The 72,089-nt window shown below is 37.6% G+C and overlaps 3 protein-coding genes and 1 pseudogene across 3 annotated transcripts; 2 read left to right on the forward strand and 2 right to left on the reverse strand.

Moving 5' to 3' along the window:
- Nucleotides 1-12,585: 12,585 nt before the first annotated feature.
- On the reverse strand, nucleotides 12,586-13,503 carry LOC135231887 (olfactory receptor 4A47-like). Its single transcript, XM_064289091.1, is given in 1 exon segment — nucleotides 12,586-13,503. A coding segment is annotated over 1 exon segment (918 nt).
- Nucleotides 13,504-36,570: 23,067 nt separating this feature from the next.
- Nucleotides 36,571-38,329, forward strand: LOC100674010 (olfactory receptor 4A47-like; annotated as a pseudogene).
- A 7,342-nt stretch (nucleotides 38,330-45,671) lies between these two features.
- Nucleotides 45,672-46,652, forward strand: LOC100673729 (olfactory receptor 4A5-like). The gene has a single exon (XM_003422326.3). It carries the CDS (start codon nucleotides 45,672-45,674, stop codon nucleotides 46,644-46,646), a length of 975 nt encoding a protein of 324 aa, XP_003422374.2. The 3' UTR covers nucleotides 46,647-46,652.
- Nucleotides 46,653-60,317: 13,665 nt separating this feature from the next.
- On the reverse strand, nucleotides 60,318-61,250 carry LOC100673144 (olfactory receptor 4C46-like). Its single transcript, XM_003422325.4, has one exon. The coding sequence runs from the start codon at nucleotides 61,248-61,250 to the stop codon at nucleotides 60,318-60,320; it is 933 nt and encodes a 310-aa protein (XP_003422373.4).
- Nucleotides 61,251-72,089: the final 10,839 nt, after the last annotated feature.

Genomic DNA, 72,089 nt, shown 5'->3' on the forward strand with positions numbered 1-72,089 from the left:
ATAAAATATATAAATCTAAGAGTTCTTTGATGAGAGTAATAAACCAGATAAACCCTTAGCAAAATGAATTCAAAAAACTATATGACAAAAAACAATCAGAATTGGTAGTGAAAAAAGGGTCATCTAGGCAGATTTTGTAGATTCTAAAAGGATATTATAAACAAATTTATGCCAATAGTTTTGCCACCTGAGAAGAAGTGGCCTGTCATGAATTGAACTGTGTCTCCCAAAAAGTTGTGTCAGCTTGGCTAGGCCATGATTCCCAGTACTGTGTGATTGTCCACCATTTTGTCATCTGATGTGATTTTCCTATGTGTTGGAAATCCTATCTCTATGATGTTAATGAGGAGGGATTAGTAACAGTTATGTTAATGAGGCAGGACTCAGTCTATAAGGTTAGGTTGTGTCTTAAGTCAATTTGTTTTGAAATATAACAGAGAGAAGCGAACAGAGAGGCATGGGGATATAATACTAACAAGAAAGAAGCACCAAGAGCATAGCACATCTTTTGGACCATGGATCCATGTGCTCAGAAGCTCCTCAACCAGGGAAATTGTCAACAAGGACCTTCCCCCAGAGCCGACAGAGAGAAAAAGTGTTCCCCTGGATCTGGCACCCTAAATTTGGACTTCTAACCTACTCTACTGTGAGAAAATTAATTTATTTTTGTTAAAGTCATCCACTTCTGATATTTTTGTTGTAGCAGCAGCAGATAACTAAGACTTGGACCAAATCTTTTGAAAAACACAACTTTCTTAACACACACGCACAAAATTAAATATTTGCATAACATCATACCAGTTAAATGAATTGATACTTTAAATAGGATATTCCCCCTAAAAAATAAAATCCATTCACATATACCTTTATCAATGAATTCCATTTAGCATTTAGGAAAGAAATATTACTAATCTTACACAAATACTTTGGGTACAGGACAAAATTAAAACACTTTGAAACTCATTTTATACATCCAGTGTAACTCTTGGCGGGGGGAACCCTTGAGCACAGGTGAAACAAAAGCATTACAAGATTTTTAAAAAACGCATCACATAAAGGCAAAATTTCTTAACTATTATTTAGTAATTCAAATACAGCTAAGTATTTAAAAAAACTAATATGAAAAAGTAGAAATTATTATAGGAATAAAAGTTTAAAATTTGGTACAAATTGATGTAAATCACCTGACTACAGGAAGCATCATAACCTTCTGCTTGACACTCTTTTGAAAAGTAGTGTCTATTTTAGTTACCTTGCCATCGTTTTTATGTTGGGTGTGTGGAAAAGACAAAATGTCTCCAGCTCTCATATCTTTAAGTACAGAGAAGCAATAGTTGAGAAGCTGTACAAAACAAACAGCACTCAAAGAGCCTCATCTACAGTACTTACGGATTTAGAAGTTGAAGTCCTGCATGTCAAGCTGATGTCATAGTGGGACAAGATGTTGGTGAAAAGGATGTGTGTACCTTGCACGTTTAGTATGTGTATTATTGTGACCAGAGGCAAAGTGGAACAAAATGTGTTTCTAAAGGTGGACACAACATCTTCCTTGCCATGTTTTTACCCATGTTACGTTACCACAACTCAAAGACATAGAGCCAATTTCTTCAAGATTTTCAATCTGGACAAGTCTATGGTTGCTCTGACCAATAAAATATGACAGAAGTAATATTGGTCCAGTTGTGGGAATAGCACTTACCTACCCTGGCAGCTTTTGCCTTCTCCCTCTGAGAACCCTAAGCTGCCATTTTAGAAGTCTAACAAGCTCACCGGAGAGAATGTGTCTTCAAATCTCTACATGGAGAGGCAGTAGAGCCCAACAGATCTATCTCTGCCAGGGCACCATTCATATGAATAAAGTCACCTTGAACCCACCGTGAGTCCAGCCCTTAGCAGAATATCAGAGAATGAACTAACTCTATGTCATGTGGAGAAAAATTGCCTAGTCAAGTTCTGCCTAAATTTCTAACCTCAAAAATAAGTTATTATACCAAAATATGTGTTTTTTTTAAGCCACTAAGTTTTAGGATAGTTGCTTATGCATCAGTGCATGACTGGAATAGTAGTGATTCTAAAATGCGTATTAAAATGAAAAGATTCTACAACTAAAATAACCTTGAAAATAAAAGTGGTAGGATAATACTACATGGTTTTAGGATTTACTACATAACAAATGTAACTAATACTCTGTGTTGCTGGTGAAAGATTAGGTAAATAGTTAAAATAGAACACAGATTCTAGAAATAGAACCACACATATATGCTAACATGTTTTCAACAAAGTTTCCATTCCGTTCAATAGGGAAGAGAAAGAATTATAAGGAAGTGGTATTTAAACAACTGATACCCACATTAAAAAATTAATCACGTGACCCAGCCAACATGGAACCCTAGACAGAGGCACCATGCCATCTCTCCGCAGCAAAGACCTGAAAAATAAGATAAAACAGATACAAATACCAATCCTAGAAATCTAACCATTAAATGAAAGGATAAAAAACTAGATTGAATACTGAATGGAAGACAAAATTGAAAGGAAACAGAGAAGGAGAAGACATATGGAGAGGATGTCCCCTGCCCACTAACATGGCACAACATCACCATCTTGAAGCAGAGCCAGCAATGACCACAGACATGGAGTACAGGATGACCACTTCACAGAGCTCCCAACAGGGGACAGAGCACCTTGTAACCAGAAAAACATGCTTTCTCAACCCTCACACTTCTGCCACATACACCAACTCCCCCACTCCCCTCTGGCCCCTGGCAACCTGCTGTGGCTAGAGTATCCAACACTCTTAGACCCATCCCCACAGTGGATCCACACCGCCCTGCCCCTCCTGCCACTGGACAAGCTGCTGAATGGTGGAAAGTGAACCTGTCTGGCTCTCTCTCCCCTCTGGCAAGGGGCTGTGAACATTTCACACCACTGGACCAACATCAGAAGGCAGGCAGTGACCCCCCAGTCCACCTTCAGCCACCTCGCCAAGCCAGCATACAGCAATGAGGGTTCACCCTGCCTGCTGCTGCCCTGCCCATCCAGACAAGACGGTGAGACCTACCGTGCACACAAGTGAGCAAGCAGCAAAGGATGCCCAGGTTGCCCGCACTGACATATCAAAAGAAAACAAAAAGCAGGATGAAACAAGAGAATATACTATCAATAAATAAAGAAAATAATACATTAATGTCTCAGAGACAGCAGACAATATCCATATAAATATATAAAAAACCAGGGCAAGATGCCTCCAGCAAGTGACCTAAATAAAAAAATCAGATGGCCTTCTGGTAGAAGAAAAGGCAATGGAACTACTTGATAATTCAAAAGTCTAGTATTTATGGCTCTCCAAGACATAAGGAAAGATATCAAGGAAAACACAAACAAAAACAAGGAAAAAAATATACAAAATTATGAAAAAAAAAATCAGTGAAACACAAAAAAAGCAATAAAAGAAATAAGGAAAATAATAGAAGAAAAAAGTGAAAATAAATGAACTAATGGAAATCATACAAAAACAGCAAATAGAAGTGTAAAATATAAATAAAATTTCAGAAAAGGACAACTCAATAGCAGGTATTAGGAGCATATTTGAAACAAGGAAAGACAAAATTAAAGACAAATTCAAGGATACGACTTGGACCAAAAGTCAGAGACACGAATGAAGAAAATCTAAGACTTATGTGGGACACAATCAATAGCAAAAATGTGCATGTCATCAGAGTCCTAGAACAGTAGAAAAAAGGAAAAACATAGAGAGGATTTAAAAGATATGCTGGGAGAAAACCTCCAAAATTCCATGAAAGAAGAAAAGCTGATCATCTAAGATGCACAGTGAATTCCACATAGGATAGAACCCAAGAGAAAATCACCAAGATATCATAATCGCACTTGCTAAAATCAAAGATAAAAAAAAAAACCTCAAGACAAATGAAAAGTCATGCACAAAGGGGAAACAATAAGACTAAGCTTTGATTACGTGGCGGAAACTATCCAGGCAAACCATTGGCCTATGTGAAAAAAAAAAAAAGAGGAGAGGAAACAATCCAATAAGATGAGATGGAGGAAAACACGACAGACCTAATCGAAAGAAGAAGGATCCTAACAAAATACTCTGAAACCCTAGTGGTGTACTGGTTAAGTACTACGTCTGCTAACCAAAAGGTCGGCAGTTCAAATCTACCAGGCACTCCTCAGAAACTCTATGAGACAGTTCTGCTCAGTCCTACAGGGTCGCTATGAGTCGGAATTGACTTGACGGCAATGGTTTTATGGGTAAAAAAATACTAAGAAAAATTCTGGTCTGACAAACTTGAGAACCTAGGAGAAATGGACAAATTTCTAGAAACGTTGTTGCTGTTAGGTGCCGTCCAGTCGGTCCCGGCTCATAGTGACCCTAGGCACAACAAAACAAAACGCCGCCTGGCCCTGAGCCATACTTACACTCGTTATGCTTGAGCTCATTGTTGCAGCCACTGTGTCAGTCCACCTCATTGAGGGTCTTCCTCTTTTCCGCTGACCCTGTACTCTGCCAAGCATGATGTCTGTCTCCAGAGACTGATCTCTCCTGACAACATGTCCAAAGTATTTAAGAGGCAGTATCACCATCCTTGCCTCCAAGGAGCATTCTCGCTGTATTTCTTCTAACACAGATTTGTTCATTCTTTTGGCAGTCCATGGTATATTCAATATTCTTCATGAGCACCACAATTCAAAGGTGTCAATTCTTCTTCGGTCTTCCTTATTCACTGTCCAGCTTTCACATGCATATGATGCAATTGAAAATACCATGGCTTGGGTCAAGCACACCTTAGTCTTCGAGGTGACATCTTTGCTCTTCAACACTCTAAAGAGGTCCTTTGCAGCAGATTTACCCAATGCAATGTACTGGAAGTGCTCACTCGTCTATGCCAAGAAATATGGAAGACAGCTTCCTGGCCAACTGACTGGAAGAGATCCATATTTATGCCTATTCCCAAGAAAGGTGACCCAACTGAGTATGGAAATTACAGAACAATATCATTAATATCACACGCAAGCAACATTTTGCTGAAGATCATTCTAAAACGGCTGTAGCGGTATATCAGCAAGGAACTGCCAGAAATTCAGGCCAGTTTCAGAAGAGGACGTGGAACCAGGGATATCATTGCTGATGACAGATGGATCCTGGCTGAAAGTAGAGAATACCAGAAAGATGTTTACCTGTTTTATTGACTATGCAAAGGCATTCGACTGTGTGGATCATAACAAACTATGGATAACACTGTGAAGAATGGGAATTCCAGAACACTTAATTGTGCTCCTGAGGAGCCTTTACGTAGATCAAGAGGCAGTTGTTCGGACAGAACAAGGGGATACTGATTGGTTTAAAGTCAGGAAAGGTGTGTGTCAGGGTTGTATTCTTTCACAATACCTATTCAATCTGTACGCCAGGCAAATAATCCAAGAAGCTGGACTATATGAAGATGAACGGGGCATCAGGATTGGAGGAAGACTCCTTAACAACCTGAGTTATGCATATGACACAACCTTGCTTGCTGAAAGTGAAAAGGAATTGCAGTACTTACTAATGAAGATCAAAGACCACAGCCTTCAGTATGCGTTGCACCTCAACATAAAGAAAACAAAAATCCTCACAACTGGACCAATGAGCAATGTCATGATAAATGGAGAAAAGATTGAAGTTGTCAAGGGATTCATTTTACTTGGATGCACAATTAACACCCATGGAAGCAGCAGTCAAGAAATGGAAAAAAAAAAAAAAAAAACATTGCATTGGGCAAATCTGGTGCAAAAAACCTCTTCAAAGTGTTGAAAAGCAAAGATGTCACCTTGAAGACTAAGGAGTGCCTGACCCAAGTCATGGTGTTTTCAATCTCCATGTATGCATGAGAAAGCTGGACAATGAATAAGGAAGTCTGAGCAAGAACTGACACTTTTGAAGTTGGTGTTGGCGAAGAACGTTGAATATACTGTGGACTGCCAGAAGAACGAACAAATCTGTCTTGGAAAGAGTACAACCAGAAAGCTCTTAGAAGCAAAGACAGCGAGATTATATCTCACATAATTTGAACGTATTATTGGGAAGGATTGTTCCCTGGAGGACATCATGCTTGGTAAAGTAGAGGGTCAGTGAAAAAGAAGAAGACCCTCAATGGGATGGATTGACACAGTGACTGTAACTATGGGCTTAAGCGTAACAATGATTATGAGGACCGTGCAGGATTGGGCAATGTTTCTTTCTATTGTGCATAGGATCCCTATGAATTTAAGCCAACTAGATGGCACCTAACAACAAAAATGTACAAAACCAACAACCAATGTCATTCTCAATGGAGAGAGGCTGAAAGCATTCACCCTGAGAATGGGATCCAGACAATGATCTGCTTTATTGGTACTCTTATTTAACATATTCCTGTAAGTAGCCTTGGGCGACAAGGTAATAGAAAGAAATAAGGGCACTCAAATTGGAAAGGGAGAAATAAAACTATCCCTGTTTACAGATGATATGATCCTACACATAGAAAACCCCAAATATTCCACATACACACTCACACAAATTATTGGAACTAATACAAAGGTTTAGTAGAGAAGTGGGATACAAGATCGACCTACAAAAGTCATTTGGATTTGTATACATCAACAAAAACAGCTTTGTAAAGGAAATCAGGAAAACAATGCCATTTATAATAGCCCCTAAAAAGATAAAATACTTAGGAATAAATCTAACCAGGGACGAAGTCCTATACAAAGAAAAATATAAAACACTATAGCAAGAAGCCAAAAGAGACCTACATAAATGGAAAAAACATACCATGCTGATGAATAGGAGGAGTCAACATTGGAAAATGTCAATGTTGCCAAAGAGATCTACAGATACAATGCAATCCAAACCCAAATACCAACAGCATTCTTTAACAAGATGGATAAACAAATCACTTTAAATGGAAAAGAAAGAGGTCTGGATAAAAAAGGCATTATTGAAGAAAAAGAACAAAGTAGGAAGACCTCACACTACCTGATATGAGAACTTATTCTATAGCCATGGTAGTGAAAACAGCCTTGTACTGGTAAAATGACAAACACATAGACCATTGGAACACAATCAAGAAAGCAGAAGTAAATCAATCCACCAATTGTTGGCTGATCTTTGAGAAAGGACTAGGGTCCATTAAATGAGAAAAAGTCTTTTCAAAACATAGTGCTGGCAAATCTGGATGTCCATTTGTAAAAAAATGAAACAGGACCCATACTGCACACCATACACAAAAATTAACTCAAAATGGATCACAGACATAAATATAAAGAGCTAAATGATAAAGATGATGGAAGAAAAAATAGGGGAATGCTAGGGACCCTATTATATGGCATAAATACAATGCAAACAGTAACTAACAATGCTCACACACCATAAAATGAGTTAGATAACTGGGATCTTCTAAAAATTAAACAAATATGCTCATCAAAAGACTTCACCAAAGGAGTAAAATGAGAACACTCAGACAGGGAAAAAAAATTTGGGGGTTATGTTATATCTGATATATCCAGAAGACTGCCTCTTGCTCTCTCTATATATATTCCACATGAGCACAATTAAGCATTCTGAATTTCCCATTCTCCTTAATGTTACCCGTAATTTGTATGGACACTTTGGCATAGACAGTAAACACAGTAAACATCTTTCTGGTATTCTCTACATTCAACCCAGATTCATCTGTCATCAGCAATATCCTTTGTTCCCCATCTTCAGAATCCTGCTTGAATTTCTGGAAGTTCCCAGTCAGTGGACTGCAGTAACTGCTTTTGAATAATCTTCAACAAAATTTTACTTCTGGGTGATATTAATGATATTCTTTGATAATTTCTGCATTGTGTTGGATCACCTTTCTTTTAAATGAGTACAAATATGGATCTCTTCTAGTTGGTTGGCCAGGTAGCTGTCTTCCAAATTTCTTGGCATAAACAAGTGAGCATTTCCAGCAGTGTATCAATTTGTTGAAACATCTCTACTGGTATTCTGTCAATTCCTGGAGCCTCGTTTTTAACCAATGCCTTCAGTGCAACTTGGATCTCTTCCTTTAGTACCATTGATTCCCGATCATATGCTACCTCCTGAAATGGTTGAATGTTGACAAATTCTTTTTGATACAGTGACTTTGTGTATTGCTTCCATTTCTTTTGACGCTTCCTGAATCATTTAATATTTTCTCCATAGAATTCTTAAATATTGCAACTGAAGTCTTGAATTTTTCTTTAGCTCTTTCAGCTTGAAAAGTGATAAGCCTGTTCTTCCCTTTTGTTTTTCTATCTCTAGGTCTTTGTACATTTCATGATACTTTACTTTGTCTTCTCAAGCTGGCCTTTGAAATTGTCTGTTCAACTCTTCATCATTCATTAGCCATTAGAAAAACACGGATGAAAACTACAATGGGAAATTATGTCACCCTGACATTACTGGAACTAATAAAAATAAAAACAGAAAATAACAAAAGTTGGAGAGGTTGTGGGGAGATTGGATCTCTGATGCATTACTGGGGGGAAATGTAAAATATGGTGCCTCCTTGAAATCCTAGAAATAAAATACCATACAATCTAGTAAGCCTATTCTGAGGAATATATCCTAGAGAAATAAAAACTGTGACAAGAATAGACATATGCACACTCATGTTCATTGCAGCGTTATTCGTAACAGAAAAAAATGGAAGCAACCTATGTGCCCATTGGCAGATGAATGGATAAACAAATTATGGTACATACACATATTAGAATTCTACATAACAATAAAGAACAATGATAAATCCTCAAAACATCTCAGAACATGGATGAATCTGGAGCACATTATGCTTAGTGAAATTAATCAATCAAAAAAGGATGAATACTGTATGAGACCACCCAAGAAAATGTTTATACACATACAAAAAAAAACCAATCTGATGATTACGAGGGAGGAGAGAGATGTGTTGGGAGAACCACTAACTAGACAGTAGACAAGTGTTAACTTTGGTAACGGGGAAGACAACACACCATAGAAGGGAAGTTGGTATATCTTGACTAAGGCAAAGTCTTAGAAGCTTCCTAGAGAAACCCAAACACCTTGAGGAACAGAGTTACCGGTGTTGAGGGCTGGGGGCCATGGTCTCTGGGAACATGTGGCACAATTGGCATAACATAGCTCATAAACAAAAGGTTTTAAATCCTGCTTTGCTGAGTAGTGGCACCTGGGGTCTTAAAATCTTGTGAGCGCCCTCTAAGATACATTTGCTGATCCCATCCTGTGTGGAGCAAAGGAGAGTGAAGAAAATCAAACACTTAAGGACAATATTAGTCCAAAGAACTAATGAACCGCAGCCTTTATCAGCCTGATCCCAGAATAATTAGCTGGTCCTGGCTACCGCTACTGCCTGCTCTGACAAGGATCACAATAGAGGATCCCAGACAGAGCGGGAGAAAAACGTAGAGCAAAATTCAAATTCACAAAAAAGACCAGACTTACTGGTCTGACAGAGATTTGAGGAACCCCCAAGACTATGGCCCCTAGACACCCTGCTAACTCAGAACTGAAGCCAATCCTGAAGTCCATGTTTCAGCCAAGTTTTAGACACACCTATAAAACAAACAGTAACACATGTGAGGAACATGCTTCTTAGTTCAGTCAATTGCAGGAGACTAAATGGGTAACCCTCCCCCTCCGGCCTAAAAGCAAAGATAAGAAGGCAGGAAGGGACAAGAAAAGTGTAGGAATGGACAAAGGGTACCAGGGGTTTAATGGGGAAGAAGGAGAGGGTTGACACTTCATGGGAATTACAACCAAGGACACAAAACAATTTATGTATAAAATTTGAGTGAGAAACTAATTCATGCTGTCAACTTTCAGCTAAAGCACAGTAAAATTTAAAAAGATTTAATCACATGTAAACAGATATAGCATCGTTTGTGGTAGACACAGACCTGAGTATGGTAGATACAGATATCTGAATGGTTGGATACAGATCTGTCTGTGGCTAGACACAGACTTATGGTTTGTCAGACTTAGACCGTTATGTGTTCACATATTGACTCATGTGTGATCAGATATAGACCCCTGTGTGGTCAGATACAGACACTTGCGTGTTTATATATAGACCCACGTGTGACCTTAGACCCATGCGTAGACAGATACAAAAATGTTTTAAATGGGTGAGTAATAGGGGAGATTATCCCACCAGATGATATAAATACACATTAAAAATCTTTGATAACTGACATACTGTGTTAGTGGTAGAGAGTTGAAAAAAAAAAAGTAGAAGAAATGGTGAAAAGACTGAATGAACACAAATAATTTACAAAGGTTATGGAGGAAAATCTATGTCCCAGACACTGTGAAAGAAAAAGAAAGCACAAAGACAACTAAGGAGTAACCCTGCCTTCTGCTGACTTATACACTATGAACATAGACAGCAGACCAAGATTTTTGTATACCACTCCATAACTATGCAAATTTGAAAATTAACTAAATTCCCAGAAGTGGAGAACTTAGTTATGCTAACTCCGGTTCAACCAAATCTCAATATTATTTGGTAAATAATGGTATTTTTTTTTTTTTTTAGGAAGAGTTTGAGATGATATAAGAAATATCCTTGTAATGATATTAGGAATAAAAATAAGGTTACAAAGTCACATACACTGTGTGTTTTTCCAGTGAAAAAGGCCCTGTCTTCCGTGCCCTTAACCCTTCATGAAACCAAACTAATATGGAAGGCAGGGACCATAGGTTTCTTTGATCATATGTTCCTACAATATTGGGGATAGGTAATATTTTATTTTAAACCTGATTCAGAGAGAGAAAGGTTCACAAAGATTTTATGATTGAGACCTTTGTGAAACAGAACAGTATATTCTGATCTCTGTATTACCTAATAATCTGCATTCCCTTAGTAATGGAGGTAAGAATGGAGGCAGCAGGAATTGTCAACATCTTTCCTGACATTGAAATCATGTAAAATAATCCAGTGTCAATTTCTGTATTTTATATTTGAAACTCATCGATTATGTTTTTTTTCTACTTTTATGTATGAAAGGCAGGGCCTTTGTCCCCATTAAAAAGTCATGAGACACTATAAACAAGAAGGAGATGGGGGTATTAAAAATAATAAAGCTATCATCAGCTACTTTAAACTCTCAGGGACGATGAATGGATCATCTTTAGAAAAATATAATGTGAAACAAAGCTGCTCCACTTAAGGAAATGAGATGATTTCCCATTTGGGAAAAAAAAGTAAGATTTAGTCATTTATCTGCCTATCTGCCTTGTTCATTTTGATTCTTTTTGTATATTTAACCTTCTTATGATTGTTATGAATAATAGCAGGTTTCTAGGGTGGTAAATGGCTACATGCTCAACTAGTAACAAAAATCAGTTCAAGCACAATCAGAGGTGCCTCAGGAAAAAGTTCTGGAGATCTCTGTCTGAAAGTTCAGAACCATGAAAACTCAGAGGGGTGCAGTTCTACTATATAATACATGGGGTCGCCATAAGTCAAAATTGACCCAAATGTAACTCAATGATTAATGTTAGAACTCTGAAGCCGCCTTCCTCTTCAACCTCAACATACTAAGCAAAATAAGCAAAACTAAATATCCAAAAAACCTTACTGATACAAAAATAAAAATATATAGTTCAAAAGTTAATATGGACTATCTCTGTGCAGGGAAGTGTCTTAGTCATCTAGTGCTGCTATAACATAAATACCACAAGTGGATGGCTCTTGCAGTCTAGTAGGCTAGAAGTCCAAATTCAGAGTGCCAGGTCAAGGGGAATGCTTTCTCTCTCTGTGGGCTCTGTAGGAAGATCCTTGTTATCAACCTTGCCCTGGTCTACGAGCCTCTCAGTACAGGGTCCAAAGGACATGTTCAGCTCCTGGCGCTATTTTCTTGGTATTATGAGGTCCCTTTGTCTCTCTACTGTCTTCTCTCTTTTATATTTCAAAACAGGTTCATTCGAGAAACAGCCTAAAATTTTAAACTGAATCCTGCCTCATTATTATAACTGCCTCTATTTCTGCCTTACTAATAGAGGTAGGATTTATAACACATAGGAAAATTATATCGGATGACAAAATCGTGAACAATCACACAATACTGGGAATCACGGCATAGCCAAGTCGACACACATTTTTCTAGGACACAATTAAATCCATGACGGGAGGGTTGAATCATGTTTTTACATCTTATTTTATTATTGTGAAATGAGGCCTATTAATTCTGAAAAAGGTTTAAATGTACTTAAGAAAGAGACATCAGAAAATTTTCCATCAACTAAAATAAATTTCTGGTATTAACTGTAGTATAACTCATCACATAGACTATAAATCTATAGCCTCAATGAAACCGTTTTATGCCCCCCCAAAATGACTCGTATTTGTCAAGAAATGAAAATCTTAAAAATATATTTTGAACAAAACTAGTCATTGAAGTATACACATAATAAATATTTTTAATCATTTATAAGTTACTAAATGGGAAGAAAGTTTTACCACACTTATAATTACACAGGGCATTTCTGAAGGAGGAGTTTTTAATTGAAAGTAGATGATGCATTTATCTTCCAGATCATTTGCGTTTTCTGGTCCAGATCTTCTTCATGGCGTTTTTCATCTCTGCATTTCTCCGAGTATAGATTAAGGGGTTCAACATAGGAGTGATGACAGTGCAAAATACAGTCAAAATTTTATCTATTGGTAAGGTAGAGGGAGGTCTCACATACATAAAAAGACAAGGGATAAAGAAGAGGGCCACTACAGTGATGTGGGAGCCACAGGTGGATAAGGCTTTGCGCCTCTCTTCCTGACTAAGATTCTTCAGGGAATGTAGAATGACTCCATAGGAGATGAGTAACACCGTAAAAATGACCACACATATTGCCCCATCATCGGCAACCACAGTGAGACCAATGATATAGGTGTCAGTGCGGGCAAGTTTTAATAAGGGGTACATGTCACAGATGAAGTGGTCTATGACATTGGGGCCACAGAAGGGAAGGTTGTAAATAAAGAGAAGCTGAACTACAGCATGCACAAAACCTCCAATTCAGGCCACCAACAGCAGCAGAGCACATACCCATTGGCTCATGATCATCATATAATGCAGGGGTTTACAGATAGCCATGTAGCGGTCACAAGCCATGACCACCAGAAGTAAAACCTCAGCACCACCAAATAAGTGTCCTATAAAAAGCTGAGTCATGCAAGCTTGGAAAGAAATGGTTTTCTTCCCATAGAGTAAGTCTATAATCATGTTTGGGGTAACTGTAGTAGAATAAACAGCATCCATAAATGATAAGTAGCCAAGAAAGAAGTACATAGGGGCATCTAGTAGTGGGCTGACCACCACAGTCACAACAATGAGGAGGTTGCCCACCATTGTCACAATGTAGATGAACAAAAACAAAACAAAAAATATTTTCTGACTCTGGAGATTCTGAGTGAGGCCCAAGAGGACAAATTCAGTCACATTGTTCCTTTGTTCCATAAGTTCTTCTGTGTATCCTTATTTCAGAGTTCAGAACGAATTTACCTGTAAATATATGATGAGTAGTGACTTTTTGAAATCTCCAGTTAACTTGTTTATTCATTCAACAAATAGGCTTAATGATTTACCAGGCTCCATCACTGTCCCAGATAAGATTGCAAGGCTGATTTATTAAAACATGGTCCTTGACTTCAGTGATCGTAGACTAATTGAGAGGCAAATTACAAATATGCATGGGAAAAGTAGAGGTTATTAAATATTGGGACTGTCATACTAATTTCCATCTGGAAGAAAATAAAATTGTATCTATAGCTAGTACAATAAACAAAAATAAAATAGAAATCCCGTTAAAATTTAATGCTAAAATAAAGTACAATTTATATTTATTTTCAAGTCAGTAAAATAAATTATTTTCTACATTCTAGGAATAGAAAAATCTTCCTAACAACTGAAATCCCAATTAGACATATTTCAAAAATTTTAAAAGGATTTTTAAATATACAATAAACACAGTCTATAGACAAAAATACCTTGGCAGAAAATATGTCTAAAATAGACAAGTAATTCTAACTAGTTAATCACAAAAAGACGAACACCTAATAGAAAATATGTCTAAAATAATTCTAACTAGTTAACCAGAAAAGGAGAAACAACCTAATGGCAAAGGATATAAACAAGTGATTAAAAGAAGAGTACATCCAAATGGCCAACAAACATATGATAGGATGCTGAAACTGACCTATAAATAGTGAAACGTAAAATAAAATAACAGATATCACTCTACACCCATTACATTGACAAAAAAGCTTTTAAAAAATATTAACAGCTATAACTGGCAAAAACAGAGAAAAGGGCCTTCTCTTCCATTGCTAGTAAAAATGTTAATTTTATAATATTTATCTAGCCATCTCTATCGAAAACAAAAATGCATTTACTTTTTGTCACAACAGTTACACTCTTTAAAACCTATTCATGGGAAGTAAGGCAACAGTACCTAGAATATACTCATGGTATATTTTTGCTGCATTATCTATAATGGCATTAAATAACAAACAGGAAAGAAAAATAATTTAAGTGAATTCCATTCAATAGAGAAATGGTTGAATATATCTAAAAAAAAAAAAATCCATTAAATGGAATAATGCATTTGAAAGAATGAATTAGAACTATGCTGGTACCATTAGAGAAATTCCTACAAGGTACTGTTGAGTAAGAGAGAAATGAGCATAAAACTACCCATAATATATTATCATAAAACAAAAATAAAAATATAAATGCATCAGTTTATAAATGTTTGTATATGATTATATAAGTATAGGAAAAATATGGAAGGGAACATTTTTGTTGTTGTTATAAACAGGTTACATTTATGCTGGCGATGTATGTGAAAGAATGAAATGATGAGAAGGCAGATTTCAAAACAAAGAAAACTGCACAAATTCAAAAAAATTATGTCAAAATATTATTGATATTCACCAGCTCTTTTATCTCTTAAAGTGATCCTAGGGATGATATTCAGATACTCTCTAAGTCTCTATTGACATTGACTTCAATATCAGACTTCATAATTCTGCCTGACCTCCTCTTCACAATATATGGATTGTCTGTGTTTCTAAGTATGGCCAAGCCTTCTGCATGTGCAGTAGGTTCCATAGTCTTTATTGCACTCAAAACGGTGCTCCTGTAACTGTCCCCTCCATTCTACATCATTAGTTTTCCTCTCTGTTTTGCATTATTCTGTCCACAAATTTATACAGTATAATATCTCCATTGGTTAAATAATCTATTCCCCAACTCTACATCTCTTTCAAGGGAGCAACCCAACTGTCTTTTCTTCTTTATAAAAAACACCCTCACCTTGCTAAATCTAATGGTTCATTACAATTTTTTTTCTTACCCAGCCTATCTTTCCTACAAATTAAAGTGATAGCTTGCTTGCATAACAGCATTTTAGGTTCTTGCATCACTTTCTAAGAATTCAAGTATTAACAAGCAATGCTTCAGAACACTACAGTTCATCCTACAATGATATTTAAAAATCTCTGCCCATTAAAATAGCCCCCAAATACTTACCCTTAAATTAGTTTCTAAGAACACTAATGTTAGAGAAAGTAAGTGTACTCTGGGTCTTTATTGGATGAAAATATCCAAGAGAAAATTACAAAATTGAGTCAAAACTCATATATTTTATTGACCAAAAAGCATCTCTAACGCACCTGACTATTGGAATCACATAGAAGAATTTTCAAAAGTCTACGACATTCCAAGTCACACTACCAATGTGCTCTTGCATAATCTAAAGCCTAGTGAAGACTCCTATGTACAAAAACACGTCCTCAGGTACCTGCATAATGAGACAGTCATTCAGCACAAATTCTGGATTGTGGTGCTTCTTCTGTGTCCTAAAAGATAATATCTTCATGCCCTGATGTCATCTCTGTGAACACAGAGAGTAAGATGGTACATGCACCATATCTGGATCAAGAAATGTTTCCATGTGACCAACTATTTCCATGCTTCAAGAAGTCTGTCTCATCTCAGATGTTCAGAAAAACGATACCTTTTAAATTGTTGATATTTTCAAGATGGATATCAAAAATGGCCTGAAACCTGAGGGGGGCCCAAGATGGATGACTAGGTAGAAGCTACCTCGGATCCCTCTTGCAACAAAGGCTCGGAAAAACAAGTGAATCAATCACATACATGACAATCTACGAATGCTGACCATCAAACACAGATCTAAAGAGTTGACCTGAGTGACAGAGACTGAGAACGAACAACCACGGGGAAGCAGTGACTGTTTTCGAAGCCTGGAGCCAGCATCCCAGTCAGAAAACCTGGGTGCCAGGCTTTGAACTGGGCTCAAGGGAGCTGAGCACAGCATCCTGAGATGGCACAAACACAGGTCGCAGCCCTAGCCCCCAGAAGTGACCTCAGGGGAAGCCCAGCCAGTGCACGCAGGCAGCGCAGCAACGCGGCTGACAGGAGAAGTCATCAGGAGTCAGCGACTGGTTTTGGAGCCTGGAGTGTGGTGTCCCAGCCGGGAAACCTTGGCACTGGGCTTTGGACTCAGAGAAGAGGAACTGACCATGGCTTCTGAGACAGCACAAGCACAAGACGCGAGCCTGACCCTTGGGGACAATCTCGACCCAGCCAGTGCACACAGGCTACACAACCCTCGGGAATCTCAGATAAAACAGTCATCACCAAGCAAGATAAGTAACTTTGTCTATATTCGGGGGTGCTACTCTCTCCTATCTATCTGATCCCTTCCCTCTTCTTCCCAGGTGGCTTCATTAACATTGGAATTTCCTGAGCCAGAGAGTGAAGTGCTCTGTGGGGTTTTTTTGTTGTTGTTGTCTTTTCCTAACCCATTCTCCTGGCCTGAGAGAAGCAGCTACAAAAAACCCAGGGACCAAAAATCCTTCCCTGACTTTCCGAAATTGGACTAAAAATACAGAACCAGCTTCAGCCAAGCGTATGAGATCCACGGTATTGGGCTCTCATCCTTACAGGGAACAAGGTGGCTATTAAAATGCAAAGGCATTTCTGATAGGGATCTGACTGTAATTGTTTTAGCGGATTACTGGAAAGACAAGTTTCCCAGGCCTGATATCTCTGCTTATTAAACAGAGCCCTCACTGACCCTCAACAGGGAACTGAGGGCTGAAGCTCCACCCAGACCACCTAGCCTCCTGCCATAGGGGTCTGAGGATGGTGACACCTACAAATCAGCAGAGGTACATGAATTGGGTGCCTAAGGTACAGCTGCAGAGCCTACACACCAAAGTGCTTTGGGAATAGAGACACAACTACCTCACTGGCACTTGGGGGAAGCCTGTCAGCATCCTGCCCCCCTGGAGTGTGATCCCCTGCTGCTACTAGAATCTGGTGCACACAACTATCACCACTACTCCTCTAGGTGGAGAGGAGACAGTCTGCACCACACACTTGGTGACCCAAAATCAGATTCTACTCAAGAATAGTGAATGGACTCTTAGGCTTAAATATCTGGTAAGAGCCCAAATCAGCTGGTAATAGGACATAAGTGATTCAAGGGCTACAACAATTGAGACGGCACAATCTAGTAGTCCATCTACATATATTGAAAGAAAACAAAACAAGATAAGACTCAGTGAGCAAATATAAAATAAATCAATACAATATCTTATAAATGGCTCAGAGACAGCAGTTGATATCAAATCACATAAAGAAGCAGACCATGACTGCTTCTATAAATCCCCAAATTAAAGAATCAAAATCTTTCCCAAATGAAGATGCAATCCTGGAATTGCCAGATGCAGAATATAACAAACTAATATACAGAATGCTTCAAGACATCAGGGATGACCTCAGAAAAAGAAATATGGCAATCTAGAGAAAAAGCCAAGGAACACACTGATAAAGCAGTTGAAGAACTCAAAAAGATTATTCAAGAACATAGTGGAAAAATTAATAAGCTGCAAGGATCCATAGAGAGACAGCATTCAGAAATACAAAAGATTAACAGTAAAAAGAATTAGACAACTCAATAGAAAGTCAGAGGAGCAGAATCGAGCAATTGGAATGCAGAATGGGGGAAGTGGAGGACAAGGCAATTGACACCAATATAGTTGAAGAAAAATCAGATAAAAGAATTTTAAAAAAATGAAGAAACCCTAAGAATCATGTGGGACTCTATCAAGAAGAATAACTTGCATGTGATTGGAGTTCCAGAACAGGGTGGCATAACAGAAAATACAGAGAGAATAGTTGAAGGTCTGTTGGCAGAAAACTTCCCTAACATCATGAAAGATGAAAGGAAATCTCTCCAAGATGCTCATCGAACCCCACATAAGATTAATCCCAAAAGAAAACCACCAAGACATATTATCATCAAACTTGCCAAAACCAAAGATAAAGAGAAAAATTTAAAAGCTGCCAGGGTAAAAGAAAGGTCTCCTAAAAAGGAGAATCAATAAGAATAAGTTCAGACAACTCAGCAGAAACCATGCAGTCAAGAAGGCAATGGGATGACATACATAGAGCACGGAAGGAGAAACACTGCCAGCCAAGGATCATATGTCCAGCAAAACTCTCTCTCAAATATGAAGGTGAAATTAAAACATTTACCGATAAACACAGCTTACAGAATTTGCAAAAAAACAAACCAAAGCTACAAGAAATACTAAAGGAAATTGGTCAGAAAATCAATATCAGATACCAACACAACACAAGGTCACAGAACAGAACATCCAGATATCAACTCAAATAGGGAACTCACAAAAACAAATTAAGATTAATTTTAAAAAGAAAAAAATGCTCAAAACAGGGAATCATTGAAGTCATTATGTAAAAGACCACAATAATCAAAAAGAGGAACTTAATACAGGAGGCATAGAACTGCCATATGGAGAGGAAAACAAGGTGATATACGACGATACGAGTTAGGTTTTTACTTAGAAAAATAGGGGTAAATATTAAGGTAACCACAAAGAGGTACAACAACTCCATAACTCAAAATAAAAACCAAGAAAAACATAACAGTTCAGCAAACATAAATTCAACTACTATGAAAATGAGGAACACACAATTTACAAAGAAAAAGTCTCAGCAGAAAAAAGTAAGTGGAAAAATGAAATTGTCAACAACACACACAAAAAGGCATCAAAATGACAGCACTAAAAACATACTTAAGTATAATTACACCGAATGTAAGTGGACTAAATGCACTGATAAAGAGACAGAAAGTCTCAAACTGGATAAAGAAACACAATCCTTCTCTATGCTACCTACAAGAGACACACTTTAGACTTAGAGACACAAACAAACTAAAACTCAAAGGATGGAAAAAAATATATCAAGCAAACAACAAGCAAAAAAGAGCAAGAGTAACAATATTAATTTCTGACAAAATAGACTTTAAAGTTAAATCCACCACAAAGGATAAAGAAGGACACTGCGTAATGATTAAAGGGACAATTTGACCAGGAAGATATAACCATATTAAATATTCATGCACCCAATGACAGGGCTGCAAGATACATAAAACAAACTTTAACAGAACTGAAAAGTGAGATAGACACCTCCACAATTATAGTAGCAGACTTCAACACGCCACTTTCAGAGAAGGATAGGACTACCAGTAAGAAGCTCAATAGAGACATGGAAGAACTAATTACTACAATCAACCAACTTGACCTCATTGACTTATAAAGAACACTCCACCCAACGGCTGCAAAGTATACTTTTTTTTCTAGCGCACATGAAACATTCTCTAGAATACACTACATATTAGGTCATAAAACAAACCTTTGCAGAATCCAAAACATGGAAATATTACAAAACATCTTCTCAGACCACAAGGCCATAAAGTGGAAATCAATAACAGAAAAATCAGGGAAAAGAAATCAAATACTTGGAAACTGAACAATACCCTGCTGAATAAAGACTGGGTTATAGAAGATCTTAAGGAGGGAATAAAGAAACTCATAGAATGCAACGAGAATGAAAACACTTCCTATCAAAACCGCTGGGACACAGCAAAAGCAGTGCTCAGAGGTCGATTTAAATCGATAAATGCACACATACATAAAAAAGAAAGGGCCAGAATCAGAGAAGTGTCCCTACAACTTGAACAAATAGAAAGCGAGCAACAAAGGAATCCATCAGGCACAAGAAGAAAACAAATAATAAAAATTAGAGCTGAACTAAATGAATTAGAGAACAGAAAAACAATTGAAAGAATTAACAAAGCCAAAAGCTGGTTCCTTGAAACAAATTAACAAAATTGATAAACCATTGGCCCGACTGACAAAGAAACACAGGAAAGGAAACAAAAAACCCGAATAAGAAACGAGATGGGCCATAACGCAATGGACCCAACTGAAATAAAAAGAATCATATCAGATTAGTAAGAAAAATTGTATTCTAACAAATTTGCAAACGTAGAAGAAATGGATGAATTCCTAGAAAAACACTACCTACCTAAACTAACCCAATTAGAAGTAGAACAACTAAATAGACCCATAACAAAAAACGAGATTGAAACGGTAATCAAAAAACTCCCAACAAAAATAAAGCCCTGGCCAGGATGACTTCACTGCAGAGTTCTACCAAACTTTCAGAGAAGAGTTAACACCACTACTACTAAAGGTATTTCAAAGCATAGAAAAGGATGGAATACTACCTAACTCATTCTATGAAGCCACCATATCCCTGATACCAAAGCCAGGTAAAGACACCACAAAAAAGAAAAATACAGACCTATATCCCTCGTGAACATAGATGCAAAAATCCTCAACAAAATTCTAGCCAATAGAATTCAACAACATATCCAAAAAATAATTCACCACGACCAAGTGGGATTTATACCAGGTATGCAAGAGTGGTTTAGTATTAGAAAAACCATTAATGTAATCCACCATATAAATAAAACAAAAGACAAAAACCACATGATCTTATCAATTGATGCAGAAAAGGCAATTGACAAAGTCCAAACCCATTCATGATAAAAACTCTCAGCAAAATAGAAATTGAAGGAAAATTCCCCAAAATAATAAAGGGCATCTATACAAAGCCAACACCAACATCACTCTAAATGGAGAGAGCCTGAAAGCATTTCCCTTGAGAATGGGAACCAGACAAGGATGCCGTTTATCACCACTGTTATTCAACATTGTGCTAGAAGTCCTAGCCAGAGCAATTAGGCTATACGAAGAAATAAAGGGCATCCGAATTGGCAAGGAATAAGTCATATTATCTCTATTTGCAGATGGCATGATCTTATACACAGAAAATCCTAAGGAATCCCCCAGAAAACTGCTGAAACTAATAGAAGAGTTTGGCAGAGTCTCAGGTTATAAGATAAACATACAAAAATCACTTGGATTCCTCTACATTAACAAAAAGAACATCGAAGAGGAAATCACCAAATCAATACCATTCACGGTAGCCCCCAAGAAGATAAAATACTTAGGAATAAATCTTACCAAGATGTAAAAGACCTATACAAAGAAAAATACAAAGTACTAGTGCAAGAAATTAAAAGGGACCTACATAAGTTGAAAAACATAAATTGCTCATGGATAGGAAGAGTGAACATAGTAAAAATGTCTATTCTACCAAAAGCCATCTATACATACAATGTACTTCTGATCCAAATTCCAATGACATTTTTTAATGTGATGGAGAAACAAATCACCAACTTCATATGGAAGGGAAAGAAGACCCGGATAAGTAAAGCATTACTGAAAAAGAAGAAGAAAGTGAGAGGCCTCACTCTACCTGATTTTAGAACCTATTATACAGCCACAGTAGTCAAAACAGCCTGGTACTGGTACAACAACAGGCACATAGACCAATGGAACAGAATTGAGAACCCAGATATAAATCCATCCCCATATGAGCAGCTGATATTTGACAAAGGCCCAGTGTCAGTTAATTGGGGAAAAGATAGTCTTTTTAACAAATGGTGCTGGCATAACTGGATATCCATTTGCAAAAAAATGAAACAGGACCCATACCTCACACCAAGCACAAAAACTAACTCCAAGTGGATCAAAGACCTAAACATAAAGACTAAAACGATAAAGATCATGGAAGAAAAAATAGGGACAATGTTAGGAGTCCTAATACAAGGCATAAACAGAATACAAAACATTACTTAAAATGACGAAGAGAAACCAGATAACTGAGAGCTCCCCAAAATCAAACACCTATGCTCATCTAAAGACTTCATGAAGAGAGTAAAGATACCACCTACAGATCGGGAAAAAATTTTCAGCTATGACATCTCCAACCAGCACCTGATCTCTAAAAGCTGTATGATTCTGTGAAAACTCAACCACAAAAAGACAAACAACCCAATCAAAAAGTGGGCAAAGGATATGAACACGGACTTCACTAAAGAAGATATTCAGGCAGCTAACAGATACATGAGAAAATGCTCTCGATCATTAGCCATTAGAGAAATGCAAATTAAAACTAGGATGAGATTCCATCTCACTCCAACAAAGCTGGCATTAATCCAAAAAACAGAAAACAGTAAGTATTGGAGAGGCTGTGGAGAGATTGGAACTCTTATACACTGCTGGTGGGAATGTAAAATGGTACAACCACTTCGGAAATCTATCTGGCATTTTCTTAAAAAGTTAGAAACAGAACTACCATACAACCCAGAAATCCCACAGCTCGGAATATACCCTAGAGAAATAAGAGCCTTTACACGAACAGATATAGGCACACCCATGTTTATTGCAGCACTGTTTACAATAGCAAAAAGCTGGAAGCAACCAAGGTGTCCATCAACGGAAGAATGGTTAAATAAATTATGGTGTAGTCACACAATGGAATACTACGCATCGATAAAGAACAGTGACGAATCTGTGAAACATTGCATAACATGGAGGAACACGGAAGGCATTTTGGTGAGTGAAATTAGTCAGATGCAAAAGGACAAATATTGTATAAGGCCACTATTATAAGATCTTGAAAAATAGTATAAACTGAGAAGAACACAATCTATTGTGGTTATGAGGGGGGGAGGGAGAGAGGGTGGGAGAGGGTTATTTATTGATTAGTTAGTAGATAAGAACTGCTTTAGGTGAAGGGAAGGACAATACTCAATACATGGCAGGTCAGCTCAACTGGACTGGACCAAAAGCAAAGAAGTTTCGGGGATAAACTGAATGCTTCAAAGGTCAGCGGAGCGAGAGTTGGGGTTTGGGGACTATGGCTTAAGGGGACTTCTAAGTCAATTGGCAAAGTAAATTCTATTATGAAAACATTCTGCATCCCACTTTGAAGTGTGGCGTCTGGGGTCTTAAATGCTATCAAGCAACCATCTAAGATGCATCAATTGGTCTCAACCCACCTGGATCAAAGGAGAATGAAGAACACCAAGGTCACACGATAACTATGAGCCCAAGAGACAGAAAAGGCCACATGAACCAGAGACCTACATCATCCTGAGACCAGAAGAACTAGATGGTGCCCGGGCACAACGGATGACTGCCCTGACAGGGAGCACAATAGAGAACCCCTGAAGGAGCAGGAGAACAGTGGGATGCAGACCCCAAATTCTCATAAAAAGACCAGACTTAATGGTCTGACTGAGACCAGAAGAATCCTGCCTGTCATGGTCCCCAAACCTTCTTTTGGCCCAGGAAAGGAACCATTCCTGAAGACAACTCATCAGACATGGAAGGGACTGGACAATGGGTAGGAGAGAGATGCTGATGAAGAGTGAGCTACTTGTATCAGGTGGACACTTGAGACTGTGTTGGCATCTCCTGTGTGGAGGGGAGATGGGAAGGTAGAGAGGGTTAGAAACTGACAAAACAGTCACAAAAGGAGAGACTGGAAGGAGGGAGTGGGCTGACTCATTAGGGAGAGATTAAGAGTATGGAGTAAGGTGTATATAAACTTATATGTGACAGACTGACTTGGTTTGTAAACTTTCACTTAAAGCAGAATAAAAATTATTTAAAAAAAAGATGGCCTGAAACCAAAAGAAGCCTGAACTCAATTGTAAAAGCAAATGTGAAACAACTAATATGAGGTTTAAAAATGAGTCAATTCTGTGAAAGAAAATATCATGAATTATTTAGATAAATATTTTACAGTTTGTGTTTTGGAAGGGAAATAGTGAAAAAGCCTTCACAACATTTTGATTCTCAATTTGTTATATTGGCCTGGCTTCATACAGCATAGATGAACTTTGGTTTGCCTGAAGGATGAAGAATAATTTCTTACCCATATTTTGTTATGCTTTGAGTTCATCATTTCAATTCCTGAAAAAGCCAGTCATGTAAATACTCAAGTAGACAAACACTGTCTGTGGTAAGGGCAAATGTCTGTGGACAGTTTATTAACATATGAACTACAACACATATTGTTGAGTCATTCAATGGGTACAACACCAAGGGTGGCTCTACCATAATTAAACTCATTGGGACCTTAATCATAATTCTAAGACTAGATTCTACATCTCCAGAGATGTCACAAGGATAGTCACTGACATAGAACATGTCTTATATGACCAGGTTGTCAGGAGAGAAAATGAAAACAGAACAATATGATGACAAATGACACAAAGGGAAGAGTCCATGGTGGGCAGAATCTGAATGTGTAAAAATCATGACATTCAAAACAGACAGTCCTTTGGTGTGTAAGTTTAAGCTATGTACTTGTAGATAACATTTGAACTCACTTCCAGAGGACCATGAAAATTGATTTCTGAACAAGTTACTGAAAACTTGATTTAAATGCATGAAAAGGAGGGTTCTCACCTGTGATGGATTCATTTGTGTCCCCTAAAATGATACGTTGAAATCCTAATGTGGAAAAGTATAGTTGAATGGTGGTACAATTTGAAGAATGTATCCCATGTCACTGAATAGTACATGTAGAAACTGTTGAAATAGGGTATGTTGGCTCTGTATATTTTCACCAAAATAAATAAAACTAAATAATAAAATAACCTAGAAGTTAAGAGCTAATAATTACTGAGCTGAAGAAATCAATGTCTACAAGCATTTTGGGACCAACTTCAGTCAACCTAGCCTGTACTTCTTTTACAAGACGGAAAATCAGAACTCTAGGTTATCTACCCACTGCCCACTGCCGTCGACTGGGTTATCTAGAGGAGCAAAACCAGTGAAATGGCTCACACAATGGTGATTGCTGGCAAGTCCCAAATCTATTGGTCAGGCATCAGGCTGGAGGCATCTGCCCACATGTTTGCAGGGGCTGAAAAACCCAAAATCAGTGGGCCAGATGGCAGGCTACTATCTCACATCCCAAGAACCAGATATCAGAAGATGATGAGTCAGAGGCAGGAGCAAGAGGGAAAGAACTCTGCCAGAACACCCATATATATTTGATGCAATCCACACCCTAAACGTAACTCCATTTTCAGCTGATTGGCTGCTCACAACAGATCACATCATGGACAATAATTACATATCTACTGAATTACTGAGAATCATGGCCTAGCAAAGGGAACACTTAACCTTAACCATCGCAGTCCACCTCTCATCAACTTGACAACGGTGCACATCTCCTTAAACCATATCATAATCTCTAAGAAAAAACATATTACATGTAACATGATACAACTAACATGTGTACAACCGAAAACGCATTAGCCCCATTACATCTTATATTCCACCTTATATTTTATAAGTAATGGAATAAGGGAGGGAAGAAAACAAAGTTAATTGCTACATATATATGTATTTATACGTACATACATAGAGAGAGAGAGGGAGACTTGGTGGCACAGTGGTTAAGAAATTGGCTGCTAACCAAAAGATCAGCAGTTCGAATATACCAGACACTGCTTGGAAACCTTACAGGGGCAGTTCCAGTCTGTCTTACAGGGTTGCCATGAATCAGAATCAACTTGACTGCAACACGGTTTTATATATATGTATGTGTGTGTATGTATGTATGTGCATGTATACATATATGTATGCATATGTGTATATATATACATTTATACACATGCACACATACACATATAACAAAACAAGGAAGAAATACTAAAAGTAATTACAGTTTTTGTTTCTGCAACTGGTCACGTGGTCATAGCTGGCATTTAGAACTACCTTCTTCCACCACCCATTCTGTATTCTCTTTGCCCTCAGCAAGCACTTAGGCTGATTGTGGCTCTTTGCCTGGTGGAGTGAGCCAAATCTTCCTTCCTGAAGGGTCTGAGCCATTAGCAGTCATATTGGAAGTGGGTTGCTGTAGTTTTCCATTAACTTTCATCACAGGGCATGGTAGTACTAAGTGATGCCCTAAGGGATCTCCTATATTTCAGACATACTCTTCTTTATCTCCATTATGCAATATCAATCAGATTGCCTCTTTGTAATCTGTGTAACCAGGATCAGCCACACCAGCCAATATAGTAACACCCTTTTTGCCCGATGATCCGGAGGCATGAGGATCCCAAAGTGACCAGGCAGCATTCTTAACTTCCAGTGGAATCAAAGTTTTGTGTCCAGGTGGGAGGAGCATTCCTCCCTTTGTAACTAAGACCTCTAGACCTGCAGAGAATAGGGTAGCAAGAACGGAAAGCAAAAGTTTTGCAAGTGGGTCTCCATTGTAATAGTGATACCACTTCCATCTCCACCCCTCGATTCCAGGACCCTTGAATCCAGGCTATGAGAGAAACAGCACCAAATACAGTACACTGATTGAAAGCATACACAGCCTCCTAGAGAACATTGCCCCAACCCTGCAAGGTATTGCCACTTGGCTGGTACCATATTCTGTCTTTAGAAGGTCGTTCCATCTTTCTACCAAGCCAGCAGTTTCAGGATGATGGGAAACGCAGTCACACCAGTGAATTCTCTAAGATGAGCCCACTGCCACACTTTCTTTGTCGTGAAGTAAGTCCCTTGATCTGAGGTGACACCGTGTGGGATACCACAACAGTGGATAAGGCATTCTGTAAGTCCGTGGATGGTTATTTTGGCAGAGAAGGCAAATCAGAAATCTGGTAATTGTGCACAAAGGAGGCAGATCCATATCCAGAGTAAGTGTCTATCCCAGTAAGAACAGAACACTGCTCATTCCATGATGGAAATGTTCCAGTTTAATCAACTGCCACCAGTTCATCGTCTCTAGGAATGGTGCCATATTAGGGACTCAGTGTTGGTCTCTGCTGATGGTAGAGTGGGCACTCAGCAGGGGCTGTAACCAAGTCAGCCCTGGTGAGTAGAAGTCCAGATTTGATTCTCAGTTCATTATGCCAGCTTGACTTTATACAGCATAGTTGAACTTTGGTTTCCCTGAAGGATGGAAATTAGTTTCATGTCTGTTTTTGGAATCTATCATTTCAATTTTTGAAAAAAACAGTCACATAAATACTCATATAGACAAACAAGCTCTGTGGTAAAAGCAAAAGTCTATGGACACTTTATTTACACTTGAAGTGCAATACATATTGTTGAGTCATTCCATGGGTACAGCACTAAGGGTGACCTACCATAATTAAACTCATTTGGACTTCAATCATAATTCAGAGAATAGATTCTGCATCTCCAGGTCCTAGGGGGAATAATCACAATGAACAATCTGAGGTCAAATCATCCAAAAGGGAAAGTCCAGGGTGGACAGAATTTAAATATACAACAATCATCACCTTCAAAATAGGCAGTCCTATTGGATGTGTAAGTGTAAGCTATAAATTTTCAGATGACATCTGAACTCACTCCCAGAGGACCATGAAAGCTGATTTCAGAGCACGTCATTGAAAACTTGATTCAAATGCATATAAATCAGAATTCTCACCTGTTGTGAATTGAATTGTGTCCCTAAAAATGATAAATCGCAACCCTCGTATCTGTGAATGTGACTTTGTTTGAAAATAGGGTTTATGAAGATGTTGTCAATTAGGTTAACATTAGGTCCTGCTGGAGGAGTGAGGGTCCCACTGTATTCCTAGAAATGAGGAGAAGATACACAGAGACAGACAGACATGAAGGTTACCATGTGATGCGTCAGTTGCAAGCCCAGTACTGGCTGGAACTACCAGAAACTAGGAAAGAGGAGTAGAACTATTTTTCAGTCAAAGCCTCAGAAGTAATCAAGTTACCCTAAGGTAGGATTCTCAGCCTTCAGAACTGTGAGACAATAAATTTCTGTTGTTTAAATCTACCCACTTTGTAGTATGGTGTCCCAAGGAAACTGTATCTCCCAACCAATAAAAGTCTTGAGTTTGTCACAGAAAGTTTCAGATAGGCAAATTGGTAAGATTTGTACTGAACATGGAGAAAAAATATAAAATATTTAAAGGGTAACTTCAAAATCCGTGAGTTCTTAGCCCTTATCATACAGCCCTTTCTGAGGAAAATATTATCACTTTTTGTTTCTACACAAATTTTCAATGAACTGTGTTGGTGTGGGAAAAGGAAATTCCATCACTTGGAAATGTACATAAAGAGAAGGAAGACTAATAGGAGTTGTAGAGTTCTGGTTGTTTTCTTTACATTTTCTTCCTTTCTGCCTCGACTATCCAAACCAAATCCACTGCTGTTGAGTCAATTCTGACTCATAACAACTCTGCAGGACAGAGTAGAGCTGCCCCACAGGGTTTCCAAGACATAAGTCTTTACTGAAGAAGACTGTCACATCTTTCTTCCTTGGAAAGGCAGTTAGGTTGGAACCACTGGCCTTTCAGTTAGCAGTGCTGAAGCACTACACCACCCAGACTCCTTTCTACATTTTTATTAAACCTTATATTTTCAGGGAAAGCAATAGTCCCAGAATGAAAAATCACATTTCACGTCAGCTTTTGATAATTAAAATGTGCAGTAACGTACAAGTTAAGTCATTAATTGTGACTTGCAGGATGAGAGATGATTCATTGGGAAGTCAAATATCCTTTTACCCTTCCTCCTTGATGCTTCTCTAGATCTCAGACAAGTTGTTCAGAGCTCCAAAAGCCATCCTGTGACCGTGTTGGTACCACAAAAATGGAAGTCAAGAGACTGGGAAATAAGAGTCCTAGTCTACTTCCCTCTCCCATCCCCAATATTGCTTAGTCTTTTTGGGGCCCTTGGGAGGTACATATAAATTTGAGGGATGATTTTTTTTTTCCGTTTCTATAAAGAAAGCTTTTGGAATTCTGAGCAGGATTGCATTGAATTTATAGATTGTTGTAGGTAATATTGACATCTTGACAATATTGAGTCTTCGAATCCATGAGCATGGAATGCCCCTCCATTTATTTAGGTCATCTTTACTTTCTTTTGGAAACCCTGGTGGTGTAGAGCTTAAGAGTTTGGCTGCTACCAAAAGGTCAGCAGTTTTAATCCACCAGGCACTACATAAATTGTTATGTTTTTCTTGGTTTTAATTTTGAGTTATGGAGTTGTTAGACCTCTTTGTAGTCACCTTAATATTTACCCTATTTTTCTAAGTAAAAACCTAACTTGTATCGTCCTATATCACCTTGTTTTCCTCTCCATATGGCAGTTCTATGCCTCCTGTATTTAGTCCTCTTTTTGATTATTGTGGTCTTTTACATAATGACTTCAATGATTCCCTGTTTTGAGCATTTTTTTCTTTTTAAAATTAATCTTAATTTGTTTTTGTGATTTCCCTATTTGAGTTGATTTCCATATATTCTGTTCTGTGACCTTGTGTTTTGTTGGTATCTGATATTATTGATTTTCTAAGCAAACAATTTCCTTTAGTATTTCTTGTAGCTTTGGTTTATTTTGATTTGGTTTTTGCAAATTCTCGAAGCTTGTGTTCATCTGTAAATGTTTTAATTTCACCTTCATATTTGAGAGAGAGTTTTGGTGGACATATGATCCTTGGCTGGCAGTTTTTCTCCTTCAGTGTTCTATATATGTCATCCCATTGCCTTCTTGACTGCCTGGTTTCTGCCGAGTTGTCTGAACTTATTCTTATTGATTCTCCTTTGTAAGAGACCTCTCTTTTATCTCTGGCTGCTTTTAAAATTTTCTCTTTATCTTTGGTTTTGGCAAGTGTGATGATAATATGTCTTGGTTGTTTTCTTTTGGGATCAATCTTATGTGGGATTCGATGAGCATCTTGGATAGATATCCTTTCATCTTTCATGATGTCAGGGAATTTTTCTGCCAACAGATCTTCAGCTATTCTCCCTGTAGTTTCTGTTATCCCTCCCTGTTCTGGAACTCCAATCACATGCAAGTTATTCTTCTTGATAGAGTCCCACATGATTCTTAGGGTTTCTTCAGTTTTTTTAATTCTTTTTATCTGATTTTTATTCAAGTATATTAGTATCAATTGCTTTATCCTCCAATTCCCTCACTCTGCATTCCAATTTCTCGATTCTGCTCCTCTGACTTCCTGTTGAGTTGTCTAATTCTGTCATTTTACTGTTAATCTTTTGTATTTCTGAATGCTGTCTCTCTATGGATCCTTGCAGCTTATTAATTTTTCCACTATGTTCTTGAATAATTTTTTTGAGTTCTTCAACTGCTTTATCAGCGTGTTTCTTGACTTTTTCTGTAACTTGCCATATTTCATTTCTGAGGTCATCATTGATATCTTGAAGCATTCTGTAAATTAGTTTGTTATATTCTGCATCTCGCAATTCCAGGATTGTCCCTTCATTTGGGAAAGATTTTGATTCTTTAATTTGGGGAGTTATAGAAGCTATCATGGTCTGCTTCTTTATGTGGTTTGATATCGACTGCTGTCTCTGGGCCATCTATAAGATATTGTAATGATTTATTTTATATTTGCTCAATGAGTCTTGTTTTGTTTTCTGTCAATATACGCAGATGGACTACTAGATTGTGCTGTCTTGATTGTTGTAGCCTTTGAATCACTTATTTCCTATTACCAGCTGGTTTGGGCTGTTACCAGATATATAAGCCTAAGAGTCTATTCACTATTCTTGAGTAGAATATGATTTTCAGTCACCAAGTGTATGGTGTAGACTGTCACTTATTCACTTAAAGGAGCAGTGGTGATAGTTGTGTGCACCAGATTCTAGTAGAAGCAGAGGGTCACACTCCGGGGGGGCAGGATGCTGACAGGCTTCCCCCAAGTGCCAGTGAGGTAGTTGTGTCTCTATTCCCAAAGCACTTTGGTGTGTAGGCTCTGCAGCTGTACCTTAGGCACCCAGTGCATGTACCTCTACTGATTGGTAGGTGTCACTATCCTCAGACCCCTATGGCAGGAGGTAGGTGGTTTGGGTGGAGCTTCAGCCCTCAGTTCCCCATCCTATGTCAGTGAGGGCTCTGTTTAATAGGTAGAGATATCAAACCTGGAAAACTTGTCTTTGCAGTAATCAGCTAAAACAATTACAGTCAGATCACTATCATAATTGCCTTTGCATTATAATAGCCACCTTGTTGCCTGTAGGGATGAAAGCCCAAGACTATGGATCTCATATGCTTGGCTGGAGCTGGCTCTGTATTTTTAGTCCAATTTCAGGAAGTCAGGGAAGGATTTTTGGTCCCTGGGTTTTTTGTAGCTGCTTCTCTCAGGGCAGGTGAATGGGTTAGGAAAAGACAAAAAAAAAAAAAAAAAAGAAAGAAACCTGCAGAGCACTTCACTTTGGCCCAGGAAATTCCAATGTTAATGAGGCCACCTGGGAAGGGGAGGGGAGGGATCAGATAGATAGGAGAGAGTAGCACCCAGGAATGTAGACAAAGTTACTTATCTTGCTTGGTGATGACTGTTTTATCTGAGTTACTGGAGGGGCTTGTAGCCTGTGTGCATTGTCTGGGTCGAGATTGCCCCCAAGGGTCAGGCCCACGTCCTGTGCTTGTGCTGTCTCAGAAGCCATGATCAGTTCCTCCGCTCCCAGTCCAAAGCTCAGCACCAAGTTTCCCCAGCTGGGAAGCCACACTCCAGGCTCCAAAACCAGTCGCTGCCTCCCGGTGACTTCTCTTCCTGTCAGCCGCATCACTATGCTGCCTGTGTGCACTGGCTGGGACTCTCCTGAGGTCACTTCTGGGGGCTAGGGCTGTATTCTGTGTTTGTGCTGTCTCGGGATGCCATGCTTAGCTCCCCTGCACCCAGTCCGAACCTGGCGCCAAGGTTTTCTGACTAGGACTCTGGTTCCAGGCTAGGAAAACAGCTGTTGCTTCCCTGTGGTTGCTCGTTCTCTCCTTAGTCCCGTCAGTGTGCAGCCTGCTTGCGCTGGCTTAGTCTCTACAGAGGTTACCCCAGGGGGCTAGGAGTTAGGGCTGTGTCCTGTGCCTGCCCCACCTTACCAATCAGCCCCGCCACTTGGCACCTGGGAACTGCGAGGGCTCAAGGCTGTGGCACAGGTTGCTGGTTCCAGAAGCGGTAGCTGCTTCAGAGGGCAGCTTTTTGCGCCCCTGTCACTCAGGTCAACTCTTTAGATCTGTGTTTGATGGTCAGGGTTCATAGATTGTCATGTATATGACCAATTCACTTGTTTTTCCGAGTCTTTGTTGCAAGAGGGATCCGAGGTAGCTTCTATCTAGTCAGCCATCTTGGCCCCACCCTCAGCTTCTCATTTTAGAATTATTAAAGGAATTTTGGGTTGAGTTTTATAATCTGATTTAATGTTAAGAGATAATTGCATACATATTCTTTTTGTGGTGTAAATTGCAGTGATTTTATCATTTCCTTAAAATGAAATTTATATATATCTGTAATTATATTCCAATCTAGAAATATTTATTTCTAAAAATTTCTTCAGAATAAAATATAGGTAATTGTCAATTTAAGCACTCTTTTATGGATATTGGCTAATAAAATTGTATGAAATGTTTAAAAAAATTAAGCTACGTGTTTTAACTTATAAATAGACACACTCATGATTTTTGACAATAGGATTGATTACACAAGGAAATTAGATAGCGGGGAACCATTGATGTATGCAACAGTTTTCATTTCTATCAAGACTAAGCAGCCTCAAGGAGAACTAGGACATGCCACAGAATCCTTCACCATACATTCTGAGGTGTAATTAAGATGATTTGGGGGCTGCTATTTTAGTAAGAAAGATCTAAAAGAACTGTGACCTAACAAGGTAGAGTTTTGATTTTCTGTTTACAAAAGACGTACAGAGTAGTTAGCTTATGGACACTGAATTCTTCTAGTCAGCAATTATTAACTCTTGACTTCCAAGTTATTTTATTTTTCTTAATTTCTTTATTTTGGCTAAAGTATACTGAGCCAAAGATACATCATTTTAACAAATTCTACATGCACATTTCAGTGACATTGGTTACATTATTCAATTGTGCTACCATACTTGCTAGTTAACATTTTCTCATTATTCTACTACCATTATCTTAATCTAACTGCTGCCTAAGTTTCCCATTCAATGTTTTGAGTTGCCATTTGTAAATTTGATCTCACATAGATCATTCTTTAAAAGCACACATGCTCAAAGCAGAGGTAATTTACTAATGAAAATAATGTATTTTTTCGTTCAAAGAAGACTTTAGGGGTTAGCTTTGGTTTAAGGTTTAAACTTTAAGAGTATCCCTGGGAAAAATTTACTTGTGCTCATGCATGTAAGTTGGGTTTTTCTTCATCAGCAATGAACATACTAAAGAGGAAACAAAGAAAAAAATTCCCTTTTACAATATCGTCTAAAAGAATATAATCAGTAGGAATAATTTTAGAAAGACTTGTACAGAGAAAAGTGTAAAAGAGTACTAAATTGGATTAAAGATGACTTAAATAAACAGAAGGGCATTTCATGCTCGTGGATTGGAAGACTCAGTATTGTCAAGATGTCAATACTACCTAAAATAGCTTATAAATTCAAGAAAATCCCCCTCAAAGTTCCAACAGCCTTCTTTCCAGAAATGGAAAAATCAATCCTCAAATGTACATGGAACTGCCAAGGGCTCTTAGTTGCCTAAGCAATCTTGAAAAAGAACAGAGTAGAAGGACTCTCACCTCCCATTCTCTTAACTTCCAATCTTTGGTATGATTGTGGTCACAGGATGGTTATTGGAGCTCTGAACAATTTGTCTGAGATCTAGAAAAACATCAAGGAGGAAGGGTAAAAGGGAGTTTGGCTTCAAATTTGATCATTTCACTTCCTGCATGTCTCATTTAATGACTTAACTTATATCTTATATGCCACCTTAGTTTTCAAAGAATGCTGGGAAATTTAATTTTTTAAATCTGGGACTACTGATTTCCCTGGAAATATAAGGTCTAACACTAAGAATCCTAGATTTGCAAGTTATTCCTTTAATTTTTATTTACTTCCTTTATTTCATGTTTAATACAATTTTTACCAATTTGCCTGCCTGAAACTCTTACCGTGACAAACACAAGACTGTTACTGCTAGTGTGATATATTAGTTTCCTAGGGCTACCATAACAAAATTCTGCAAAGTAGGTGGCTTTAAACAACAGAAAGTTAGTCTCAGCTCTGGAGGTGGAGGTTCAGCATCAGGGTGTCAACTGTGTTGATTCTTTCTGAGGCTTTGATGAAGGTCTGTTCTGCTCCTCTAACCTAGTTTCTAGTAGCTCCAAGAATTCCTGAGTTGCTACTGCAGCATCACATGGAGTCCTTCGTCTTTCTCTCTTTGTCTCTGTGTACCTTCTCTTTTATAAAATCACCAGTGTGACCCACCCTACTCCAGTAAAATCTCTTATTAATCTAACTGATAACACTTTCATAGACCCTATTTAAAAAAAGAGTCACATTCACAAGTATAGGGGTTTGGACTTCAACTTTTGTTTGTGAGGGACACAACTCAATCCATAATAAGTGAGAATCCTGTGTTACATATATTTGAATTGAATTTTCAATGATTTGTTCTGAAATCAATAGTCTTCATCCAGTGGGAGTGAGTTCAGATATCATCTGCAAATATATAATTTAAAATTACACATTCAAAAGGCTTGCCTATTTTGGAGGTCATGATTTAAAAGAGAGAATTTTTACATATTTAAGTTCTTCCCAATCTGGACTCTTCCCTTTGGATGATTTGACCTCGGGTTATATTTTTGTGATTTTTCTCCCTTGAGTACCTGGTCCTGTAAATCCTATTTTACATGGGTTGATTATCCTTGCAACATCTCTGGAGATGCAGAACCTACTCTCAGAATTATGATTAAGGTCACAATGAATCTAACGATGGAAGCATCACTATTTAAGATGCATCTATTAAATGACTCAAAAATATTTTTTGTAGCTCAAGAGTAAGCAAAATGCCAAAGATTCTTACGTTACCACAGAGAGTGCTTGCCTACGTGTTTACACGACTAGTTTTTTCAGGAATTGAAACGTTGGACCCAAAGCATAATGACATATGAAAATGAAATTATTCTCCATCTTTCAGACAAAACAAAGTTTGATTTTGTTGTAAGAAGTCAGGCCAATATAACAGATTGAGAATCAAAATATTGGAAGGGCTATTTCACTTCTAAACCACAACATGCAAAATATTTTTCTATTCACACTTCTCTCTCCCACAAAATTGACTTTTTATTTAATTTTTTAACCTCATACAACTTATTTAACATTTGATTTTTTAGAACAAATTTCCCCAGTGTTGAGGTCTTTGGCTCTCTCTGCTTATCATGAAGATTCAGACTTCTTTTGGTTAGAAGACATTTTTGATATTTGTGTTAGAAGTCCCAATAATTTAAAAGGTAACAATTTTATGAAAGATTGAGACGGACTTCCTGAAGCATGGAAAGTTTGGCCACAGAGAAACATTTCTAGCTCAGGTGATGGTGCATGTACTATCTTACTCTCTGTGTTCACAGAGACGGCGTCAGTGTATGAGGCTATTATCTTTTAGGACAAGGATAGAAGGAGCCACAATTCAGAACTTGGACTGAATGACTGTTTCATAATGCAGGTAACTCAGGAAGTGTTTGTACACATAAGAGTCATCATTAGGGTTTACCTTATGCAAGGGTACATTGATACTGTGATTTGAAAAGTCATAGTCTTTTAAAAGTCCTCCTGATTGATTCTGATAATGAGCCATGTTAGAGAACCTTTGTGGTTGATAAAAATATGGGGATTGACTTAATTCTGAAATACCCTTTTGGATACTTTCATAGTGGAAAGATCTAGAATACATTTACCTCCTCTTACATCAGTATTCTTAGAAACTAACGTAAGGGTATTTGGGGGTTATTCTAATAGGCAGAGATTTGTAAAGCTCATATAGGATCAACGGAAGTGCTCTGTAATCTGTTAATAATTAGATGATAATGTAAACCTTTAAACCTTGCATGAGTGGCTTTCAAGGACCTAAGACGATACTTATGTAAGCAGTTATTACTTCAATTCATAAGAGTGATAGATTGGGTAAGAAGAGGACTGAAATTGATCAGTAGACTTAGCAAATAGTGTTTTTACAATGAAGAACACAGAACTGGGTTGCTTGCTTGAAATAGATGCAGAGTAGATGGATTAATTATTTTAACAATGGAGATACTACACTGTATAAATATAGAGAGGAAAATTGTTACTGTAGAAAATGGGAGAGACAATTACAGGAGGACTATTTTAAGAGTGATGAAGAGATGGGATCTAGTGCACACACAGAGGGTTTGGTCATGGAAACAGAAAATTCATGCATTGTGAAGAAGAGGTCCAGCAGAATTACGATGTCAGATATTGAAGCAAATGTCAATAGGGGCTTCAAGAGTAACTGGATATCATTACTAGGGTTATTTTAAGAGAAACCAGGGTTGGTTAACATTGAAGATATTTATGATATAGTTTGTGTTTGTGTGTGCCATCTTCTTTTTCATTTTTTCCTTGGAATCTCTAATCTTTTTCACTCCTGCACACACATCACCAGCAAAAAGTAAATGGTTTTCAACAAAATTTAATCTTTCCATGTTTTGTTCATGCTCACATAATTATTTTTATTTTGTTTTACAATAGCATTGTACATAATTTCATGCTTATTTCTTTGTTGCTCAACAGTACTTGTTATAAGTATTTTTAAAATTGTGAAATATGTCCATTGTGGATTTCAGTTATTAATTTAAAAGATTCTGCCATTCCTAGAATGCAGAAAAAAAATGTCATTTACTAACATGAAAGTGAATATTAAGTAAATCTTCCTTTATTTTTGTACTAAATCTTTATTTACATTTTATTTTTATAAATAGTATTTACTATATATACCCAATTTTATTTTCTACCAGATGTGACAAGTTAGCATGGTAAACCTATTTATTTCATAATCTGCTTTTTTCACATATATTTCTAATTACTTGTTTATCTTTGTTATTTGATAAGATCACTGAGGTTATGGACCATATTTTAATCAGCTTTATATTCCTAAAAAATTGTACAGTGCTGAAACATAATAAATCATAATGCCCATTTGTTGAATGAATAAATTTATCTGGAGATTTCAGAAAGTCACTAGTTGCCATTACATTTACAGATAAACGTGTCCTGAAGTCTAAAATAAGGACACACAGAAGAACTTATGGAACAACAGAAGAATGTGACTGAGTTTGTCCTCTGGGGGCTCACTCAGAGTCTCCAGGGTCAGAAGGTATTATTTGTTGTGTTCTTGCTCATCTACATTACGACAGTGGTGGGCAACCTCCTCATTGCCCTGACTGTGGTGGTCAGTCCAACACTGGATGCTCCTATGTACTTCTTTCTTGGCTACTTATCATTTATGGATGCTGTTTATTCTACTACAGTTACCCCAAATATGATTATGGACTTACTTTATGAGAAGAAAACCATCTCTTTCCAAGCTTGCCTGACCCAGCTTTTTGCAGAACACTTATTTGGTGGTTCTGAGATTTTACTTCTGGTGGTCATGGCCTATGATCGTTACGTGGCTATCTGTAGACCCCTGCATTATATGATGATCACGAATCAACAGGTGCGTGTTCTGCTGCTGCTGCTGACCTGGGTTGGAGGTTTTGTGCATGGTACAGCTCACCTTCTCTTTGTTTAGACAATCTTCCCTTCTGTGGTCCCAATGTTATTGACCACTTTTGCTGTGACATGTATCCATTATTAAAGCTTGCCTGCACTGACACCTATGTCATTGGTCTCACTGTGAGTGCCAATGATGGGGTAATATGTGTGGTCATCTTTATGCTGTTACTCATCTCCTATGGAGTCATTATGCACTCCCTGAAGAATCTTAGTTGGGAAAGGAGGCGCAAAGCTTTATTCACCTGTGGCTTCCACATCACTGTGGTGGTCCTCTTCTTTGTCCCCTGTGTTTTTCTGTATGTGAAACCTCCTTCCACCTTACCCATTGATAAATTCTTGATGGTGTTTTGCACTGTTTTCACACCTATGTTTAATCCCTTAATCTATACTCTGAGAAATTCAGAGATGAAAAATGCCATGAAGAAGCTTTGGACTAGAAAAAGAAAATGAGGCAACAGGCAACAGCATCACCTACTTTGAATAAAGGTTTTCCCTTCCAGGAAAACAAAAGAAAAAACTGAAATCCACTGTCATCCAGTCAATTCCAGGGAAGCTACATGTAATTATTTAATTGTAGTAAATATTTCCTCAAGTCATCATGATTGTGCATGATGGAAAACATTTATTAGGATACCTCCAATGGTTACTTTAGTTGAAAATATATTTTTAAGATTTTTGTTTCCTGGCTGGGACGCTGCACTCCAGGCTCCAAAACAAGTCACTGCTTCCCCATGATTTCTCCTCCTGTCAGCTACGTTGCTGTGCAGCCTGCTTAGGCTTGCTGGGTTTCCGCCAAGGTTACTTCATGGGGCTAGGGCTGCATCCCGTGCTTGTGCTGTCTCAGGAAGCCATGCTTGGCTCCTCTGCGCTTAGTCCAAAGCCCAGCGCTAAGGTTTTCTGACTTGGGACACTGGTTCCAGGCTGCAAAAATAGTCGCTGCTTCCCCGTGGTTCCTCATTCTCTTGTCGGTCGCATCAGTGTGCAGCCTACTTGCACTGGCCGAGTCTCTACCAAGGTTACTCCAGGGATGTAGGGTTTAGGGCTGGGTCCAGTGCTTGCCCCATCTCAGTAAGTCACATCCAGACCCACCACTCTGGCACCAGGGAATGGGGAGGGCTCAAGGCTGTGGCACGGGAGGCTGGTTCCAGAAGCAGTTGCTGCTTCAGGGGCGGCTTGTCACTCACCTGTCACGCAGATCAACTCCTTAGTTCTGTGTTCGATGGTCAGGGTTCGTAGATTGTCATGTATGTAATCAATTCACTTGTTTTTTCGCATCTGTGTTGCAAGAGGGATCCACAGTAGTTCTACCTAGTCAGCCATCTTTGCCTTGCCTCCCAATCAAATATTTTTAAGGTTATTTATACTTGGTCCTCCCTCCCCCCAAAAGAAACCAAACCCATTGCCATCGAGGCTATTCTGACTCATAGCCACTCTATAGGACAGAGTAGAACTGCCCCACAGGGTTTCCAAGGAGCAGCTGGTGGATTCAAAGTGCTGACTTTTTGGTTAGCTGCTGAGCTCTTTGACCACTATGCCACATCCTTCTATTTAAGAACTCTCTTTTGAAAGCAAAGCATTTTGGTTTTCTTTCAGGAAGTGAGCATTGCACTCATATCACTCAAGAACAGAAATGGGAATCTTGCCAGAAGTTCCATTTTGTTCTGAGAGTTATACTTATGAATATGATAGACTTCTCCTGAGCAGCATTGTTTGCCATGTGTCTATATGTGCTATTTTGTTTTTATTAAGGAGTTTTATTATGTTGCTCAATTTTTTAGTGACTCACCCTCTGACATCATTCATGACATAAAGGGCACTCATGATGTCATTTTCTTGTGTCTCTATGAAAGCCCAACGACCTTCCACTTTCAAATAGCGTGCACCTCATCACTGTATCAGGGAATTTTTGAATCCCAGCTCCTAGTGTTCAACACTGGGTGACAGTATTAGGGTTCTGCCAGTGTCTCCATCTGCACATGTTCATATAATAGACATTTCCAAAGTTATCTGAACACTAGGACTATGGCTTTCTAATGTAAAAGCTGTACAAAGAAAAAGAAGACAAAAGAAGAATTGATACATCTAAATTGTGGTATTAGCAAAGGATATTTAGCATGCTGTGGACTGCCAGAAGAATGTAATGAATTAACTTACTTTGAGTATGGCCATGTCTGAATTTTATCTCACAAAATTGTGACAGTATACTAAGTAAATCCTCGAGGAAAAATGTAAATATATATTTCACGTCTTTCCACATGTAACTATGCCTAAAATTTCTGTAATTCTAGAAGTTCTTTTGGAAGCAGAACAATATGGAAATTGCATTTAAATTTGGAAAGAGTAATGAACTGTTGATAATATGACAGATTCTAACGTTGTAAAATTTAAAATCAAGTGTTACTGCTCAGAAAACACACTCATAAACATAAACTAACCTAAATTCAGGGTGTTTCAGATAGGATGCTTCTGGTTGCAAATGACAGAACACTCAACTAAAATATTTTTGAACTATAAGGATATTTATTAATTGGTCATCATAACTATGAACTTCAGGGTTTATGCAGTAAGCTTCAAAGTTAGTTGATAACATATATCAATTTTGTGTAAAGGAGCCATGCATTCAAATAATATTTTAGGTTACTCAAATTTAGGGTTCCAGTTTGAAGTCCTAGTCAAGCTGAGTCTTGATACAACTGAGAATAAAGTGATTAAGTGAAGACACATCCTCTTGGATCAGGAGTTAAATCCTCGTGTTGTTACTATTGATGAAAGCAATTGCTGATTGTGTTTCAGAAATAGATCAGTATGGTTCCAGCTGATCTAGATTCAGGCTTAGGTCAAAAACATCTACTCCAGTCCAGAACTGAAGAACTGTGATTATCTGCCTTTTCAAAAACTGGAAGGTAAATTTCAGTAACTTACTTAGTCCCAATGTTCTCTGCCTCTGAGCCATAGGGTTTATTGGGTACAGAGGCTCTAACAGAGTAAGGCCTTCCTCTGCTAGGAATACGGTTAGGCAAGAGAATCTGCTGCTTGTTCTCCATTCATTTTGGAATAAACGTTATCTGCTTAGCTAAAGATTTACTAATATAAACTCATAATTTATTATTCACTTTATTTTAGAATTTTCTCTTTACATTACAGACTTTTCACATTACTTGATTGTCTGCCACTTTTTCATGGCAAGACTCAAGTCTTTTTTCCTCTAGGGATTGTCTAGGGAAGAAAATTGTCCAGGAGAGGTAACTTCATTTGAATTTGTTCCAAATATTCTAACAAACTAATTTATAATGAACTTGCATGTCTTTCATTTAAAATAGTGATGATATAAAAAGCCACACACTACGTCTGCACATATAAATGGAAGCATTATTTCCTGATAGAATGACCCAACAAATTTCTGAAAATTAAAACTCCTGCCCAGGCTGGAGACTCTCTAATTGGCATCTAGTCCTGTAGATGGTTTCATGTTATATTTTCTGTTGATACTTATCTTTCATTGCTTATAGGAATTTCTGTAAGGTCATAATTTTCTAGAGTGAGATTGGAGAGAGGTAGGGACATCCTTCTAATGAGGAAAGAAATGGTCTTTGGATATGCTTTTTGAATGACTAAATTGTTGAAAAGTTCTGCTCCTTTCTATGAGAAAGCTCTGCCGTTGGCTGTTCTGGAAAGTTAAATCTCAGCATTTGCCATGTTAGGTACAGAATTAATGGCTAGGGACATGAGTATTACCCTAAATCCTCAATCAAAGTAAAGTGCTTTTGTTGATTCATTGTAATTGATTAAAAAGAGAAAAATTCAAATAACTGATTTCAGTGATTATTATTTATTTTTTTTCTGTCATTATATACCAGGTCTGGCCAGGTTAATTTCCATGAATTTGCCCCGTTTTTACATAGTCATACAAACATAGCATTTTCATTGTTCTTCAAACACATTTTTCCAACAGGTGAGAACATTCAACTATTTATTATCTTTGTACTGTAAAAATTGACATTATTTTTAAATGTCTTCATATTCCAGGCATCCAGTTTGGATACACATATACTTCCTCATTTACCTGCAAAAAAAAAAAAAAAAAAAAGATATGATGGGCAGATTGTGTGGAAGTATGAAAAGTGTAACCACTTGGAACTATTTCTAGACTTACTGCTCAGTACACATTGTCATGTGTTCTGTGATTTCAGACAAATACATTAGATATCTGCAATTACTCTCAATGAAAAAAGCCCTGATTTTCAGGACCAAGGACAAGACCCAAGAGGTGAGTTTTTGAAACATCTGAAAGAGGGTATGCATTAAAAATTTACATGATATATTGAAATATAGCTAATGTTTTAAATATATTTCACTAGATTAATTCTGAATTTGTACAATTAAGCAAGAGAAACACAGAAATTAACCAGAACAACACAGTCTATTTGGCTTAAGTATTTTAGCCTGATAGGCCTTTACTGTTCATTTGCCAAATTACAGAAGAAGCATGTTGTGCATTACAAGGAAGTCAATAGATTTTGTAATCTTGGTTCATATGATATGTTAACAAAGATTTGTAGATATGTCCATAGATTTATCGATATATTTGAACTAAATAATAATAAAAAAAAAAAAAGATCTCATTGCCATTGAGTCCAGGGAATTCCAACTCATAGAAACCCTGTAAGATGGAGTAGAACTACCCCACAGGGTTTCCAGAGAGCTGCTGGTGGATTCAAACTGTTGACCTTTTGGTTAAGAGCAAGCTCTTAACCACTGCACCACCATGTTTCTGTATTTGAACTAGAGAATTTATTTTATTATATCAAGCATATCAGGGTGTAAAGAACAAATGTCTGTTATGTCTGGAAGTTTCATATGTGCTTTTATGTGTGAAATTTTGAAAATTATGACAACAACCTTATTAGTATTTATACAAAAGAAACTGGCAATCAGGAAGCACCTTGTTTACTGCCACTTAGAGTTATAAAACCATAATTGTAACATAAAAAAAAAATTTATAGAAGTTACTTTTGTTACAATGGTATTTTAATTTCTATTTTTAAAAAGCCATGCCCTTATAAAAATAACCTAAATTATTTTTTTCTGGAAAGGTGTTAACTTAGTGGTTTAAGTTGAAAGCCTAGTAATACTTTTTGTGTTTATAGTATCAAATATTTGAGGACTGAAACTATAGCAGATACTTGACGTACTCATTTTTTTTTTACATGGAAATAATTTAGCTGGCCAATGAAAGATTTGTTTCAGTGAAACCCAGCATTGATTATTAATAAGATTAAGGGCACTAGACCTTGGAGAAAATATGTAGTTAAAAATAATTAGATATAAACTATCTTTATCATTATTTATAACAGTTGTGCCTTTATCAATCTACAGCTTCAAAAATGATAGAACTCCTGAATCACTTGGACATATAGAGTGCTCATTACAGCTGGTTTCTAAAAGACAGTTCAAAATTCTTCTGTACATGTTCTCTCCCTCCAACCAAATCACTATAAATGAAATCGGCTTGTCTACATTTGAGGTTTAGTAATTTAGCAATTTTCTCCAAAAATGAATAGTCCTAAAGTTTGTGTTTGTATCTATATATGTACTATTTTGTCTTATTTGAGTTTGTCTTTAACCAGAAGAGCTAGGGACTCTGAGGAATCAATGTTTTGTTTTTTTTTTCTTTTCAATTTTCTTTTCCTTCCCTTCCTTTCTCTTTCTTTCCTTTCCCTCCTCTCCTCCTTCCCTCCCGTCTTCTCTCCTCTTTTATCTTTTCCTCTCTGCTCCCTTTTCCCCTTCCTTTCCTTTGTTTTCTAGGATAGGCTCTGTGTTTATTTGTAATGGCTTCCCAAGAAGCCTCCTGATTAAGTTCAGGAAGCCTCAGAGGTTGGCCTTCCAGCACTCTTCCACTAGAAGAAATCTTTCTGAAGAAGATTTCTTAAGAATACTACACTCAACACATTAATATCCTTATTACTTGTATATATTAATTTCTTATATATAATTTCTCTCTTCCTGATTTGATTCTTCTTTTCTTTCATTTTCTAGTCTTTAGGTCTCCATCTGATGCATGGGTACAATTTTTTCTTTTTTTTTCTGCTTAAATTTCATCAATATGCATACCATGACATGTAGATATTACTACACATATACAGCAAAATAGGTAATTCTTACAATGTAAAGTTTTATACCATGTCCAAAAATGAGTGTTTGTGAGTTAAATATATATATTATTCTAAGTAATACACTTATGACTAAATTGACAAAGGTCCAGATGATTTATTCTCATCCAATGCCCATCGTGAAACACTCAAGAACAATAATAAAAGCTCTTGTTTATTGATTCTTTTTTAGGTTCCCGGTAGAACACTACTGGGATCTCCAAGGATGTCCTGGGCCTGAAATATGTACACACTGAATGAGAAATCTTAACCATTATTTGGTTACTGTAATGATCAAATCACAACACTGGCTAGCATTTTTAAAGTAACAGTGATAAGCTTGGAGACTGTTGTTTAAATAAATAAATAGAAATATTCAACAGAATAAAATAAGGTGGAGTTTCACTGATAGTATCACAGATAGTCGGCCTGGGAAGGATTCTGAGATCATCTAGTTTAATCCTTTTATTTTCCAATGAGTAAATTGAGACAGACTTGTGACTAAATTTAGAAAATGACTAAAACTCATACCTCCTTATACTGAGTTTGGACTTTCCCTTTGAGCAAGTTCCTTTTGGGAATCTGGGCATTGAAGTTCTAATTTTGACCACTCTTAGTGCCTAAGAAGCATTATATATAAAACCCTGTTCCGTTGCCCTCTACCACTCTTTGCAGTGTCTACTTTCTCCCCCATGGCTACCCAGATCACCCCCAATTGATTTGAAAATACTGACTGCTGATGTACTAGCTGGTGTTTGTTATGTGTCAGTTAACTTCAGTTCAAAAACTTTTTCTGAAAATACAGATCATACTGTAAGGGTACTCCCCACAAATGCTACCAACTAAAAGTACTGACTCTATGTTAATAGAGATTTGTGTTAAGAGTTGTGGGATAAGCACAGGGGAAATGGAAAGCATTATGAAAGTTAAGAAGAGAAAGACAATCTATGTCCAAGTAATTGCTACAGGGAATAATGTGCTAAATAATTTTGTAGTTGCCTGATACACTTCGAAGTCCAGCTTTCCAGATTTAAAGATTCATAAAGACTGGACAGCCTTTGAGACAAGAAAGACTGAACTTCTAATAGTAGAATGTTGTAATATTTAGCAAGATATTCCTGAAAAGGGGTTATTTTTAGTGCTGTATAGATCATATCGTAAAGGTACTCACGACAAGTATTACCAACTCTAAGTACTGATCATATGTGAATTCGTTTAGAGTTTATCTTCACCACCGGAGAATAAGTTTCTTGAGAGTAGAAATCCTATCCCTCTTTGTCATTGCTGACCTCTGTACCAAGCACTGTCATGTTTTAAAAAAGGATATTAAATGAATGAAAGTTTGTTAGGCCTTGGACTGATCTTCTCTGTAGAAGATCCACTATAATTTAGAGATAGAACCTATTATTCATAGGCCCAATCCAGTCATCTGAGAAGTAGCATTGTTAAGGGAAGACATATTGGGATCTTTGAAAGAGAAACTCAGTAGATATTTCTAAATGTTTATTATGGACAAGCCACCGTAGAATAGTGAAGAAGTGCTCCATGACATAATGGACACTTTCATAGTGGTGTTCATGATTTTATTACAGGTCTTGTTCTCCTGAGCTCTCATCTCTGAAACAGATCTTGTAGAAGAGTAAATGGGACACAGTAACAATGTAACAGAATTTGTCCTCCTGGGACTCACTCAGGATCCTGAGGGCCAAAAAGCATTATTTGTCATGGTTTTGCTCATCTACATTGTGGCAGTGGTGGGTAACCTGCTCATTTTCATGACTGTTATTGTCAGCCCCTCCCTGGACTCCCCCATGTACTTCTTCCTTGCCTATCTGTCACTCACGGATGCTGTTTATTCCACTGCCAATTCCCCTAAAATGATTGTAGACTTACTTTATGGTAAAAAGACTATTTCCTTCTCAGCTTGCATGGCCCAGCTCTTTATAGGACACTTATTCGGTGGTGCTGAGGTCTTTCTTCTGATGGCAATGGCCTATGACCGCTATGTGGCCATCTGTAAGCCACTGCACTACTTGACCATCATGAATCGACAGGTTTGCATTCTGTTGCTGGTGGTGGCCTGGGTTGGAGGTTTTTTACACTCTGTGATTCAACTTCTCTTTGTGTACAGCCTCCCATTCTGTGGCCCCAATGTCATGGATCACTTCATCTGTGACATGTACCCATTATTGGAACTTGCTTGCACTGACACCTATTTTATAGGTCTCACTGTGGTTGCCAATGGTGGAGCCATCTGTGTGGTAATTTTTATCCTTCTACTAATCTCCTTTGGGGTCATTCTAAGCTCCCTGAAGACTCTCAATCAGGAAAGGAGGCACAAAGCCCTGTCTACCTGCAGCTCCCACATCACAGTGGTTGTCCTCTTTTTTGTGCCATGTATTTTCTTGTATGTTAGACCTGTTTCCAACTTTGCCATTGATAAATCCATGACTGTGGTTTTTACAGTTATCACTCCCATGTTGAATCATTTGGTTTACACCTTGAGAAATTCTGAGATGAAAAATGCTATGGAAAAAATCTGGGGTAGAAAGTTAACCAAAAGTAGAATAAGAATGTGTGTCCACACTGAAAATATCATTGCTAAATCTTTAAAGTAACAAATAGGCAGTTAATTATCACAATGAATGATTAAGTCAGTTCAACGGATTCTCTAGGAATACTACTCTTTATTGATGCAAAGGCATAAAAAAAGTTGAATAAATTATTCTTCCAGGTTAGAATTAACCTAACAAATAGAGACATTCTGGAAGCCAGATAAAAGGCAAGTGCTTTTTTTTCCTGTTAAAAATAAAACTAAACTTATATTGTAATTTTATTTTTCTCAGTATATGCTGAAACAGGACTTAGAAGAAATTCTTTTGTTTTTTCCTCTTTAAATAAAACATAAATCAAGTTACTTTCTGAAAATTTTCTATCATCCAAATTCATGAGAAAACAATTTGACTAATCCTTAGAACAAATTTTTGAGGCCAAGGGTATGATTTTAAAATTTTACTGTTCATTATTCTATTAGCACAACAACTTTTTTTTTTTTTTTAGCTCCACTATGCATTTTGTGTTTAAGAGTACTTCTGTTTCTCTGGGCAATGTCTATGCATTTGCAATTCTATATATTTAAGAGGGACATGATATTATGTTTGGTTTGAGACACGATTAGTGAGCAATTTTCATCGATGGGATGTGGTTGATGAAGAAAACTCATTCTAGTTCTTGATCAGAGGAAGGATACTATTTCACCCTGGATTTGAAAATCACATTAATCTAAGTTATAAACATATTTTATATTTTCCTCACTAGTTATCATGTGCACTTTTTTTACGATTCTGAAATGAGTAGGTAGAGCTTCCGATTTCGTCTCAAACTTGAAGATATATAAAGTAACATGTTATTTAGCATAAGCAGCATGTTCCCTAAAAATTGTAGTGTAAACTTTAAATGTAAACTCTTTTTACATGTAGGCTTAGTCATGATTTGTTTTGGCAAAGAGAAAATTTTGCTTTTTGTGCAAAAAAATAAGTTCTTCTCAGTCTACAGCCCAAGCAGGAACATCCCAAAGCCAGAAAGCAGAAAGAATGTTCTCAGTGTAATATGGAACATTATCTATGCTAAACAAGTGTTTACTTTTCTAACTAAAGGACAGATTTTAGAACGTTTCTTATTTTTAAGTTTTAGTGTGCAATTTTTCATGTATATCCAACAACATATGCAATTATTTATAAATCTTGTAGCCGCCTACCTAGAATATTACTAATATCATTGAAACTCCCTGATTACACTTCTCTGATGCCATTCCTCCACCTCTCCTCAGAAGTAATCCCAATCCTAATTTTTTAATCACAGTTAAAAATAGTTTAACTATGTATGTGTGTATCCTTAAAGTGTATTGTTTAGATTTTCTTATTCCTTACTTTTTAAAAAATTACTTTATGTTGCCCATAGTTTTCTGAATCTTAACTTTTGTCACTCAATGTTAACTTTCTAAGATTTGATTATATTTTTCCTGATGCATATGATTTCATTGTTTGAATATGCCACAGGTTATGTAGGATTCTCTAGTTGGTGTTCATACGGATCATTTTGAGTTTTTGTTATCATATGCAGTGTCACTGTGGACATTCTAAAAGAAATTACTTTGTGTTAAATAGGGTATTTTCATGTTCAGTTTTCCAGCTGGTTGCAATTTTTTCCTTAAGTGGTATCATCAGTTATACTCCTGCCAGCAGAGTTGAACAGTTCCATTACTCTGTATACTTACCAACACCAGATGTTGAAGATGCTTGATATTTTGGTCATTCGATGGGTATAAAACTGTGATTTCACTGTGGTTTTAATTTGCATTTTTTATTTCTATTGAAGTTGAGTATATTTTCCTATGTTTATTAGACATCACTTTTTCCCCTCTTCTATGAGATGTGTATCTATGTCTTTTGTCAGTTTTTCTACTGGATTGTTTTTCCATTACTGAATTGCGTATGTACCTTGTGTACTAATTATTTTTTTTGTTTTTGGGTATTAAAAAATGTTTTCCCTGTTCATGGTTTTTCTTTTTACACTTTTAACATTTCATTTGAAAAATAGCAACTTCTTAATGTAGTTAAATTTCTCAGTCTTTATGTGTTTGGTTAAAAAACAAACAACAAAAAAAAGTGTGTTTGGTTAGCTCTTCTAAAACCAAAACCCATTGCTGTCAAGTCGATTCTGACTCATAGAGACCTATAGGAGAGAGTAGAACTGCCCCATATTGTTTCCGAGGAGCAGCTGGTGGTTTTGAATGGCTGAGCTTTTGGATAGCAGCCTAACTCTTAACTGCTGTACCACCAGGGCTCCATCCTCTATTATAGGGACAGGAAAATATTCCATATTGTCTTCTAAAGATTTCAGTATTTTGAATTTTTATCATCCAATTTTAGTCTACCAAATATTTTATTTTCATAGCTAAACACGGCATCAGTAATCTATTCTTCCTGCCTCTTTCCTCAGCATAGGAGCCTCAAATTCCATGTAAATGTTATGAAACAATGAGTGTGTTCATTAGTAGACACATTTCTTCTGTGGCCACTAGGGTTTCCAAACATACCAAGCTCAAAATTTTGAGGAAGCATCAAAAGATGAATGGACAGGAAAAAGACGTAGCAGTCTGCTTCTGTAAAGGTTATAGTCTTGAAAACACTATAGGGCAGTTTTACTCTGTCTTATGGGGTCACTATGATTTGGAATTGACTTGATGGCAATGTTTTTGTTTTTGTTTATTACTTCTTACTAAAGAAGGAGCCCTCGTACTGCAACATGTAAGCACTAGGCTGCTAAATGATAGGTTGGTGGTTAGAACCCATCCACTGGCTCTGCAGGGGAAAGACCTGGCAATCTGCTCCTGTAAAGATTATGGCCTAGCTTAGGGGATAATGAGTTTATGTTAATTGTGGAGGAACAACTCACAAAAGGAAGATGAGTATGGTTGCACAACTCAAGGAATATAATCAGTGTTACTGAATAGTACTTGTAGAAATTGTTGAATTGGTGTATATTCTGCTGTGTATATTATCAAACACACAACAAAATAAAATAAATTATTGAGAAAAGAAGATGAAAGGAAAACACAGTCACTGTACCAAAAGAGTTAGTCGAAGTTCAACCATTTCAGCAGGTAGCATATAATCAAGAACTGATGGTACTGAAGGAAGAAAATCTAAGCTGTGCTGAAGGCATTGGTGAAAAACAAGGCTTCAGAAATTGATGGAATACCAGTTGAGATGTTTCAGCAAATGTATGCAACCCTGTAAATTCTTCACAACTGCAATCTTTTCTCCATTTATCATGATGTTGCTTATTGGTCCCGTTGTAAGGTTTTTCTTTTCTTTATGTTGAGGTGCAATCCATACTGAAGGCTGTGGCCTTTGATCTCCATCAGTAAGTGTTTCAAGTCCTCTTCACTTTCAGCAAGCACGATTGTGCAATCTGCATAACGCAGGTTTTAATATAGAGCTCATAAAATGAGATAAACGATATATAATGTTAAATTCAATATTTTGAAAGACATTGTGGAGAAAGGTTTCTTATTTTCATTAGATCATGTCACAGATGTAGCCACTCACATATTAAACACAGTTTTAAAACCAAAGTATTGTCGTTGAAAACCAAAAAAAAAAAAAAGTCTTTGTTTTCGAGTCGAATCTAACTCATACCGACCCCATAGGACAGAGAAGAACTGCCCCATGGGGTTTCCAAGGAGCTCCTGATGGATTCGAAATGCCAAACATTTCTGGTCAGCAGCCATAGCTCTTAACCACTACGTCACCGGGATTTCAAACATCATTGAGAGTGAAGCAAAAAACGTGTGAAAATGCATGGGGAAATTACTGTGAGAGAAGATTGCAAGCATCCATTTTCTAAAGAGATGTTGTGTGCAAGACTCTGGGGAGGAAACATCGTTGAGCAGGGCATGAAATTTTGGGCATAAAGTTTGTGATCTTCTCAAATTTATTATTGGACCTTTTGTTTCCAGGCTCTGACACCTGAGTTCAACATCTTCAAAAGAATGCATGGAAAACAGAAACATTGTGACTCAGTTTTTACCCCTAGAACTCATTCAGTATCATGAGGGGCAAAAAGTTTCATTTGTTACATTCTTAGGCATCTACATTGTGAAGGCAGTGGACAATCTGCTCATCATGGTGACAATCATGGCCAGCCAACCCCTAGGTTCCCCCATATATATTTTTTTCTCACCTTTTTATTATTTATATATACTGTATTTTCTACTTCTGTTACTCCCAAAATGAGCATAGACAAGATCTAAGAGAAAAAGACCATTTCCTTCCATGCTTGCATGGCACAAGTCTTTATAAATCATTTATTTGCTGATGCTGAAGTTATTCTTCTGGTGGTGATGGCCTATGACTCTGCAAACCTTTTTCATTATTTGGTCACCATGAATTGGTGGATATGTGTTCTCATGCTATTGGTAGCCTCTGTTGGGGACTTTGTGCACTCTTTAGTTCAATTTCTCTTTATTTATCTGTTCTCTTTCTGTGGCCCCAAAGTCATCGCCAACTTTGTGCGTACTGTGTATCCCTTATTGAAACTTGCTTGCATAAATACGTCATTGGACTTCATATGACAGCCAATGGAGGGCCAATTTTCACTGCAATCTTCTTCATCCTACTAATGTTCTATGGGGTATCTTACACTCCTTGAAGGCTAATGGTTTGGAAGGAAAACATCTGTGCATCCCATATCATGGTGGTCATTTTATTCTTTATTCTCTGTATTTTCCTGTATGCAAGGCCCAAATCTACTTTTTGGGTTGATGTATTCATGACTGTGGTTTTAGCTTTCATAACCCCTATGCTGAGCCATTTAATCTATCTATAACCTGAGAAACTCAGGAATGAAAAATGCCTGGAGGAAACTTTGGAGTAAAAAAAGTGACCTTAGTTGGAAGAGGGCTGTAGCCCTCATTCAGAACATGATATTCATTATTTCACAGAACAAAGGAACATTTTCACTATCAGTGATCTCATTCTTTATCATTCTCCTTGGATTCTTTAACCTATTTATTTTTAGACTTGTATTTAAATTATTCTTTATGTAAGTGGAATATATTATAGCCCTTAGAGATAAAGAAAATTTCATAGGTTTAATCCCCTATATATGGAATCATACTGTGTTAAGTTACTTTGGTAGACAGCAATTTTTGGTTTTATTTCAAATTCTTGTTTGCGAAGCATGGTACCTTTCTGGAATGTAAAAATGTGACCTAATTGAACTTACTTCTTTTAGCCCAAGACAGCGAGGTTTTAACACTAAAAAATTCAGATTTTTAGAATAGTTAATCTAACAAAAAAATAAGTGACATTGTCCAATTAATTCAATTTCCATGGCATATGTTCATAGATGAGGATAAATTCATAATAAATGAACTTTGTTAATTTGTACTGTAATGAAGCAAGGATAATCAGGTAGCATATGGTTGATTTTGTGTACTGTGACTGATTTTTTGGGCAGAAAAGTTGTTCAGCCCCATTTAGTACATCTAGACTAATTGGTCCCCTCCAGTAGTTGAAGTATGTATTTAAAGTCATTCATATCACAGTTCAAATATGGTTATAGCAGTACATCCACAGGGAACTGCCAGAAATTCAAGCAGTATTCAAAAGAGGATGTGGAATGATGGATATCTTTGCTGATGTCAGGTGGATCTTAGCTGAAAGCGGAGAATACCAGAAGATGTTTACCAGTATTTTATTACTATGCAAAGGAATTTGAGTGTGTGGATCATAACAAATTGTGGATAACATTGCAAAGAATGAGAATTTCCGAACACTTAGCTGTGCTCTTGAGGAACCTGCAAATAGACCGAGAGGCAGTCTTTTGAACAGAACAAGGGGATATTGAGTGCTTTAGAATCAGGAAAGATATGCATCAGGGCTGTATTCTTTCACCATACTTATTCAATCTGTATGCTGAGCAAATAATCTGAGAAACTGGACTATATGAAGAAGAATGTGGTATCTGGATTGGTGGAAGACTCATTAATAACTTAAGATATGCAGATGATACAACCTTACTTGCTGAAAACAAAGAGAACTTGAAACATGTACTGATGAAAACCAAAGACTACACGCTTCAGTATGGATTGCGCCTCAACATAAAGAAAATAAAAATCCTCACAACTACACCAATAAGCAACATCATGATAAACGGAGACAAGATTGAAGTTGTCAAGGATTTCATTTTACTTCGATCCACAATCAGTGCCCATGGAAGCAGCAGTCAAGAAATAAAGTATTGCACTGGGCAAATCTGCTGTAAAAGATCTCTTTAAAATGTGGAAAATTAAAGATGTCACTTTGAGGGTGAAGATGCACCTGACCCAAGTCATATTTTCAATCACCTCATACGCATGTGAAAGCTCGACAGTGAATAAGGAAAACTGAAGAAGAGCTGATGCCTTTAAAATATGGCGTTGGTTCAGAATTTTGAATGTACCACGGACTTCCAGAAAAATGAACAAGTCTTTCTTGGAAGAAGGACAGACAGAGTGCTCCCTGGGAGGGAGGATGGTAAGGCTTTGTCTCATGTACTTTGGGCATGTCTCTCAGTAGGGACCAGTTCCTGGAGAAGGACATTACGGTTGGTAAGATAGAAGGTCAGCGAAAAAGAGGAAGACACTGGATGAGATGGATTGACACAGTGGCTGCAACAATGGGCTCAAACATAGCAACAATTGTGAGGATGGTGCAGGATCAGGCGATGTTTAGTTCTGTTGCACATATGATGGCTATGGGTTGGAACCCGACTCAATGGCACCTAATAACAACAACAACAACGTATCACAGAGTAGAGCTTCAGAATCGCTTACATTAAACTCTCTGGGTATACCTTTTTTTTTTTTTTAATACAATGTTGTGGATTGAATTGTGCCCCCTCCAAAGTATGTGTTGAAATTCTAACCCCTGTACTTGTATATATGATCCTTTTTGGGAATAGCAGTTTTCTTTTGTTATGCCAATGAGGCCATACCAGTGTAGGGTGGATCTTAAACCTAATCATGTCTTAGTTATTAAAAGACCAAAATATACAGATACACACACAAACAATGTGAGGATCCTTCACAAGCCAAAGAATGTCAAGAAACCAAGGAATGCCCAGTGCTACCAACACCGCTGAGACCCTGATTCAGACTTTCACCTTTCAGAACTACGAGAAAATAAATTTCTTTAAAGCCACCTAATTTTGGTATTTGTGTTTATAGCAAAAAAAAAAAAAAAAAATTTGCCCTTGAATCGATTCGACCCATAGTGACCCTATAGGACAGAGTAGAACTGCCTCATAGGATTTCTGAGGAATGCCTGGTGGATTCGAACTGCCAGCCTTTTGGTTAGCATCCATAGCTCTTAACCATTATGCCACAGCACCCAAAACCGAAACAGCACTAGGTAATTAAGACACACAACAAATATTAAATATTTTTGGAACAGATTGTTTTGTTTTATGTAATAAATGCCTTTCTGATTCTCAGTAAAATAGACTACATTCTTGTTGACTTAGGTGATAAATCACAGGTGCCTTCTCTGTTTATAATTGTTTTATAGTAGTTTGGTACAATGGTTAAGTGCTTGTGTTCATTTCTCTATTTTATATCTCAAAAGAGATTGGCTTAAAACAACTTAATCTTGTAGATTGAGTCTTGCCTCATTAACATAACTGCCACTAATCCCACCTCATTAACATCATAGAGATAGGATTTACAACACATAGGTAAATCACATCAGATGACAAAATTGTGGTCAATCACACAACACTGGACATGATGGCTTAGCCAAGTTGACACAAATTTTGGGGGGACACAATTCAATTCATTACAGTAATTGGGACAATTATATAGATCAATTAGGCAAATAAAACAATAATTTTTGTTTGACTTACTGTGTAAAAAGTGAGACTATCAGCTATTCCATGTAGGGAAAAGATAAACAGGTTGAGACTCAGGAAACCTGAATTCTCATCCTTAATCTACCACCATCCAAATGTGCTATTTTGTAAATGTCTGTTTCTTTTCTTAATCTCAGTTTCCTCATTTCTAAAATGAAAAGAATCTACCTACCTACCTGCCGATTCACCCACCCACACACCCATCCATCCATCCATCCATCCATCCATCCATCCATCCATCCATCCATCCATCCATCCATCCCTCCATCCGTCATCTATCATCTATCTACTTATTTATTTATAGATCACATTCTGGCCTCCATGTACTTAGATTCTCAGAAAATTCTCATTATAATGTAATATGAGTAGGTTATTACTCTGCTCAGTAGGAAACATGGTCCAACTCTTTTCAGAGACTTCTGATTTTGGAGAAATCTTAAGCTAGATAGAGAACATAATGGAACTGAAACAGAATAAACTGGTTTTAGTTCTACTGCTTAGTAGTTATACCACACTGTGCAAGTGAAACGAAACATTCTGAGCCTCACCTCTCCCATCTATGAATTAGGAATAACGTACTTATGGAGTTATTTGAGTTTAAATGTGAAATTTCCTTGTAAATACTTAGTACTCAATATATGATACAAAAAATAAAAATCAAACCTATTGCCATCAAATTGATTGGCCTCATGGTGACCCCATATATTATAGAGTAAAACTTCTGAACAGAGGTTTCTTGTCTGTAGTCTTTACAGAAGCAGGTCACTGGGCCTATCTTCCATGGAGTTGTTGAGTGGGTTAAAACCACGAACCTTTGGTTAGTGTCAAATGAAAACTGTTTATGCCACCCAGGGAACTACTCAGTTTTAATAACAAATTTAGGGCTGCTTAGAAATACTATTTTGACAGGGATAGTAATGTGTTATTAGCTGACTTGAAATAAATAAGTATATGCCCATTGCCTTTGAGTCGATTTTGGCTCATAAAGACCCTACATGACAGAGGAGGACTGCTCCATACGGTTTCCAAGGAGTGGCTGGTGGATTTGAACAAGCAACCTTTTTGCTAACAGCTGTAGCTCTTAACCACTGTGCCACCAGTATATTAGTAGTTTTAAATTCTCCTGAAGGGAAGATGGGAGATTTTCAGAGGAAGTAGAGACATAGGCATAGTTCAAATCCAGAAGTGTTTTTTGAATCCATTCTTACGGCTCCATGAGTTAGGATGAGAGTCTTCTTAAAGCCTTTGTTGAGAGATGAATATTAAAGAAGAGTCATGCTAACTACCTAGGTAAGTTTTTACATGAGAAATAACAAGCAGTCAAGGTCAAGAGAATGACTTGAGGCTAGAGGGACTTGAATTAGGTCTTCAGACCTGCTCCTCACTAACTATATGTCCTGGGGTAAAAGGCTAATTCTTTCACTGTCTCAATTTTTCAATATGTAAAATAGAAGGAATAACTTTCCTACTATATACAGTGCTTTTTAAAAAAAAACCAAAAGAGGTAATTTAAGTGAAGTGCTTTGCACAGTGTCTAGCATATAAGAATATAAAAAGCAATCAATTAATATCAGTTTTTGATCATTGCATGTAATAATAATGTCTAACCTTTACATAGAAATTTGTAATTTATGAATCATTTTCATATCTACTATGCAGAAAGTAGGCTTAATTTCTTCAGTCCTTCATTTTCTCAGGACTCAGTATGAGATCACAAAAATGGAAGTAGAGAAAAGAAAGAGGTATGAGAAGGTGATGGAGACCAGTGACAGTAGAGATCTTTTGGGGGTGGGGAATGCTGAGCAATTAGGTAGAAAAAAGTGGGATTGTAAGGGAGGGAATCAGTGAGTGTGAACCCTTGTAAGTAAGTCTATATATTGATGTCAGAAAATTAGATGTGACATTCACATTAAAACACTAATCATGTGACATATTTGACCTCTATGTACTCAATGCCAAAATTAACCATTAATTATGGTGATATCGGTGGTGGTGTTGGTGGTGATGTGCGAGTGTTTGTGTGTGTGTGTGTGTGTGAAATAGCTGGTAATCACTTTGACAAAGAAGAAAAAAAAGATTTACGCTGGGTGGTTAAAAACCTTGCATAAAGAAGAAGAAGGAGAAGAAAAAAGAGTGCAGATAAATGAGAGAAAAATGTGCCCTCATTCTTTTTTATAACTAGGTGTTTTTGGGTGGCACAGATACAGCCTCACAGAGAGATCACTATAATTTTAATAGTCACAGACATATGTTATCCACTTTCACACGCAGTAAACATACCCTACTCTTAAAAATTTCAATAGGAATAAAAGCAGTTGACATTGATTGTGCACCTACTTTGGGCCAGTTGCAGAGCTAGTAGTCTAGTCACTCTCACAGGCATACTTCAAGCTAGTTGTCCTCATTTGACAGAAAATAGTTGAAAGGTTCAGAGGTTAAACACATTTTACAGAATTACCTTTGTTAGCTTTATTTCAGTGTAAGTCTAGGGTTATGACCTATTGACTAACATCAAAAAACTTCCTTACCCTCTCTCTAAGTTATTTCATGTACTAAATGAAGATAATAATAGTGTATGACCCAATATTGATACAAAGATTAAATGCACCTGGCATTTGAAAAGCAGTCAAGTAAAGTTAGCCGTGTTAATCATGGCATCTGTATGTGAAGTTGTCTCAATAAAGGGCAACACTGTCTTTCAGAGGGTGAAGTCCAAAACTTTGGAATAATTTTTAGTCTTCTTTCTTTATGACACCCCACATCAAGTTCATCAGCAGGTACTATTCAAGCTACCATCATATCTACTTCTGCTACTCCCATCCTGGTGCAAACCACCATCACATTTCCGCTGAATTGTTACAATATCCTATGTGTTATAAATCATAATCTCTACCTGTGGTAAAAGCGGATTAGTGTGTGATGTAACACCCTTCTTCAGGTCACATCTGTGATTCTATGTAAAGGGAGTTTCCCTGGGGTGTGAGCTGACAACCTTTTATCTTACAAGAGACGAAATGAAAGGGAAGCAAGCAGAGAGTGAGGGAACTCATACCAGCAAGAAAGCAGTGCTGGGAGCAGAGCATGACTTTTGGACCCGGGGTTCCTGTGCAGAGAAGCTCCTAGTCCAGGATAAGATTGATGACAAGGACCTTCCTCCAGTGTTGACAGAGAAAACTTCCCCTGGAGTTGATGCCCTGAATTTTGGGCTTCCAGCTTACTAGACTGTGAGAGAATAAATTTCTCTTTATTGGAGCTATCCACTTGGGGTACTTTTTTTATAGCAGCACTAGATTACTAAGACACTTTCCAAATTACCTAAGTGAACTGCCTATAGAAATAGTGAGACCAGTTTAAGATCAGACTATGAGATGGTGGCACAGTAAGAAAGAAAACCCATGTCCACTAATCCTGAAGCTGATATTGTTAACCAACATTGTGTTTCAGAATCATAGTAGCCTTGCTAAATGTTGTTACATCATAGAGTCCTCTGACTTCTTCAGTAAAACATATGATACCCATGAGATAGAACTCTGTCGACACAAGTAGCTATAAAGACAACTATGACATACATTTGTCTTGTGGTAGCAGACTTCATTTTTGAAAAGAATCAGAAGTTATATGCAACAAACTCTTATGAGTTAGGTAAGTTTTTTAGCTGAGAAATCTTCCTTTGATCAACTGAGGAGTAATGATTTCTCTTTTCTTATAAGCCTTATGCTTAAGCCATCTCTGAAAGCAGTTTGCCAGAGGAGTCTCAAATATATACTTAACAATGTTAGATTCCAGTAACTAATTATATAGCCCAATTTTAGTAGTGAAATTGTTATGTTACCACGTGCTTTTGAAAAAAATCTGCACTTAATTACCACTAAGAAGTCCTGGTGACCCAGTGGTTAAGAGATACAGCTGCTAACCAAAAGTTCAGCAGTTTGAATTCTCCAGTCACTCCTTGGAAATGCTGTGGGGCAGCTCTAATCTGTCCTATAGAGTCTCTATGAGTCCAAATCGGCTGGACGGCAATCTGTTTTTTTAAATGATTTTGTGTCTAATAAAACATCACTTCCTACCACATATGGAGCCCTGGTGGAGTAGTAGTTCAGAAGAGTTTGGCTGCTAACCAAAAGTTCAGCAGTTAAAATGCATCAGTCATTCTTTGGTCTATAGGGTACTGTAGGGTCACTAAGATCACAGCATCAACTCAACAGCGACAGGTATGACATACAATTAAAAAAAAATAGTTTTAAAAAAACAGACCATAAGTACCAGCACCAAAGAAGTATACATATAATGAAAAGTTCACAGGATGTGAAGAGAGAATATTTGAGCTCAAGACTGACTTATTTGTTCTCTGATCTAATTATTTAAATTTTACAACCCCGCCCATTTTTTTGTCTGTAAAATAATAACACTAACTAAATTTCAGTTTTATATGGTCACTGTGACCACCAAAGGACATTTTAAAATTTCACATAGGTTTAAATGCAATTAATTTTTATTACTGTCAACTTTTACTCAACAGAACAAGAAGCCCATATAATTTTAAACATTGGTATATTGACAGTGTACTGAGAGAGTGTCAGCAAGTATCTTCTTTCTAAACTGTATTCTGCACTGTCCTAGATACCAGTAGGCAATACAGGTTCTGAGTGCCAGCAGCTTACACGTGCAGGTCTGTTATACAACTCTGCAATTAGAGACGAGAATTTTCAATTTGTAACAAAACAAGAAAGGCTTTGATATAAATGCTGCCTTTGATTCTGATACCATCTGAAATGGTTAAAAGAGCATGGGATTTAGAATTAAAACAATTAAAACAATCCAAATAGCACTGACTCGGACTTTGGGCTGATCATTTAGCCTCTTTTAACTTTATTTCTCTTCGTCTGTAAAATCAGAACAATTGTTGCAATGTGTGGTGTGATGGATGACTTTTGTGAGGACTTTATAGCCATGGTCTTGTAATCCCCACCCAAGTGATTGGGTGCGATTGAGTGGTAGGGTAATTATGGCCCACCAAAGCGATTGGTCAGTTTTGCCATCCTGCTGGGCTTGAAATCAGCCACCCCAGAGGGGGAAAAGAGAAGATCCCACCACTGCCAAGGAATAACAGCCAGGAGCCAGCACGCCCTTTGGACACGGGGTCTCTGTGCTGAGAAGCTCCTGGAAGCAGGAGACCAACAGAGAGAGTGAGCTGTAACCCTGAAGATGGTGACAAGCAGTGGCAGAAAAGACCCAGTAGGAGACAGCCAGCAGTAGGAGACACCCAGCAGCAGGCAACTGCCCAGTGGGCTTCCAGGCTGATGGAGAAAGTTGAGTGCCTTTGGGCATATGTCTAGGAACAGGGAGTGTGCCTTTCAGCACAGCTGGACAGAGGCTGTTCTTATGGAAGAACTGTATCTTGAATGTTCTTGGGCCTGAATTGTAACTGTTACTTCCCTAATAAACACCATAATAGTGAGTATTGTCTGTGACTTCTGTGTGGCCATTGCAATGAATTATTGAACCCAGCAGAGAAGTAGAGAGTGTCATAGGAGGGACAGTTGGTGTCAGAATTAGTAAAGATGGTGGAGAGAGGAGGCATGTCTGACTTCCGCAAGGAATCAGGCTTGGGTTGCTAATTTTGATTCTTCTTCCTTTTTGTGAAGATAGAGGAGGTCAGACACCACCTCCATGCCATTCTTGCACAAAGGGTCTATGGAAGTTAAGTGATATATGTGAGAAAGAGCTACATGTATATATACACACACAAAAACATATACATTTTTACACATATATGTATGTAACATAAAACAAAAATGTAAAGATTATGATAGAAATAAAATCTTCATATTGGGTCATTTATTATCTGAAATTACATTTCTTTTCAGTAACATTTTGATGGTATTTTTTACTTCTGCATTCCTTACTGTGTAGATAATGGGATTTAACATGGGAGTGACAAGAGTATAGAATACACTTATGGCTTTATCCATGGAGAAGGTGGCTACTGGTCGCATATACATAAAAATACAGGGCACAAAGAACAAGACAACAACAGTGATGTGGGAACCACAGGTAGAGAGGGCCTTTTTCCTCCCTGCAGAGCTCTGAGTCCTCAGGTGATATAGGATGGCAACATAGGATATCGACAACATTGCAAAGGTTATTACACAGATTACCCCACCATTGGCAGCAATCAAGAGACCAATAAGGAAAGTGTCTGTGCAGGCAAGTTGTATCAGTGGAAAGACATCACACATGAAGTGATCCATAATATTGGGGCCACAGAATGGGAGCCAGAAAATGACAAGAATCTGTTCGATAGAGTGGAGAAAACCCACTGTCCAAGACACCCCCACCAAAAGGCAGCATACATGGTGGTTCATGATGGTCACATAGTGCAGAGGTCTACAGATGGCCACGTAATGGTCATAGGCCATGACCACAAGGAGGGCAACCTCAGAACCACCAAAGAAATGTTCAATAAAGATCTGTGTCATGCAGCCATTGAAGGAGATGGTTTTTGTCTCAGAGAGCAAGTCAGCTAGCATTTTGGGGATTATGGAAGAGGAGTAGCAGGCATCTATCAAAGATAAGAAGGCCAGGAAGAAATACATTGGGGATTTCAATGTCTGACTGCGGATTATGGTGACCACAATGAGCAGGTTTCCTGTAACAGTGACAATGTAGGTGATAAACAACACAAAAACTAGAATTCTCTGCATCTGAGGATTCTGTATAAGTCCTATTAGAATTAAATCAGTCACATTCATCCTGTTCTCTTTCATCTCAGTGCTGATGATGGACACAGAAATTGTGATTATCCTGTAAAGACAACATTTTTAATAGCAGGGTCATGAGATTTTGGATTTGCAAATAAGAACAAAGCATTTTAAAAATACAAACTCTTTTCCTTTATGGTATACAAGAAGAGAAAGAAAATGCAATTTCTATTTTACAAAAAGATTAGAACCATTGAGGCTGTCTAATCCAGCTTTTTCTATTGGTGCTGGAATGCCATCTACAACATCTTGTGACAAGTGGTCATCGGGCATTTGCTGGAGGATATCCAGACAGAGGGATCTCATCATGTAATAAACCTAATTTCTTCTCGGCCAGCAAGAAATGTTAGGGAACTCATCTATGTGTGGGTGTGGAGCCCTGGTGCCACAACAGTTAAGCACTTGGCTGCTAACCGAAATATTGGCAGTTCAAACCTATGAGTCACTCTGTGGGAGAAAAGTCCTCGCCATCTGCTCTCATAACTATTTCAGCCTAGGGAACCCTATGGGGCAGTTCTACTGTGTCATACAGGGTCACTATGAGTAAAAATCAACCCCACAGCACACAACAAAAACAACACATACACATAGAAGCACACACATATATAGCTATATATATACCTGTATACGAGGAGCCCTGGTAAGGCAGTGGTTAAGAGCTATGGCTTCTAACCAACTCTTAGTTCTTATTTTACATACTGTTGATATACAGATTAAGACCAAATCACCTCACTCTTCCATTTAAAAACGCTTTAAATAAGCCACAGAGAAGGAAAGCTGTATCTGCCTTCTTCACCTCTTTATCCCCAGGTCTACTTTAATGTTTGACCCAGAGTGGAGGTCAGTAAACATTAAGCGTACAAATAAGTTGGAAGACAATTTACTTATTTCTCCTGTGTTCTCTTTTTTCCAAAATAGGAGTGCTCACCCTCTTACCTAGAAAAACAATTTAATAAAGTGTTGGAAAAGTGAGCAAGATATACTCCTCTCCGCCCTTCAGATCTATTCTCACTCTTCTCCTCCATGGCGGGCTTCCATGGTTTTGATCAACCAGGCCTCCTTCTTCTCTGGTCAACAGGAAGTACTAGATGAATGTTAGAGGACAGGGTGGGAAGAAAAGAATGTCAGGGTTTATTTTCCTGGGCTCCTCCCGTGGTTTATCAGTAACAGGGTACCTTAAAATAGGGTGACAGGACTTGTTGGGTAGGCATCTCCTACTCTCATATTTCCTTTTGGAATCATTTCTCCCACTCATTCCCTCAGCCATAATTGTGGTAATGGTTTCCTCCTGGTAGCTAGACCTGAAATGCTTTATCATCATCCCTAATTAATTCCCCTTAAACTTTTTCATACCTCGATAAATACTCTTCTTTAATTTTTTTTAATCTGCTATTCTGAGTATGCTGTTTCTTGTGAAGACTCCAATGGATATAGAAAGTTTGCACTTTTCCTTTGTAAATAATAGAAATAAATGGAAAAAACAGTTTTCCCTTTATATAATTTTAACCCCATTCCCATTGCCATTGAGTCAATTCCAACTCATAGCAACCCTATAGGACAGAGTAGAACTGTCCGATAGCGTTTCCAAGGAACGCCTGGTAGATTCAAACCACCAACCTCTTGGTTAGCAGCCATAGCACTTACATAATTTTATGTTATTTAAAAATAATCTCTACTTCTTTTGATGTATAGCTGCTAAAGAAATTTAACTTCTGTGAGGAAAAAACTTTGAAAGACTTTGAAATATAAAAACATTACTGGCAATCTTCAATGAAAGCTATGTGTTATCTATAGCACTCCCCTTGGGGCTACATGATTCTGTGAGGCTTACGCCTTTCACTGTCTTTGAGCTATTTTATAACTCTTTGAATTATAGAAAACTGATAATACAAATAATTTCTGTCCCTGAAACTGAAAAGGTTGTCTGATGGAGGTTCAATTGATTTCCCTCAATCATTGTGGATAAAGCAGTTTTGCATCTATTTGTAAATTCATTAAACATCCCTGATTGAACAAATGTGCTACACTGGATTCTCCTTTAAATGGATTACAACATATTCCTGGTTCCCTCCTTTAATTAATGAGTTAAATAAAAGCTTTTCCATGTGTTCATTTTAAATTTGTATGAGAGCCATGATTTTATCTTTTTTTTGAAAAGTATTAGTTTTTGTATATTAGAATTACTTAGAAAGTAAGCTGAAAAACTCACAAAAATCCAGATTCTCTTTCTCTGTGTGTTATTACATCATGAGTTTTTCTGTTTTATTTTATTTGGGGGGGGAACTTTAATCACTTATAAAATCTCTTTTTGAGATTTTGAAGTCGAACAGAAACAAGATATAATATTAAGGAACATTTTATCAGTCTGCCAAACTCCACATCCACACAAAATTAGACAAAATGAATATTGTTATTAATGAAAATAAAACTTGTAGAGTCTGGGGAGAAGGATTACATAACGAAATATAGCTTTAGCTCCATTTAATAAGTCATTTACCAAATATTTATGAATCATCTACTATTTGCCCAACACTCTAGAAAGTTGGAAGGTAGCAGTGAGCAAACAGGTAAAGTCTCTACACTGATGTAGCGTACATTCTAGTAGGGGAAGACAGAAAATAAGCAAATAAAACAGAAAGTAGATAGTATTTCAGATCATAACATCTGCTATGGGGAAAATTAAGTAGGGTAATGGATATATGGAATCTGGGGGTGGGGTGTTATTTTCTATAAGGTAGTGACAGAAGGCTTCATTGAGAAGGGAACGTGTGAACTAGACTAGAAAGAAGTGAAGAAGAATGCAAGGAGATATCTAAGGAAAGAACATTCCAGACAAAAAAATCAGTAAGTGAAAACACTCTGAGGAGGGAATGTGGTTGGCATCATTGTCTAAAGGAGGTCAGTGTGGCTGGAGTGGAATGAACAAGGATTGATAAGTGACAGTTTTTATAGGGCTTTGTAGATCATTTTAAGGGGTATGAATTTATTCTAAGTGAAAAGCAAAGTCATTGAAAGGTTTTGCACAGCAAAATGGCATGGTCTGACTGAATCTTAGAATTGATTGTTCTGGCTACTGTGTGGGGAATAGACTATAGAGGGGCAATAGCAGAAGCAGGGAGATGGTTAGTTAGGAGAATATTGTAACCATTCCGCAGAAACGTGATGGTGATTTGCACCAGGATGGGCTTAGTGGAGGTAGATGTATGATGAAGGTAGCTGCAGTAGTATCTGCTGATGGACTTGATGTGGGGTGTCAGAAAGAAAAAAGAGTAAAAATTATTCCAAAGTTCTGGACTTCACTCCATGAAAGACATTGTTGCCCTTTATTGAGACAACCTCACGTACAGATGTCGTGATTAACACGGCTAATTTTTACTTGGGTGTCTTTGAAATGCCAGGCACATTTAATCCTTGTATCAATATTGAGTCATACACTATTATTATCCTTATTTAGTAGATGAAATAACTAAGATAAGAAGAGGGTAAGGAATTTTTCTGATGTTAGTCAGTGGTTTGTAACCCTAGTCTCACAGTGAAGTAAAGAGCTAACAAAGGTAATTCTGTAAAATGTGTTTAATGTCTGAACCTGTCAACTATTTTCTGTCAAATGTGGACAATTAGCTTGAAGTATGGCTGTGAGACTGGCAAGGCTGCTAGCTCTGCAATTGGCCCAAAGTAGGTGCACAATCAAAATCAATGACTTTTATTGAAATTTTTAAGAATAGGGTATGTTTACTGCCTGTGAAAGTCCATAACATATGACTGTGACTATTAAATTTACAGTGTACTTTCTATGAGGCTGTATCTGTGCCACCCAAAAACAAGTACTTATAAAAACAGATGAGGACACGTTTTTCTTTCATTCATCTGCAAGGTTTTTAACCACCACCATGAATCTTTTTTTATTATTATTCTTTATCAAAGTGATTATAGGATATTTCACATACACATGCACACACGCATACACCCACAGATGCGCATCACCACCCCCACCACTAGAATTAGGGGTTAATTTTGGCATTGAGTAGGTAGAGGCAGATTAGTGTTTTAATGTGAATGTCAAATCTAGTTTTCTGACACCTATATATAGATTTACTTACGAGGGTTCTCACTCACTGATGTCCTCACCTTCAATCCCACTGTTTTCTACCTTATTGCTCAGCATTGCCTACCCCCAAAAGATCTCTACTGCTCACTGGTCTCCATACCCTTTTCATATCTCTTTCTTACCTCTACCTCCATTTTTGTGATCTCAGCATGAGTCCTGAGAAAATGAAGAACTAAAGAATTTAAGCCTACTTTCCCCATAGGAGATATGAAAATGTTTCATAAATTATAAAGCTCTATGTAAAGGTTAAACATTATTATTACATGCAATGATCAAAAACTAATATTAATTGATTACTTCTTATACTCTTATATGCTAGGCACCGTGCAAAGCACTTCACATAAATTACCTCATTTAATATTTTTTTAAAAGAACTATATATAGTAGGAAGGTTATTACTTCTATTTTACATATGGGAAAATTGAGAAAAAGAGGGAGTTAGCCTTTTAACTCAGGATGTATAATTAGTGAGGAGCAGGTCAGAAGATCTAATTCAAGTATCTGGTCTCAAGCCTTACTCTTGACCTTGACCCTATGTTATCTGCCATTTAAAACCTTACCTATGTAGTTAGCATGACCCTTCTTTAATATTCATCTATCAACAAAGGCTTTAAGAAGACTCTCACCATAACTCATGGAGGCATAAAATTGGATTCAAAAAACACTTACGGATTTGAACTATGCCAGTCTCTGTACTTCCTCTGAGAATTTCCCAACTTCCCTCTCAGGAGAATTTAGAACAAGAATTTAGAACTACTTATATACTTATTTGGGGCCGTGGTGGCACAGTGGTTAAGAGCTACAGTTGTTAACAAAAAGGTTGGCCATTCAAATACACCACGCACTCCTTGGAAACCCTTTGGAGCAGATCTACTCTGTCCTGTAGGGTCTTTATGAGTCAACATCAGCTCGAAGGCAATGGATAAATACTTATTTTTTTGTTTGTTTGTTTTATGTCAGTTAATAACACATTGCTACCCCATCCAAACATTATTTCTAACCCACCTTAAATTTGTTATTAAAAGTAAGTAGGTCCCTGGGAGTCGAAATCGACTCGACGGCACTGGATTTGGTATTTTTGGTTTACGTCCCTGGCTGGTGCAAATAGTTTTCATTAGATTACTAACCTAAATGTTGGTGGCTTGAACCCACCCAACAGCTCCATGGAATATAGGCCTGGTGACCTCCTTCTGTAAAGACTACAGCCAAGAAACCCCTGTGCTGCAGTTCTACTCTGTAACTCATGGGGTCACCATGAGGTGGAATCAAGACGATGGCAACAGGTTTGATTCTGATTTTTTTGCACTTAGTATTTGCAAATAATTTTCACATTTAAACTCAAATAACCCCATGAGTATTCTTTTCCTAATTCATAGATGGGAAATCTAAGGTTCAGAATGTCTCATTTCACTTGCCCAGTATGGTATAACTGCTAAGCAGTAGAACTAAAAGCCAGCTTATTGTGTTTTGGTTCCATTATGTTCTCTAATTTAAGAGTTCTCCAAAATCAAGAAGTCTCTGAAAAGAGTTGGACCATGTTTTCTATTGAGCAGAGTAATAACCTATTCATATTACATTACAATGAAAATTTTCTGAGAATTTGAGCACATGGAGGCCAGAATGTGATATATAAATAAATGAGTAGATAGATGATAGACGGACGGATGGATGGATGGATGGATGGATGGATGGATGGATGGATGGATGGATGGATGGAATGGATGGATGGGTGGATGGGTGGGTGGGTGGATGGTTGGATGGGTGGATGGATGGGTGGATGGATGATGGATGGATGGATGGATGGATGGATGGATGGATGGATGGATGGATGGATGGATGGATGGACTGGTTCATCGATTGGTCAGTTGGTAGGTAGATAGATCCTTTTCATTTTGAAAATGAGGAAACAGATTAAGAGAAGAAAAAGACATTAACAAAATTGCACATTTAGATGGTGGTAGATTAAGGATAAGAACTCAGGTTTTCTGAGTCTCAGCCTGTTTATCTTTTCCCGAAGTGGAATAGCTGATAGTGTCACTTTTTACAGAGTAATTCAAACAAAAGTTACTGTTTTGTTTGCCTAATTCATCTATATAATTGCTTCATTTACTGTAATGGATTGAATTGTGTCCTCCCGAAACATGTCAACTTGGCTAAGCCATGGTTTCCAGTCTTGTGTGATTGTCCACCATTTTGTAATCTGATGTGAATTTCCTATGTGTTGTGATGTTAATGGGATGGGGTTAGTGGCAGTTGTGTTAATGAAGCAGGACTCAAATACAAGGTTAAGCTTTTCTTAAGCCAATATCTTTTAAGATATACAAGAAAGAAGGGGACAGAGAGACAGAGGGACCTCATACCACCAAGAAAGTAGTGCCAGGAGAAGAGTTAGTGTTTGGACCTGGGATCCCTGCTCTGAGTCCAGCAGAAGATTGATGATAAAGATCTTTTTACAGAACTGACAGAGAGAAAAAGCTGACACTTGATTTGGACTTCTAGCCTAATAGACTGAGAAAATAAACTTCTGTTTGTTAAAGCCATTCGCCTGTGGTATTTCTATTACAGCAGCACTAGATAACTAAAACAATTACCCATACTGTTTCCAAGAGAGATCTGCCTTTTGGGAAATGAAGATGTTGAGATATCATAACAAAATATAGCCTTTGAATTTGTTCTGTAAGATTCATTGTATAAAGACAAATCACAAAATATAAAGATAAATGATTTGGAATTTTTAAACTTCCATTTTCCACACATATTAAGTCTGCCTCTCCATCTTTTTCCAAGCCAAATAAGTAAGTTAAATGGGAATCTGATAATAATCTCCCCTGTATCTTTCAAGTATATTTGGTAACCTACAAACACAAGCTACATATTATAGAAAAGAATGGATAATTCAGAAAGCAGAATCAAAATACCAAAGGTGTTTTGGGGCAAGATGCATGGAAAAATCACTACCAGAAGTCCTGGACAGATCACCAAGAATCTGGAAATAACATGTGTCTAAATAGGTTGTCAAAATTTCTATGGAACATCACTGCTGTGCACCTCTCATGTTTCCCCTTTCTGAACATAAGTGAGTATAGAAGTTATCCAATACCTGTCAGAGCATTGTACACTGAAGTGGTGGTGGGGAGCACAGATAATGTATCTATAGTTCATAGGTCTTCAGACTGAACAGTACTAAAAGAGTTGTGTCCAAGGAACCACACCTCACAAGCCTCATCCCCACTTGGATGTAATTTAGATGATAAGATCCTAAACCTTCAGTCAAAACCTGATACTGTAATTGGATGAGGGTTGAGAGAGGGACCTTGGGAAAGGGGATAGTGAGTGTGTTTTTCTTGTGGGGGGCATGCACATTGTTGTGGCGAAAGGGCAGATTTTGGCATATTTCCACCACATTACCCAAACCCAGTGCCATCCACCACATTTTAGCCTGTTATATATGCATTTTCAGAATGTTGACATTTCCTCCTTAAGTGGTAGAGTCCATGCCCTTTCTACTTGAAAGTGGAAGGAAATTTATGACTCTCTGGACAAATAGGATATGACAGAAGTGATTCTACGTGATTTCCAAGGTTAGGTAAAAAAAGACATTGCACTTCTACCTTGCTCACTCTCTTGAGACACACGTTTTAGAGCTCTGACTCACCATGTAAAAGTCTCCATGTTTGAGAGACTATGTAGACAGACCATATAGAAATAGAGGGAGATGCCCAAACAGTGCCAGTTATTTCAGCCATCACTGTTCAAGACTTTCAAGGCCAGGTACCAGATATGTGATAAAGAAAACTTTTAGATGACCTCATCTCCAATCACCTCTGATTTTAGCCTCATGAAGAACCATGAACCATATTCATGACCTAGAGAAACCTTCTGGAAATAAAGTGATTGTTGTTGTTTTCAGCAACTAAATTTTGGAGCAATTTGTTACACAATTATAGTATCTATCTGAAACAATACAGTAATTAAACACTATAGTATTGGCTCACGGATAGACAAATTGAAGAAAATAGAAATTCAAGAAACACAATAAGGGATCTGTAGATATTTTACATATAAAAATGATGACATTTCGGCATAGTAGGAAATGAAATAGGTATTCAATAAATGGTGCTGGAAAAATCTAGTTATCCTTATCCATATTTCCACTTCAAACACTACCTTAAAATTCAAGCTCTAGGTGGATTAAAGAGGTAAATGTGAAAAAGTAAAGCCTTAAAACTTTTGAAGTAAATTATCTTTTTAAACCCTGAACACAGAAGTACTTATTTTTTCCCTTTTTTTTATTAACTTTTATTGAGCTTCAAGTGAACGTTTACAAATCAAGTCAGACTGTCACATATAAGTTTATATACACCTTACTCTGTTCTCCTAATTGCTCTCCCCCTAATAAGTCAGCCCTTCCAGTCTCTCCTTTCATGACAATTTTGCCAGCTTCCAACTCTCTCTATCCTCCCATCCCCCCTCCAGACAGGAGATGCCAACACAGTCTCAAGTGTCCACCTGATATCATTAGCTCACTCTTCATCAGCATCTCTCTACTATCCACTGTCCACTTCCTTTCATGTCTGCTGAGTTGTCTTCAGGAATGGTTCCTCTCCTGGGCCAACAGAAGGTTTGGGGACCATGACCACAGGGATTCCTCTAGTCTCAGTCAGACCATTAAGTATGGTCTTTTTGTGAGAATTTGGGGTCTGCATCCCACTGGTCTCCTGCTCCCTCAGGGGTTCTCTGTTGTGCTCCCTGTCAGGGCAGTCATCGGTTGTAGCCAGGCACCATCTAGTTCTTCTGGTCTCAGGATGATGTAAGTCTCTAGTTCACGTGGCCCTTTCTGTCTCTTGGGCTCTTAGTTATCGTGTGACCTTGGTGTTCTTCGTTCTCCTTTGCTCCAGGTGGGTTGAGACCAATTGATGCATCTTAGATGGCTGCTTGTTAGCATTTAAGATCCCAGATGCCACATTTCAAAGTGGGATGCAGAATGCTTTCATAATAGAATTATTTTGCCAATTGACTTAGAAGTCCCCTTAAGCCATGGTCCCCAAACCCCCGCCCTTACTCCGCTGACCTTTGAAGTATTCAGTTTATCCTGGAAACTTCTTTGCTTTTGGTCCAGTCCAGTCCAGTTGAGCTGACCTTCCATGTATTGAGTATTGTCCTTCCCTTCACCTAAAGCAGTTCTTATCTACTAATTAATCGGTAAAAAACCCTCTCCCACCCTCCCTCCCTCCCCGCCTCGTAACCACAAAGGTATGCATTCTTCTCAGTTTAAACTATTTCTCAAAATCTTATAATAGTGGTCTTATACAATATTTGTCCTTTTGCCTCTGACTAATTTCGCTCAGCATAATGCCTTCCAGGTTCCTCCATGTTATGAAATGTTTCACAGATTCATCACTGTTCTTTATCGATGCGTAGTATTCCATTGTGTGAATATACCACAATTTATTTACCCATTCATCCGTTGATGGACACCTTGGTTGCTTCCAGCTTTTTGCTATTGTAAACAGAGCTGCAATAAACATGGGTGTGCATATATCTGTTTGTGTGAAGGCTCTTATTTCTCTAGGGTATATTCCGAGGAGTGAGATTTCTGGGTTGTATGCTAGTTCCATTTCTAACTGTTTAGGATAATGCCAGATAGATTTCCAAAGTGGTTGTACCATTTTACATTCCCACCAGCAGTGTATAAGAGTTCCAATCTCTCCGCAGCCTCTCCAGCATTTATTATTTTGTGTTTTTTGGATTAATGCCAGCCTTGTTGGAGTGAGATGGAATCTCATCGTAGTTTTAATTTGCATTTCTCTAATGGCTAATGATCGAGAGCATTTTCTCATGTATCTGTTAGCTGCCTGAATATCTTCTTTAGTGAAGTGGGTGTTCATATCCTTTGCCCACTTCTTGATTGGGTTGTTTGTCTTTTTGTGGTTGAGTTTTGACAGAATCATATAGATTTTAGAGATCAGGCCCTGGTCGGAGATGTCATAGCTGAAAATTCTTTCCCAGTCTGTAGGTGGTCTTTTTACTGTTTTGGTGAAGTCTTTAGATGAGCATAGGTGTTTGAGTTTTAGGAGCTCCCAGTTATCTCGTTTGTCTGTCATTTCTGGTAATGTTTTGTGTTCTGTTCATGCCTTGTATTAGGACTCCTAGCATTGTCCCTATTTTTTCTTCCATGATCTTTATCGTTTTAGTCTTTATGTTTAGGTCTTTGATCCACTTGGAGTTAATTTTTGTGCATGGTGTGAGGTATGGGTTCTGTTTTATTTTTTTGCAAATGGATATCCAGTTATGCCAGCACCATTTGTTAAAAAGACTATCTTTTCCCCAATTAACTGACACTGGTCCTTTGTCAAATATCAGCTGCTCATATGGAGATGGATTTATATCTGGGTTCTCAATTCTGTTCCACTGGTCTATGTGTCTGTTGTTGTACCAGTACGAGGCTGTTTTGACTACTGTGGCTGTAAAATAGGCTCTGAAATCAGGTAGAGTGAGGCCTCCCACTTTCTTCTTCTTTTTCAGTAATGCTTTGCTTATCTGAGGCTTCTTTCCCTTCCATATGAAATTGGTGATTTGTTTATCTATCACCTTAAAAAATGACATTGGAATTTGGATCAGAAGTGCATTGTATGTATAGATGGCTTTTGGTAGAATAGACATTTTTACTGTGTTAAGTCTTCCTATCCATGAGCAAGGTATGTTTTTCCACTTAAGTATGTCCTTTTTAATTTCTT

The sequence above is a fragment of the Loxodonta africana genome, chromosome 7, assembly GCF_030014295.1.
Source record: "Loxodonta africana isolate mLoxAfr1 chromosome 7, mLoxAfr1.hap2, whole genome shotgun sequence".
Classification (NCBI taxonomy): domain Eukaryota; kingdom Metazoa; phylum Chordata; class Mammalia; order Proboscidea; family Elephantidae; genus Loxodonta; species Loxodonta africana.

What these genes read in the sequence shown, in the direction of transcription:
- LOC100673729 (XM_003422326.3), top strand. Translation starts at nt 45,672, where the DNA reads ATGGGACACAGTAACAATGTAACAGAATTTGTCCTCCTGGGACTCACT.
- LOC100673144 (XM_003422325.4), bottom strand. Translation starts at nt 61,250, where the DNA reads ATGAAAGAGAACAGGATGAATGTGACTGATTTAATTCTAATAGGACTT.